The sequence below is a fragment of the Amblyomma mixtum genome, chromosome 10, assembly GCF_055824585.1.
Source record: "Amblyomma mixtum isolate Tamu chromosome 10, ASM5582458v1, whole genome shotgun sequence".
NCBI classification, from domain to species: Eukaryota; Metazoa; Arthropoda; class Arachnida; order Ixodida; family Ixodidae; genus Amblyomma; species Amblyomma mixtum.
The window spans coordinates 79,058,924-79,131,012 of record NC_143021.1 but is presented as its reverse complement, the minus strand read 5'-3'; the positions used below and the strand labels follow the sequence as shown (position 1 = coordinate 79,131,012).

Here is a 72,089-nt window from a genome sequence, read left to right as displayed (position 1 = left end):
CTGATGGTATTTCATTGCAATAATTATACCCTAAATTCTTCAGCCTTGTTTGAAGGTAGGTACGCATCTCATATGGGTGCTTTGAAGTCAGAATGGTGGAAAAGTCTTCTCTCAGTTTTCTTTAACGAAACAAAGGCAACTGGAGTGACTGATTGTTAAAGTGTCACCGAGCCAATACTTCTCCCAAGGACCAGCAAGCTTCTGAGTATCTATGGCTCAATGCTTGCAGCTATTATTGCCCTCTGAGGCTGTCTGTGTTAACCGGTGCAAGGCCTGCGGCTCGGAGCTAACTAGGATTTGACACCATAGAGCTATACGCAGCCATTCTGGGGCCGTGAGCAAATAATTTTTAACGAGGTCATGGTAAATGATGTTTACTGTAGAAAGCTAGTGTTGAATAAGACTAATTGTGATTACTGAAAATGCTGTTTTTCTTACTCATTGAAACAATGCAATAGATGTCAAATTTGTTATCTCTCACTGATTCCTTATTTTTCTTTTAGTTGCAAGCGACCAAGAGCTGCGTGGAAGTCGAGCAAGCCATCAAGTTGCGCGCGATTTGTGCAGCAACCATGAGCAGGCTGGGAATATTGCAAATCACCAGTGGTTACGTTCATTCAATAAAGCAAGCTTATGCTGTAAGTATAGTGTTTTGGCACTGCATTGTTTTGGGACGCATGCGTTGAGCTGGCTGCTAGCTCTGCAGCTACCCATGTGAATGCACAAAATTGCTTCAAGAACAATAATGGGTACAGGGAACAGGACACAAGATGGACAACAAGACAGACTACAGGACAAGACAGACTACACGGCAACAAGACATACTACAGGAAAACAAGGCAGACTACCGGACAACAGGGCAGACAACAGATACGACATGCCAAAACATAACAGAACAGAGACAGACAACACAACAGAAATTTTCTGTTGTAACCCTGTTGTGTTTTTTTTTACTGGGCTAGGACACTGTCGTCTCATTGAGCGTTCTGGATGCTTATTTTCTGGGAATAAAGCCGTTCCACCTCCTCCTTCCCGTATTGCTCACGTGCTTCTCGGCAGGTACCAATCCGGCGGAGGCCTTGGGCTGCATCGGTCTGCTGTCGGCAGCGGATGTTGCAGCCGCCGGGACAACGTGCTCATTGCGAGCTGCGGTGGCTGTCTCGTCTTGTACGACACTCAGCGGCAGCCCGTCGACAGGGGTGCCGACCACCACCACGCCAGTGTACAAGTCGTCGCGTGGCCGCCGTCCATGTCGCGCTGAATCTCGCTCTTGCTGCGACTGGAGGTCGTACGTAGACAAACGACTGCCCGGTCCACCTGCCATCGCGAGAATCACCGTAGTGACCAGTCCCGCGGACAAGACGCCGATGAGTATATACTGCAGAACGCCATTGTTCTTGCTGCCTTGAGCAGCCCCGTGGTCCGATCCTAACTGCCGAAATGTTCGGTGGTCGCGACTCAACTGTAGCGTCGCCGTCAACGCGTTGTCAACAGAGACAGCTGCCAGTTCATGAATCGCCGTCGAAGCAGCTGAGTCTGCGGGCACCTTGGGTGCTGTCTCTGCGCCGGTCGAAGGTGGGCGGTCCGGCGAGGTTGAGGGAGATCCTGTTCCACGGCGATGCCAGTCCTCACGAGAGCAGGACGGGCCAGCCGGCGGGCACCTGGGCCTCCTAATGGACCACTGGGACAAACCCTGGCTTCCACCAGTTGTGGGAGGCCGAAGACTTATTTTTAGCCGAGATGCAGGCACGAAGCTGAGGTCATCGCAAGAGCCAGTCTCCATGGCGGTCGGCGAGTGTATTTCGTCGTTTTCGTCGCGTTGGCTGCGCGTGCCATCAAAGCGTTAAAAGCATGACTGCTTAATTAGGCATGACAAACTACAGCCATCATCATAAGCTTTACTACGCCCAATGCAGGGTAAAGGACTTTCCCATATCTCTCTAATTAACCCGGTTGTGTGTCAGCTAGGCCACCTGATCCCCAGAAACTTCCTAATCTCAGCCGCCCACCGTGCGTCCTGCCACCCCGTGCAACGCTTGCTTTCCCTTGAAATCCGCTCCGTTACCCTTAACGAGTATCGTCTATCTTTTCTGCGCATTACATGCCCTTCTCATGCCGATTTCTTCTTTAAGGTTTGCGCCAGGATCTTATTAACTCGTATTTGTTCTCTGACCCACTCTGCTCGCTCCCTGTCTCTTAATGTTATACATATCATTTTCCTTTCCAAAGCTTACTGCTTTGTCCTCAATTTAAGTTCACCTCTTTTCGTTAGCCGCCACCTTTCTACCCTATAGCTGAATACTGGTAACCTCCAGCTGTTATGCACTTTTATTTTTGAGGAGTATTGGTAAACTTCCAATAATGATCTTAAAATGCCTGCCAAATGCACTTCACTCCATGCTTATTGTTCTAGTTATTGCACTTTGGTCGTCAGGATCTGCACCCACTACCTGCATTCAGTAGGTGTATTACGGCGGAAACCTATAATGTCGCATCGCTGTAAGCAGCAGTTGTGAACAGAAATGTCACGCTTTTCAATTGGTCGAAACGGTCGTGACGTCACAGAGCGCGAATTTCAAACGGGGCCAGTTGTACTTTGGGTAGTAACCAACCAATTGAAGGGATCGTATAGTGATGCTCCAAGTAAGTGGGACTAGGCTTAGTTAATTGATTAATTACCCAATTATCCCAATTATCTTTTCTAGACAGGCCATATAAATATATAAAACCGAGTAGGAAATTGGTCGAGCTCGGGAATCGAACCCCGGTATTCGGCGTGCGAGACGAGCATGCTATCCACTCCGCCATGCCAGCTCGATGATTTGGAATCAACAAAGGCGCGTCTCGTGAATACGGTCTCTTCGCTCACTCCCATCCTTTTCCCTTCCATTCCGGTGAGGTTTAGGTGTCCACCGAGATATGAGAGACAGATACATCTCCTTTCCTCAAAAAGCAATTTACTTACGAGCGAGGCGTAGAACCGAATGGGCAATGGCGTTCTATGGACTCCCTGGCAGAGTTGCAAGACGCTGTCGCGTTCCACTCTTGGGGCGAAGCTTAACATCTTAACCACACATGAGTGACCACACTTTAGGTCAAAAAAGTTCCCCCTGAATTTTGACGGGTGTCCACCGAGATATGTGAGACAGTTACAGCGTAATTTCCTTTCCTCAAATACAATTTTCATTTTCTTCATTACGGGCGCTCTTTGCCTTATTTCACTCTCACTTCCTCCCTTCTTCTACGGTGCGGTTCAGGTGTCCACCGAGATGACAGAGAATTACTGCGCCATTTCCTTTCCTCAAAACGCGTTGCGTTCAAAGGGCAAGGCATCGCGCCGAGCAGGTGGTGGCGTTCCGCGGACTCCCTGGCAGCGCTACAACACGCTGGCGCGTTCCATTCGTAAAGGCGAAACTTAAGCGTCATTAATTAGCAGTTAATTAGTATTCAGGCATTAATCAGTAATTAACCATTAATTGTTGATTTGTCATCACTTAGTAATTAGTACTGAATTATATGTGACGCCACCAATGCCACAGAAGCAGCGAAAGTGGTGCGGAAAACGCTTTCGCCCCTACGCATTTTACACAGTCAAAGTGTCCCCTGAATTTTCCCCTCACCACTTTCAACACTTTGCTGCATATCATAAGCTCCTTTCTCTTGCGAGGCTGTCGAACAATACTTTAGTTTTCTGCTTTTTATTTTTTAGATCCACCGTTCTGCTTTGCCTGTCTGTGTCCTCGATCATGCTTTGCAGTTCGACTCCTGAGTTAGAAGACAATGTAATCTGCGAATCCCAGATTGCTAAAGTATTGTTCATAAGCTTTTATCCCCAACTCTTCTCATTTTAGATCCCTGAATACCGCCTGCAAACTCGTGGTGAATGGCGCCAACGAGATCATTTCTCTCTTCCTGAGACCCGTCTTTATTGGCATTGTATTACTTTATGGATTGTTAAACATAAAAAATGAAATCCTAATTGCTCAAAATACTTTTACCTCCAAACGTAAACGTGAAAAGCAAAAAGCATGTGCTTACTTAGGGTGTGATGTGGCGTGGGTAGGCGTGCATGTGTGGGCACACTCTAAACATGGGAGCAAAAAATGATGTAAGTGTCCTCTAGCGCTTCCCTTTTAGGGGAAGCGATTTCAATCTAGGCCACAGCCTCCGTCTTGGTAATCAGCGATAACATCGCCTTGAAGAAAGCTGTGTCCGATTTGCATCGTTAATAATTTGTTCTGTTCTCATACTGCTCTCTGTATTGCCCTCGGGCCTTGAGATTGCTATAAATAAAAAATAAACATGTGGAATTCTTACTCTTGGCAACGGAGGTGTATTCTCACTGCAAAGCATAGTAACATGCCGCAGTTACCAACGGAAGGAGGCTTTTTTGTTTCCGCTGCCAATCTGAAGTGCTCAGTATTATTTGTTGTGGAAGAGTACAGCAGGAATTGGGCAGCATACCCTATCCCTAAAAGCGTGTGCACTAGAGGACAGCCCTTTGTACTCCTTTCGTGTTTGGAGTGTACAATGAGTGAAGGGTATGAGAGAAAAAAAAAACTCTCTGGTGATCCTCGTGGATCGCTTGAATGCGACCTCATTTTCGGTTGCTGCTGATTCTCTTGCAGCTTCGCCTCAAGGATATCACGCGATAGCTACTATGGACAGGTTAATTCCCAGAAATGCGGTGTTAGCCTTTCTCCGCTTCGCAGTCATACACCGCTGAGAGTTCTCATTCCACAGCAGGCACAGTGGTGCCGCGATAAACAGACGCACCACTGCCCGCGCAGGTGGTGTATGAAACACAGCCAACGGTGAAGCTAATGAGACCAAAGTGGCTCTTCCTGAACAGCCTCTGGCCACCAGTCATTGATGTAACTGCGCGGCCAGTGTTTGCCACCTGGCGCGGTGGGAACGTTATGGGGGCGTCACAAGCTTCGCATTGCATCACGTGTGATGGCGGACGCTGTTTCCGTTTGCACAGACACTTCCAATGCTGACGCATTAACAGAACGGGACACCGTACTCCTCACCTGGCGTGACCCGTTGGAAACACCCTCATGGCATACATTAGCTTTCTCAGCTGCTCCCGCAATTCGCCACGAAGGGATTCCCCACCGTCTTCACTTTCCCTTCTCAGGCTGTGCTTCATCTCATGATTGGTACTGTTTAAACGAAGCAAGGTGAGATTACTTCGAAAGCACTCAGTCATTGAAAACAACTTGTAGAATACAAAACAGACACATTAATTTCTCATTCTCTCAGTTGATTTAACATGTAAATTCCTAGGCCCAGAATAGTTGAAAAAAATTGAGCGGAAAAGGAAAGGGTTTTTCTTTTCGTACGGAGATATACATACAGTTAGCAATAAACAAATTAAAAAGGAAGCCTAATGTGCTTTGCCGACACGCAGGGACTTGCAGCGAACTTATGTAGATCAATAGACAAAGAAAAATTGGAGGATACACTTAAGCTCCATCTTAAGAGTATGGCGCTATAGCGTTATGGGTTAATTTCCATATATGCAGAAAGTCATTCTGTACTTTACATTCACAGTCCCCGTGAGTCCTCATACCACTCCTGGCGCAGTGGTGCAGCGGTTAAGCGACGATGGCACGTGCTCCCAGCGTTGGGCCCTGTGCGGCCCAGGTTGCTCTTGCCGAGGGACCGGTCATTAATTTAAATGCCACCTGCCACGATGGGCAGTTTGCTCACTATCCGGGGGGCAGGTTGTGAGGACGCCGCCAAGTCACGCGAACAAGGTGGCCTACCTGCCTCCTAGGTTGCTCTCTGGGGACCACCTGCCAGAGCCATGCCCGTAATTTTTCACTCACAACGGTGACGCCGACTGCCGCTGACTGCATCAGGATGTCGAATGATTGCGCTGTTTGCTCGCAGTTGCTACCTGCAGATGGCAAACTTTTAACTCGCTCCTCCTGCAAGGGAGGGCACAATCTTGGCAAGGGTTGTTCGGCGGTTGCTGAGGGTACAGTCTTTGTCGAAAGTAACCAGGCTGCATGGTTTGCTTCTAGCTCGTACAGTGGAGCCGTTAGAGCTTCCCTGCAGCTAAAATGGTCGTTAAAGGTAAGGACTGGGGGTCTTCTTACCTTCCAACAACCTTTGGTCTTTAGGAAAGTCACAAGGGCTCCACTACACAAGGTGGAAGCAAACCATGCAGCCTGGTAACTTTTGACAAAGACTGTGCCTACAATAAGATGGCGATCGAGAAACGCGAAGCTTGGTCTTGCCAGCCGTGCAGGAAATCTGGATCATCCAAGTGTGATGTCCAGTTCGTTCATCGATTACCGTCTGTGAATCAGAAACTTGATCAACTCACGAGAACTGCAGAAACACTTGTAGTTAAAGTGGAAGAACTTCTGGCCTTCAAAACCACGGGAGAAAAGTTGGCGGAGCCGGTAGGATAAGTGCAGACATCCATCGAGTTGTTTTCTAAATACGATTCCTTACTCCCTGCGGTGTCCGATAACAAAGCTGAACTTGGGCAGCTTCGCGCCCAGTGCGAGACGCTGTCCTTGACTCATTCTTCCGAGGCTTCAGTCATTCATCGCATGACAGCAGAGATCAATGCTCTCGAACCGTAGACTAGAAGCTGCAATATTGAAATACATGGCTTTCCTTTTGAATGTAATGAGGAACACATATCTGCATTTGGACAAGTTGCACAAAAGCTAGATATGGAGATTCAGCCTTCGGACGTTTAGTTGTGCACAGGTTACCGGTTCACAACGATTCAATTCCGGCCATTCTCGTTCAAATGCAGACTGCTGCAGTGAAACAGAAGTGGCTGGATGCTCGCAGTGGTTTCCCAGATCTTGTTTTTGATGACTTGGATCCGAACCCTCGTCTCTGTTTCAATGATAATTTGACGTCGCCACCCGGGACCTGTTTTATCAGGCTCGCAAAAGGGGAAAGGAAAAGGATTACAAGTTCGTGTGGACGCGCAAATGAAGGGTGGTGCCTAGATAGGCTGAAGGCGCCCCTCTCGTTCGCATTGATGCTCCAATCGACCTCGAGAAACTCGCCTAATTATTGACGTCGTCAGTTCACTCTTGTTCCGTGGTTTTTCAGAAGCTCATAACTTTTTCATCGCCAACGCCGCTAATGACTTCACTGCCACACATGTTAACATCCGCAGCATCCGAAAACACTGGAATCATTTTTGCGCTCTAACTTCGTCTTTCCTATTTGTGATGTATTCGTTTTGGCTGAAATTAATGTTTCTGCTGACATCATTGCTCCTTATTCTATCTCCCGCTATCCGTTGTTTTTTTATATACACGCACACAGCGAAGAGGAGGGGTCGTGGCTGTATTTATGAAAGACACGTGGTCTGTATCCGAAATACCACTTCTTTTTTGCAAGCTGAAGTGGTTGCCTTGCGACTGCGCTCAGTTAATAAGTCATTAGTCGTATAATCTGTTTACCGGCCGCCTTGTTGCAACGTTCGTTTATTGTTATCGGAAATCGATACAGCATTATCATCTCTTTCTCTAGACGACAACGTGTGTGTGATAGGCGATATTAACATCGATACACTACGCCCTACTTCGCCACCGGTCGCCAACTATCTTCATCTTCTATCGAAGTGGGGATTAGAAGCTGTTGTAAATCAAGCAACACGTAAAGAATATATATCTCTAATGTTGGTTAAATCCTGTATTGACCATATTAACGTCCGATGCTCCAGTCTTCCGTCACAAGCAGCGGTCGTTGAAACTAAAGTCACTGATCATTAATTCGTCTGCTGTCGCATGACAGAATATTCCAAACCTTCGAATGCGATTAGAACAAAGAAGGAAATTTTCGTTGTTGATCCCAGGCTCTTCGGCAAGTTCATCTCAAAGCATTGTTGTGTACAGTTTCTCCAGCTAATCTTTACGACCATTTTGTTCAGATACTCACCAACTATAAGGAAAAATGTACCTGTTCTTTAAAAGTCAGAATACGTCGGGATGGGAACAATTGGCTATCCCCACAAATATTAGCTGTCATTAAGGAAAAAGAGCTTATCAAAACGGGTCCTAACAGTCCTGAGTTGCTGGTGAAATTTAAAATATGTAGAAATCAAGTGAATTGCATGATTCGGGTGGCAAAGTGAAATCACATGCGCGGCAAATTCAATGAAGCTCGTTCAGGCATGAAAAAGACGTCGTCTCTTGAAAATGAATTAAGAGGTGTATCTAAACTTGGTGGTCACGAGCTTGTGGGGACGCTTTCGTCCCCTGCGTTCGCTTTCCCTCAACGCGCTAGTTCCCTGTGGTTAGCTCCTCTGCAAAGCACTCCTCTCGGTTCGGTGACTTTCCACTAACAGGGGAGGGCGCTCGCGTCGCAGCGACAGCAGCGCCACGGATGGCGTGTTTTGGCGCTCGCGCGCGGGGAAGGCTAGCTCTCTTCTCCCTGGGCCCGGGAAGCGTGTAGGACGTTCACGCGCAAAGCTCCGCTCCTGGCCGCGGGCGTCCTCGTGTGGAAACGTCTTCCCCTCAGCTCGTCCCGTCCGGCCTCGGAGATATTCCCTTTGCCGTAGCGTGGGCGAACGTTCGCTCGTAGCCGTGCTGGTGAGTCGGACATCCTAGATTCCTCAGTGTATTTTGTTGCTAGCTGGCGTTATTGTTGTTATAGCAATAAATGCCTTGTTTGTGTCAGCCAGTGTGTCGTTCCTTTGTTCCCACAGAGCAAGGTCCGCCGTGGTCGGCGTGCGCTCAGTAGCGTACGCGACCACGGGGTGGGGTCAGCGCGCTTTTGAACTGAGTCAGCCGCGCTTAAACGGGGAATACGTGTTTATCTCCCCCAATTTAAACCCCACATCAGGCAGCCCAACGTGGGGCCTGCTCTTGGAACATTGGACGACTGTCAGTTCGGTTCGAGGAACGCTCTTTGTCCGTACTTGACAAGTGGTAGGCCTAGTGTGAATTTTGATCGCTAGGACCTGCGGCATGCTTTCTTGAGTGCGAGGTGTATTACGCTGCAGCATGTTTGAACTTTTCGACATGCTCAGCATGTTTTTTTTTGTGAAGTTTTCTTCCTGGAGTTTCTTCGCAAGAACCACTTGGTCCGCATCGAGGGAGCGCGAGGCCTAGCGCCCGCTGAGTTGCCGAGCCGAAGCGAGTGAGTACGGAAGCCGCGTGGGTGGTCCGAGTTTTCTGTATATATTTTATCGCTGTCTCTTTTTCGACTCTGGGAGTCGCGGCTCCGGGAGCCGGGTGGCCTGGCGCCACGGGTGCAACTACGAGCTCGCTGGTATTGCAGCTCGGCACCGGGCGTTCCGACACCGTCCGATACGGTGGGCGCCGATAGCTCAGAAGCTGCTTTGTGCAGTGAGCGGGGAGGACCACCCCACAACGCTGATGTCTCCTCGGGGCTGCGCGCACGAAACCCGTTTCGGGTCTTTCTTTTGTTGGGGGTCGTCGACCGTCACAGTGGTAGTGAGGCCTAAGGCTATTCATAGCTGCCTGGACCTTGTCAAAAGTGACACGACCACCGGACCGTGGTGTTGAGAGGGGGCGCACTTTGCTGGCCCACCCGTTTTTTTTTGTAACCTGGCATGAACCGAGCATTCTCGTTCAACTCAAGAAAGGGCTTTGTTCACTCGAACTTTGCGTTGCACAGCCGCCCGACACGTTTTGCTAGCGAGTTGAGCATTGAGCCACCAGGCCCTTGTGTACGCCGTTTCCCCTCCCGTGACCTACGTTAAAGGCATGCGGAGTGTGTTTCGGAAATTTTGCAGATCCAGTGGAGCCACTGTGGCTTGCTGTCTTGTGCACATCGTCTCGCTGCCGCCTGCTGCGACGGAACGGCCTGTATCCTGTTCGCCGCATCCATCCGGGGCAGCTGTGGCGAGACCAGACAGCAGCCACCTCTGGCTGCTGTTGCCCTGGCGACTACTGCGGAATCCTGCCCTGCAGTGGTCAACCGGCTCTACTCTTCGCGGGCCTGCGGACACGTAGTCCGAGGGCCATGCGAGCCGTCCCAGCGGAGACCTTCACGCCGCCTTCGGAATACCGCGGAAGACTGCGTGCACGCTGTCGGCGTGACCTCCGCTGCAAGACCTGCCTCAAGTGCATAAAGACCAGGAGACTCCTCCATAGCATGTAACTTGCAGGCGCGAGGGTCTATTTAAGGTTGGGGGATGTGGGGACGCTTTCGTCCCCTGCGATCGCTTTCCCTCAACGCACTAGTTCCCTGTGGTTAGCTCCTCCGCAAAGCACTCATCTCGGTTCGGTGACTTTCCACTAACAGGGGAGGGTGCTCGCGTCGCAGCGACAGCAGCGCCACGGATGGCGTGTTTTGGCGCTCGCGCGCGGGGGAAGGCTAGCTCTCTTCTCCCTGGGCCCGGGAAGCGTGTTGGACGTTCACGCGCAAAGCTCCGCTCCTGGCCGCGGGCGTCCTCGTGTGGAAACGTCTTCCCCTCAGCTCGTCCCGTCCGGCCTCGGAGATATTCCCTTTGCCCTAGCGTGAGCGAACGTTCGCTCGTAGCCGTGCTGGTGAGTCGGACATCCTAGATTCCTCAGTGTATTTTGTTGCTAGCTGGCGTTATTGTTGTTATAGCAATAAATGCCTTGTTTGTGTCAGCCAGTGTGTCGTTCCTTTGTTCCCGCAGAGCAAGGCCCGCCGTGGTCGGCGTGCGCTCAGTAGCGTAGGCGACCACGGGGTGGGGTCAGCGCGCTTTTGAACTGAGTCAGCCGCGCTTAAACGGGGAATACGTGTTTATCTCCCCCAATTTAAACCCCACAAGCTATCCCTTGTTTCACATTCTTCTGCAGATGGCGCAACTATTTCAAATAATTTTAATACATTCTTGTCGCGCGTTTCTGGTGCTGCTAAACCGCAACCTGATTTCTGCACTTTAAAAAGCAGCGCATGCAAATCTGCGCACCTTCCTTTTCTCACAGAATGTGATCTCAGATCTGACCTTTTCAATGTAAAATCTAATAAATCGCGTAACGTCGACGGCATTTCCGTAGAAGACTTACGCAGAAATTTTGGTGCTGTTAAGTGTGTGCTGTTAACATTGCTTAATCATATTTTAGTTAGTGGTGTTATACCTTCAGAAATGAAAAAAGCCATTGTAATTCCTCTCTTCAAATGAGGTGCGCGAAATAAGTACAGAAATTACCCTCCTACCTCAGTTCTCCTCTCTCAGATACTACAACAACATCTGCTGCTTGTCACGCCCAAGTATCTCGATGCTAATAACATTATTTCAAGTGCGCAGTACGGCTTTATACCAGAGAACGAAACACAGGCTCTCGTGAAGGATATTTCGGACTTCATAAATTCAGCCTTATACATTAACCAAGTTGTTAGCAAAGCTTTCGACAGAGTATATCATAGTCTTTTATTAACTAAATTCTCATTAGTCCGATTTCGTGGGCCTTTTCTAAAACGGCTCTATAACTTTTTAGAAGATAGAACACAATTCGTTTCCAATGGACTGTACAAGAGTAATATAACTTTGGTAAAAGCCGGTTTACCCCAGCGATAAGAATTAACTCCCCTTCTTTTTAATCTGTATTTGATTATCCTCGCTGCTGGTATTCCTACACATGCTTTCCAGTACGCAGACGACACTGTTATCCTGTCTCAAGATACCCATTTTTCAGATGCAATTTCCCGTTAGCAAGATGCAATGTTTAGCGTTATGAACTGGTTCGATAAATATGTAATTAAAGTGAATGGCTCCAAAACGCAGCTTATTTGTTTCCAGAAACCCCTGAAGAAAGTTAGCTTAAACTTTTCACTGCTGGTCCACCCTTCGTCTTGCTCTACTTGCACCTATTCGCCAGTTTCATATGTTTCATCCGTTAAATACCTTGGTGTCATACTTGACAGTGACCTTGCCTGGAATTCCCACCTGGCTCATGTATGTTCAAGTCTTCGTGCAGTTTTAGGAACTCTATGCAGTATTAGATATTATATGCCATTGTCAGTGCGTAAAATGATTTTACATGGTTTGGGTTGTAGCATACTCCGTTATGGGATTAAGGGGCTTGGTCACTGCGCGATTCGTTGGCAAAACAGAATGAACTCCATCCTTCTATCTATTCTGAAAATTATTAGCTATGATTTAGGATTACCTTCTGGCGCTGACCTTTTCAAAAGCCTTAAGGTGTTCAAATTTTAACGCTCTTCTCACTGAAACGGCTATCCTGAGACATTTCCGGTCACACACGTATAAAGTTGAATATGTTCCTACGCGTTGCCTCCGGCCTAGACATTCTTTTAGGGTGCCTCGCTGCTCAACCAGATACGAGAAGCGCACCCGTAATTACTTGATACCGTCTTGTCTCAGTCAGTTACCAACTAGTTCTTTTCGCGTGTAAACAAAGTTCAAACTGAAACAAATTCTCCTTCGCATTAAAATTTGTTACTCCAGCCTTAAAACCTTTTTTTCCCTTGTTCTTTAAGCTGATTTAAATCATACCTAACTACATAAAATCGGAGCCATAGAGATTATACCGTTGTGCCACTGATTCTGCTGACGCGTAAGAATAGTGCTTGTACATGTCCTCTAATCCTGCGGATGTGCGAATATTTCTTCCATTTTTGTTTCGATCTCAAATGTTATAGTTTACTTTTTCTCTCAAATATTGATTGTTTTTATATTATTGATTGTCACGTGCAAGTTTCTCCGGGTACTTGCGCGCGGTGAAGCAATGTCTGTTCCGCACGTTTCTTTGTTGCCGATTCATCCCCAAAATTTTTCTTGATTTCGGTAGTAAAGGTTGCCCATGAACTCAGTGTATCCTCATGATTGTCGAACCAGTCAAGGGCAGTGGCGGCAAGGAAAAACACCACGTTAGCCAGTTTGGTAGCAGCGTTCCAGCGATTGTATTTGCTCACCCGCTCGTAGTGTTTCAGCCACTCGTCAACGTCCTCTTCAGGTTTTCCAAAAAATGTGCGGGGCTCTCGGTAATGTGGCCAGTTGTTCGCTGTGGATGTCCCGGGTTGCTCGGCATTGTCGTCTCCAGGCATGTCCGATGGCAGTGGTGGGAAGCCTGCGAGTCTACGGCTCCTTCGGTAGATGGAATGCTCCGTGGTCGATACCCCGCACCTCCACCAAACTGTTACGTGCTTAGCACGCACGGGGGGTTATTCACAGAGGGGATCGGTCGGAGCAGGATGGAAGCAGGAAGCCTACCAGCGTCCCTCAGCTCTTTTTCTTCCTTTCTCTCTGCTGGTCCTTCATCTTCTGCTTCTTCCGTCGAGGCTCTGTGCAAGCACGTGACATTATTATTCATTAGATGATATTGTTTGGGGCTCTGTATAAGGAGTGCTACCTGACACTACATTTCAGCGTAAGCCTTTTGTTTTGTATTTAAATTTCTCTCCAAATTGCTGCTAGTCCTTTTCTTGTATTTGTTCTGCTGCAATTGCTTCAACACAAACTTCAGTGTTCGCGGTATTCCACTTTGTTGCCGCTGCCTGCCCGGCCTGCACTTCAAGCCCACTGCGGCATTGGCAGGCCTATCAGTATTGATGCTGTGGAAAGCTTGCGTTAATAAAGTGTATTATTTATTATTATTAAACCGTGGTGCGCGGCAGTTTCATTCCGGCGGTTCTGAGGTTGCATGTAGCGTGGCTTTGTGTCCATGAGTACTGCTGTCAACTGCAAAAATCTCAGTTGAATTTTATGCTTAAAACGCGTCTGTAGTTCATAGCAGCCTGGCGGATTTCGGGTGAATTTCTTGCACGGCATGGGGAGCGGCGCTGTGTTACGTGGGTGTCTTCGAGAAATGCCTCCCTTGTGCGAGGATTAGGACTCTGTTGTGTGCTCGCAGAGAAAATAAAGAAAGGCCTCCTACACTACAACCTAAGCCCATCTCTCCTCGGGAATTGATCGTGGCCACTGGCCGATCGAGATTCTACTGGCCGCGGAGGAGCTATTAACATCGGAGAACACGGGCCTGCGGGGAATTACTACCAGGCGTGTGTCACCGTAAAGCAAAGATGCGTCGAGGGCTGGCGACGGCGGCAGCAGCGGCGGAAGCAGCGGCGACGGCGGCGCCGTCAAATGGCCGAGTCTGCCCTCGGGTCGCCGAACAGAGTGGTGCGGCGGAAGGTCAAGCTGTTGCTGTTAATTGAAAGACGGCTGTCTCCTCGACAGAGATCTCGTACTTCGGGCATCCGGCGGGGGAGTACGAGGACGTTCATTCACCTGCTGGGAGACTGCGGGAAGTTCCTTTCCCGCGGAGGCAACGAGCAGAAGACTTGCCGCTGTGGTCAAAGTGTTTGATGACCCTGCTGTACCACTCTACCGAGCTGCGAGAGAGCCGAGCACCACCCCCTGCCGTTGGTGGTACCACCAGTGGCCTCATCTGCCCACCTGATTGGACATCGTTCTCCGAAATTTATTCTCCCGTCAGAGATGTGGGGAATAATACCATCTGTCGGGCTAGTTGGTTGCGATCCATATGTATCAGCAGCGCGAACACCACACAAGAATAAGAAGGAGAAGAAGGTAAAGAGCGCTGAACTTCCAACTTTTATTTGAGCAAAAATTGAACCCGCACTTTTATACACATACCAGGTAAAATCCCACCAGGGGGGAATCAAGGCGTGCTATCGAATTGGGGCCAACACGTTGTCCAGGGCATCAAAATGATAACTACTATCGCACTATACAAAGACTTCCTTCCATGAAAAGCACGAATGACATGCGGAAAAAAAAAGACAATGTAAAAAACACGGTTAACCTGGCAAAAAGAAGTCGCCAAGTTTCTCCAAAGCAACCTCAAGCGACTTCCAGTCAATGACCCCTTTCTTGCAAAAAGCACCGAAGTTGTCAGATTCTTGCACGAAAACAGAACAAAGTTGTTCAATGGCTTCTCCATTGACATAAAGGACCTGTTTTATTCCATTCCCCAGGATGCCCTCATACAATGTGTTCGTGACGCCATCGATAGACACGGTGTGGTGCTCTTCCAAAATGAGTGTGGCGTTTCTGCGGATGGCTTCATTGAATTGCTATGCGTTTACCTAAAATCAACAGTGGCAGAGTGGAACGGTTCGAGATTCATACAAAAGCAAGGCATATGTATAGGGTCATGCATCGCCCCCATTTTGAGCGACCTTTTCCTCGCTATGCATGACAGATCCTTGAAGGACAAGCTTGAGTCTTCAAGCGTTCTAAAAATTTTCCGGTACGTCGATGACTTCCTGGTCCTCTTAGATTGCGACACTGAAGCCTTTAAAACAGAAGCAACTCAAGTCCTCCACACTTTTTCTAATACTATATCACCTCTTGAAGTTACTCATGAATTCCCAGAACAAAACGCCATGCGGTTTCTAGAGTTAAAGTTGTTTTTCGGAGAGGACCATGTGTGCTGGTTATTTGAACCAAGAGCCAATAAACCCTTCCTACCCTACGATTCAGCCCATTCAAAACTTGTGAAAAGGAACATTGTGAAGTCAACTTTTAAGAACGCACTCACAAAATCTTGTGAACACAGGTTGCAGATCCATATGTATCAGCAGCGCGAACACCACACAGGAAGAAGAAGGAGAAGAAGGTAAAGAGCGCTGATTTTTTCTTCTCCTTCTTCTTCCTGTGTGGTGTTCGCGCTGCTGATACATATGGATCGCAACCAACTAGCCCGACAGATGGTGTTATACAGGTTGCAGGACAGTTTTTCGAGCCAAGTGCTGAGGCTGACACAATCAGGATACCCGCAATCTCTCCTTTCGTCTGTTGCAAAAAAAGTCCTGATAAGTATGAAGCATGAATGTGAAGCCCCGGATGATACGCGACAGCGGAACAAAAGGGTCGCCGTTCTGCCATACCTGCACCAAATCTCGCATAATCTGAAGAAAATTGGCAGAAAAGCAGGCGTAGACGTAGTCTTTTCAGTCCCTCTGCGCCTGTCAAGCCTGTGCAACAAAGTTAATAAAAAGAAAAAGAATAGTAGCTGTACAACCAGGCACCGAGATCCTTTTGTGCCTTGTGCGGAGGGTGTTGTATACTCTATACCTTTAGCTTGCGGTAAGGCGTACATAGGCCAAACAGGAAGATGCTTAAACGAAAGGCTAATGGAACATAGGAACGATCTAACTGGGGCGCCGTTGAGGAACCTGCCCGCCCATTGCAGCGTATGTGACATCTAAAAGAAGTGCATTCCTCATTTTAAGAAAGCAACCGTCTTAAAGAAACATAAAAACCAACTAACACGCGAAATCATTGAAGCTACCTACATCTCAGGGCTCAAAGAAGGTTGCGTAAGCACCCCTTCCATCTCATTATCTGAAAAAGAAATCACCTTTCTCTCTGGTTTTACCTGATTTTACCTGGTTTTTAGGGGCACACTGCATTTTAGTTCTAGCCGTGTTAATTGTTGGCGCTCATCCCTTCGCATCGCTTACGTTGTTACCGTGTCTCGCCTTCTCATGTTTTTTTCTTCTTTTAGCAAAATTCGCGGTCTCAACCCTGTTTTTCCATTTTTTCCATTTGCGCAGACTCAACCTTGTTTTTACCTTTTTACCGTGTTCTTGCCTTCTCATGGTTTTAGCAAAATTCGCGCCCTCAACCCTGTTTTTTTTCATTTTTTTCCATTTGCGCACACTCAACCCTGTTTTTTACATTGTCTTTTTTTTTCCGCATGTCATTCGTGCTTTTCATGGAAGTCTTTGTATAGTGCGATAGTAGTTATCATTTTGATGCCCTGGACAACGTGTTGGTCCCAATTCGATAGCACGCCTTGATTCCCCCCTGGTGGGATTTTACCTGGTATGTGTATAAAAGTGCGGGTTCAATTATTGCTCAAATAAAAGTTGGAAGTTCAGCGCTCTTTACCTTCTTCTCCTTCTTCTTCTTGTGTGGTGTTCGCGCTGCTGATACACATAGAGATGTGGGGAATGGGAAGCCTATTTAACGGGAGGTTGTTTTGTGACCGGAGCACGCCTTTCCCGACTGTAAAAATGTAAAATAAACCTTCTGTGCAGTTTCCTCCGTAATGGATTTCTACATCGTCCTTCGGAGTCGGGACCTGCGGTGATGGACGAGTCAGTCAACCCGAGGGCCCCTCCGTCCTCAACAGTGTCGAGCGGTGCTCCGTCGTCAGTCGGTGTGTGGCAGCTAGCGGAGGAGGATGGCTCGCAAGCGGTGCAGCTATTTCGCGCCAGGTGGTTCGGCTCAGCACAGGAAGGGTGACTCCCCGACTTACGGTGAACGGCTTAAGGTGAACGAACCCATGCGTCAGCGGCGGCTGAACGCGTTGCCGGGCAGCAGAGCCAGGGAGGCTGAACGAAGGCGTGAACAGCGTCAAGCCGGGGCTTTCGCCTAGCGCACTGTGGCTGCCCAAGTGCCCGCATCGTTTTTCTTCCATTTCCAGAGTGACACCCCCTGACTGTATGCATCTCCTTTTAAGTTCTGCAATGAGCTCCCTCTTCGTTCCCCTTGATGTTGTGTATGGTTTCAAGAGGCTTCGTTTGTGCACTATTTTGCTCTTTCCTTGGTGCATCAGTCATGTCATTATGGACCAGTTATCTTGAGGTTAATTCTGCTCGGGGTCGTAGCCGCCGTCACTGCTACCGCTGCGGCTTTCTCGTGGCACATTCTGATCGTTTGTGCTCAAAGTACTGTAGTGAAATTAGGTTCGAAATAAATCCTTGCCACGAATGGAAAAACTCGATCAATTGGACGGCGTGACCTTAAAGCAGCAATGCCCCGCAAAGGGCGACAGTAAATAAACGTGTTGTTGGCGATTCTGGCCATGTTCTCAAGCTTTTGCGTATTTCCTTGGGCTGACGTGAGGAAGTTTCGCTAGGCGCTCTGCAATGCGCGAATTAAGAGTATTCTGCGTCCATATAACGTGCTTCGCACTGTAGGAGTTTGATATTTTTAATATTATTATTAATATTATTATTAAAACAATCATAGATGTATCTATCCCTCTTCTGGCCCTGCTCGTCAGAGAACTGCTACCCCTCTAGCAACAGTGTAAGAACACAGAAATGGCCCCTGGTTGCTAGGGTCCTTATGAAACTAATTTCGCAGCTTTCTACTCAGAGTATTGATTTGTATAGAATTAATAAAGCTGTTAACAAAGTGCCCAGGTAATCACAGAGCGTGATGCGACAAATCTGCGTTAGTATTAGTTGTATATTTCACTTTTACATGAATCTGTTTTGCATTGTGTCTTTGATTTCGCTCTTGGGTTTAGTGGCCTATCACCAGATGGGTCACTGGCGGAAAAGCTGCCACTCATCATGTTGAAGTCTCTGAGGGTATTCGAGCCAGCTGCAGCCGTTGGGAGCAAGGCGTGTAGGCAGCTGAAGCCGATTGGGTGAGGATGTAAAGTTGAGGAGCGATAAATACGGTTGCGGGCACATTCAGGTTCCAGAAAGAAAATGCGAGGCATGAAGCCGCCGGAGGAAGGTGCAGTGCAGCAAACAGTTGAATCATTGATGAAGCCGGTCTTTCAACAGATTCCGAAGCTGAATGGCATGCACGACGAGATCAATAACAAAGCAAAAAATAATAGAGCGATAACGTGACTGAAACGATCCTGTGGATACAGCGAGGCGGCAAGTCGAAGAACTGCGGCGAAGGCATTAAACGGGTGCGGTAACAGAAGAGCGAGCAACGCAAAGAGCGAAACGAATAGGCGAATGGTGAAGTCGCCGGTGGAACGTGCAGTCGAGAGACGCGTACACGAAGCTTCAGAGACCACCGAGCAGAGGGAGCGACGACTGGATTCGCAGCCAGCAGCTCAGGGGGCATATCACAAGGGGAAAGACGAGTGAAGACTGCAAGACCACCATTTTGCGCAAGTCGAATACCGGGGGGGGGGGGGGGGTAGTAGTTTGGTCCCAGTTATCGTCAGTAGGTGTTGGTGCGACCTTCTCGTGCGATTGTTGATAATTCTTCATTTGTTGGTTGCGCCGAGCACATATATTTGCGCGGGCCAAGCAGTGAACATCACTTCAAAATCGGGGCACTTCCTTGTGTCTTCAATTCGTTCCCGTCTGAATTCACGCTCTTCCTAACCAATTGGTTTGGTTTGGTTTATGGGGTTTAACGTCCCAAAGCGACTAAGGCTATGAGAGACGCCGTAGTGAAGGGCCCCGGAAATTTTGACCACCTGGGGTTCCTTAACGTGCACTGACATCGCACAGTACACGGACCTCTGGAATATCTCCTCCAAAGAAATTCAACCGCCGCGGCCGGGATCGAACCCGCGTCTTTATGGTCAGCAGCCGAGCACCATAACCACTGAGCCACCGCGACGGCTCCTACACAATTGTTTTGACATCTTGTTTACACACCAAAGTACGTGTTTGTGAGTCGGACCGGGCACACTGTGAAATGAAGACCATTGACCCAGCTTTATAAAATAAATAAAACCTGTGACAACCATGTTTCGCCTGGCCAATTAAAATCACTACTTTACAGCGCCATTAGCATTACCATCGGTCAGCTCTGAGCTCCTGAGCGCCACTCCATCTTAATTATTTGTTTATAAATTTTATTTATTCAATACTGCCAGCAACCTCTTGGCCGCCAAAGTAGGAGTGGTTAAAAGGCGCAACAAATGAACACAATGCTGTCTTTTACAAATCACTGTCGTACTATGACGACACAAAAAAAATGAAATACAAAACACGAACAAAACTGTGCAATGAACAATCATCACTCAGTCAACAACACTTCAATTCAACACTTATTAGCAAAGTGGCACTTTCAAAAAAGTTGCAATCGATGCGCAGCGCTTTTCGGCCAGGACGTTCCGTTCAGATCATTGTCGGCGCGTGCCGTTTGGAAACTTCGACAATCGGCTTGCCCGCACAGCAAAATCGCCTTTGCCATAGGAGGCTACCCCGCTGTGGGGACAGAAATTACATGCAGCTCTTAGACTGCTGGAGCCAGACTAATTCCGTGCTTCTTTCCTTTAGAATCTTCCAGCGGTAATACACGGATTGAACGCAGCTCAGCCAAAACACTGCTTGACAGGCGCACGACGCCTCCTGCACTGGACGATGGGACGAAGCGCGCTGGGCCAAGCTGCTGCTCGCCAGTTGTGTGCATGGTACACCGCTTGCGATAGGCCTGCAGTGTTGCGCCCAACTTGCGTTATAGGACGAGTCGTGCCGTCATGTTAATCGGGTTTCTGCGACCTGGGCAAGCTTACATTTCGGTTTTTTCAAAGTGTCGGCAGTTTTTACGAAATCAATGCATGCCACGCTGTTGTCTGCCGAGGTGGTACAGTGGTTATGGCGCTCGGCTGCTGACCCGAAAGACACGGGTTCGATCCCGGCCGCGGCAGTCCAATTTCGATGGAGGAGAAATTCTAAAGGCCCACGTACTCTGTGATGTTCGAGCAGGTTAAAGAACCGCAGGTGGTCGAAATTTCCGGAGCCCTTCACTACGGCGTCCCCCATAGCCTGAGTCGCTTTGGGACGTTAAACGCCATAAACTAAACCAAACTAAAATAAAATAAAACTAGCATGCCACGCTGCGGCGGCGCCTAAAATTAATGCAACAAAGACCGACGCGCGCAATCACTTCATTCCCTCCGTTGCAAGGGTGCCTAACTGGCACATGGAAACGTTGTTGTAAGAATTTTACTGTAAGAACTATTATAGGGGAGCTATTAGGTGGACGTTAGCACGCTAACGAGATAGAAGAACCGCTAGGTGTAACTAATTTCTCTGGTGTCGGGAGTAGGGACTGCTTGGGCAGTCTCTTGGCTTGCTATAGCAAAACAGCTTGGACTGCTGTAATAAATCAGTTAATTAAATTTAACTAACAAAACTTTCTTTTTATAATTTAAGGGGGAAGATAGGGAAGATGCCCACTTTTCACTAATAATGTAGAAACTTTCCTGTCATTGTGAATTTGTGCTTTTATTCTTGCCACCCCTTATGTAACACCCCTTTTGAGGGGCCTTTAAGGTAATAAAATGAAATGAAATGAAAGATTATATTGCGAAATTTAAGGCAAGCAAAATCGCAGGTGAGCTCGGTTTTAAAAATTTCGTAATCGGCAATATGATTCGATTTATCGAATATGAAAACTACGCATTTGTAAGCTATGTGACTGGGTTTTCTGCATTGCATATATATAAAATAATGTCACTGTGCGTTGTATTGCCGCGGGAATCACATTAACTGCTTCTACGTCATGAAATACACAAACTGCGTCTGTGTTAGCTGCATAAAAATGCGAACGCGGACATTTTATAAGTGTGCAACATTTTATAAGTGTGCTCCTTGAGATAACTGAAGGAGCTTTCAATTGTGTACTTTTCACGGTCGATATTTCGAATCACATTGCCGATCAGGACAATTTAAAAACTGGGTTCACCTTCGATGTTGACGGCCTTCGGTTTGGCAAAGAAATGTTGCTTCCTAAAATAAACAATGAAAAAGTTGATTTGTTGATTGATCCTTTAATTATCAAACTTTACTTAGTACATAATATCCGACATGCTGCAGAATCCACGTCCACAAATCGAATTGTCGTGTCTCCCACGGATTTTCAAAGGTCAGTCACTCACTCACTCAGTTTTACTATTTTTTACTTTTCATGGCTAGGGTTCAAGGCTGTCGCCGTACGCTCCCTCCGCAGTTTTTTGTTGTTGTTGTTGTTCCTTAATGGGGGTTTGTAGGCATGTGCTGAAACAGAAGGCGCTGCGGAAAGCATTGTGCAGACGACGCGACGCCAATGCTGCGCCCGACCTTCTCCCGTCAGTCAGAACGATGCAACAATGGAGTGCCTTTAGCAAAAGTAACCCCCATGACGTCAAGGGGGTTCAGAGTAGTGGGGCGGGGATGTTTTTGTTGAAGGAAAGAACGAGCGGGCTTTGATTTGAATTTTTGCAGCTTTTCGGGGCGCGCATGGCTCTAGTATTTTGCTGAGGTTATATTCAATGCCTCATCTATGCAGTGGGCTTGTTTTTCAAAATTGTCCGGACTCTGGTGAGTGGCCCTTTAAGAAATTTGTATATGTATAATAAATAAATGACGGAGAACAGAAAGAAAACCTGTGATATAGGTGGCATTCGAACCTAGGGCCTTAAGGACTGCGACACAGGCACGCTACGCCCCGCCGCGGTGGCTCAGTGGTTACGGCGCTCGGCTGCTGGCCCGAAATACGCGGGTTCGATCCCGGCCGCGGCGGCTGAATTTCGATGAAGGCGAAATTCTAGAGGCCCGTGTGCTGTGCGATGTCAGTGCACGTTAAAGAACCCCAGCCGGTCGACATTTCCGGAACCCTTCACTACGGTGTCCCTCATAGCCTGAGTTGCTTTGGGACGTTAAACCCCAATAAACCAAACCAAACAGGCACGCTACCAATTGGCCACAAATGCTTTTTTTTCTTTATTGCCTGTTTTGACAGATTACAACAGATCATAAACATATGTTCGGCGCTGCACTCTCAAACATCAAGAGCGGACATGTGTTTCACTAACGTGAGAAAATCAAAACTGTTTCAAGGAACACAACTCGATAACTTCATTTTCAAAACATAGCTCCTTGTACAAATCACATAGCTAAAATATGTTTTCTTTGAAGTAACCTCGGACAGACCGCGCATCTTCATCGCAGTGTCGTACAGCCATCCTGCTTCGCCAAACACTAGGCAGGCCAAGAAGGAAAATTACATCGTATTGACACCTGGTGTTCTCAGGTGGCGCTTCAAAAGGAAGACATTTGAGTGTCTCGCACTCGTGGGCTGCCGTATTCTGCTGGTTAGCGACCCGTCGCCCTATCTTCTGTTAAATATGTTGGTGGAGGGGCAGGGTTTCTCGACAGGGAACCCTTGCAGCCCAAGCTGTCGATACGGGCACTGGCGATACAGATGACCGGGTTCCCCGCAGTGAAATCACAGAGAGCGCCAATCTGGGGCACGCCACAAGTCCGTCTTCCGCTCGGGCGATTGTCGATTGTCGATGTACGTGTTGGGGTTTGCGGAAAACAATGAGCCTTGATTGGACGGAGGAAACTGCGCGGAAGAGGGCGCAGGACGTCGCAAGGCTTCAGCATACGTTGGCCGACGGTACTCCGTATGAAAAGGAGGCGGGTAAGCGGACGGGAACGAATGCCTAAAGGCTTGAACCTCTTCGCGGACGAGGCTAGCGAGAGAGCCGGCCGTCGGCAGGGGAGCACCGAAAAGTGCCTGGAGCTTTTCACGCACAACGGAGCGGATCAGCTCGCGGAGATCTGGTTTAGACCCGAAGGCAGGAAGCGATTCTGAAGCCGAAGCGGCGAGTACCGGCCTGTAGCAGGTGATAGACCGCCGCAGGAGCATGTTGTCCATCGTGACCGCTTCCGTAAGGAACTAATTAACAGTACCTGGTGGACTGCGCACGAGGACAACGAAGAGTTGCTCTTTAACGCCGTGTATGAGTTGGCGCATGTGGCATGGCCGGCCACGTCGGCTCTTCGGGCACGTGGCATGGCCGGCTCTTCGGGCATGGCCGAGTCAGCTCGCCGGAAGAGCCGAGTCATGTCCTCCACAAACATGATTACAGTCTCATTCGGCATGTGAATGCAAGACTGCAAAGCCCGTTCAGCCCGTTCTCGACGATCTGTGCTGATGTAGATCTCCAGCAGGCGTCGGCGGAACTCGTGCCATGATGTTAAGGCGTCTTCTCGTTTCTCGTACCAGGTAGGTGCACCATCCTCCGGACTAAAGAAGACGTTTCGAAGCTTGGCGGCCGCGTCCCACTGGTTGAACGAGGCGACCCGTTCAAACTCGCAAAGCCAGTTTTCGACCTCTTAGAGCTGACTGCCGTGGAATGGTTTGGGCAGTCGCGGATTCTGCAAGGTGTAGTAGGCTGCAGCTGGCATCACAGGTCGATGGGTGGGTGCTCAGGCAGACTCCAAAAGCCCGTGTTCGGGAGGTAGGCCTTGGTTTCTCCGGCTAGCACGGTGCATAGGGGTTTCCACTAGCGAAGGACTGGGTCCCATGGTATCCAGAGAAGTATGAGACATATGCAGGGATCTTTACCCAGCCCCTACACCAAAATATGCGACGGAAGAAGTGCCACTTTGGGTACAATGAGTTGAAGTTTCTCGGTCATCTTGTGAGTGCCGATGGCGTTAAGCCCGACCCCGAGAAAACTGCTGCTGTCGCCGACTTTCCTGTTCCTACAACCAAGAAAAGTGTGCAACGCTCTTTGGGTCTGTGCGCATATTACCGCCGCTTCATCGCCGACTTCTTAAAGATTGTCCAACCCCTGTACCACCTCACGCGCGATGATATACAGTTCGTGTGGGCCACCGAGCAACAGGAGGCTTTTGCCGAGCTGCGCAGACTACCGCTAACAACCCCTGTTCTTGCACACTTTGGTGAATAGGCTGAAACCGAAGTCCACACCGATGCCAGCAACGACGGCCTCAGCGCCGTACTCGTTCAACACCAAGCTGGCGTGTAAAGTGTCGTCGCGTATGCAAGCCGTACGCTTTCTCGCGCTGAAACAAACTATTCGACTACAGACAAGGAATGTCTCACGGTTGTGTGGGCAACCATGAAAAACTGATGTGCCCTTACTTTGGACCTTACAGAGTTTTGTGCCGCGTCGCAGAAATGTCTGACGAAGTTCTTCCTGACGGGACTGTGCTGCGTCAGCGTCGCCCACCCCGCTCTCAGGTCGTGCACGTAGTCCGCATGAAACCGTACTTCACGCGGTAATGGGCAGTAGGCTCAGTGTTCCTCTAGCTGTCACTTGGCACACGTTCACCCACCTCCCTTCTCCATTTTTCTCTGCTTGTGCTGGTGTTTCTTCCCCTCCCATTGCTCGTGCTCCAGCCCCGCTTTTGTATTTTTGTTTTTTTTTGGGGGGGGGGAGGGGGTGTAATGCCACTCAGTGTTCTCAGGTGGCGCTTGAAAAGGAAGACGTTTCGGATTCTTTGGGCAGATTTGGGCATTCTTTGGGATTCTTTGGGCAGAAACATAGTGTAGAACTATATCGATGCTGGAAAAGGCAGATCAGGAAAGAATTTTTCTATGGTAACTCAAGAGGCAGTGCCCTACTTTTTGAAGCTAGGTCAGGGTGTCTTAGAACGCGCAGCTACAAAAAGAAATTTAACGCAGAAGATGACACATGTGCAGTGTGTGGTAGATCTGTGGAAACAATTGAACACCTCATAATCAAATGTGACGGTATCCATCCGGATGTCGATGCAGGCGCAGTCACTCTTCCTGAGGCCCTAGGGTTTAAAGATAACAATGGGCATGTAAATAAATCTGCAGTGGAAGTCAGAAAAAAGCGATTGGAGGATTGGTGGCTGAAAAGCAGAGATGTGGCATAAGAATAGAATTTTAGAAAACCGTAGGTAAAGATGGTGGCGATTCTTAATGAGAATTGCCAACACAGTAAACAAAAAAAAATAAAGAAGAAAAGCTGAGCATGGTGGCAATTGCCACCACCCCGCTTCAAAGGGGGCGCTCCTATGCATCCATCCATCCATCCATCCATCCATCCATCCATCCATCCATCCATCCATCCATCCATCCATCCATCCATCCATCCATCCATCCATCCATCCATCCATCCATCCATCCATCCATCCATCCATCCATCCATCCATCCATCCATCCATCCATCCATCCATCCATCCATCCATCCATCCATCCATCCATCCATCCATCCATCCATCCATCCATCCATCCATCCATCCATCCATCCATCCATCCATCCATCCATCCATCCATCCATCCATCCATCCATCCATCCATCCATCCATCCATCCATCCATCCATCCATCCATCCATCCATCCATCCATCCATCCATCCATCCATCCATCCATCCATCCATCCATCCATCCATCCATCCATCCATCCATCCATCCATCCATCCATCCATCCATCCATCCATCCATCCATCCATCCATCCATCCATCCATCCATCCATCCATCCATCCATCCATCCATCCATCCATCCATCCATCCATCCATCCATCCATCCATCCATCCATCCATCCATCCATCCATCCATCCATCCATCCATCCATCCATCCATCCATCCATCCATCCATCCATCCATCCATCCATCCATCCATCCATCCATCCATCCATCCATCCATCCATCCATCCATCCATCCATCCATCCATCCATCCATCCATCCATCCATCCATCCATCCATCCATCCATCCATCCATCCATCCATCCATCCATCCATCCATCCATCCATCCATCCATCCATCCATCCATCCATCCATCCATCCATCCATCCATCCATCCATCCATCCATCCATCCATCCATCCATCCATCCATCCATCCATCCATCCATCCATCCATCCATCCATCCATCCATCCATCCATCCATCCATCCATCCATCCATCCATCCATCCATCCATCCATCCATCCATCCATCCATCCATCCATCCATCCATCCATCCATCCATCCATCCATCCATCCATCCATCCATCCATCCATCCATCCATCCATCCATCCATCCATCCATCCATCCATCCATCCATCCATCCATCCATCCATCCATCCATCCATCCATCCATCCATCCATCCATCCATCCATCCATCCATCCATCCATCCATCCATCCATCCATCCATCCATCCATCCATCCATCCATCCATCCATCCATCCATCCATCCATCCATCCATCCATCCATCCATCCATCCATCCATCCATCCATCCATCCATCCATCCATCCATCCATCCATCCATCCATCCATCCATCCATCCATCCATCCATCCATCCATCCATCCATCCATCCATCCATCCATCCATCCATCCATCCATCCATCCATCCATCCATCCATCCATCCATCCATCCATCCATCCATCCATCCATCCATCCATCCATCCATCCATCCATCCATCCATCCATCCATCCATCCATCCATCCATCCATCCATCCATCCATCCATCCATCCATCCATCCATCCATCCATCCATCCATCCATCCATCCATCCATCCATCCATCCATCCATCCATCCATCCATCCATCCATCCATCCATCCATCCATCCATCCATCCATCCATCCATCCATCCATCCATCCATCCATCCATCCATCCATCCATCCATCCATCCATCCATCCATCCATCCATCCATCCATCCATCCATCCATCCATCCATCCATCCATCCATCCATCCATCCATCCATCCATCCATCCATCCATCCATCCATCCATCCATCCATCCATCCATCCATCCATCCATCCATCCATCCATCCATCCATCCATCCATCCATCCATCCATCCATCCATCCATCCATCCATCCATCCATCCATCCATCCATCCATCCATCCATCCATCCATCCATCCATCCATCCATCCATCCATCCATCCATCCATCCATCCATCCATCCATCCATCCATCCATCCATCCATCCATCCATCCATCCATCCATCCATCCATCCATCCATCCATCCATCCATCCATCCATCCATCCATCCATCCATCCATCCATCCATCCATCCATCCATCCATCCATCCATCCATCCATCCATCCATCCATCCATCCATCCATCCATCCATCCATCCATCCATCCATCCATCCATCCATCCATCCATCCATCCATCCATCCATCCATCCATCCATCCATCCATCCATCCATCCATCCATCCATCCATCCATCCATCCATCCATCCATCCATCCATCCATCCATCCATCCATCCATCCATCCATCCATCCATCCATCCATCCATCCATCCATCCATCCATCCATCCATCCATCCATCCATCCATCCATCCATCCATCCATCCATCCATCCATCCATCCATCCATCCATCCATCCATCCATCCATCCATCCATCCATCCATCCATCCATCCATCCATCCATCCATCCATCCATCCATCCATCCATCCATCCATCCATCCATCCATCCATCCATCCATCCATCCATCCATCCATCCATCCATCCATCCATCCATCCATCCATCCATCCATCCATCCATCCATCCATCCATCCATCCATCCATCCATCCATCCATCCATCCATCCATCCATCCATCCATCCATCCATCCATCCATCCATCCATCCATCCATCCATCCATCCATCCATCCATCCATCCATCCATCCATCCATCCATCCATCCATCCATCCATCCATCCATCCATCCATCCATCCATCCATCCATCCATCCATCCATCCATCCATCCATCCATCCATCCATCCATCCATCCATCCATCCATCCATCCATCCATCCATCCATCCATCCATCCATCCATCCATCCATCCATCCATCCATCCATCCATCCATCCATCCATCCATCCATCCATCCATCCATCCATCCATCCATCCATCCATCCATCCATCCATCCATCCATCCATCCATCCATCCATCCATCCATCCATCCATCCATCCATCCATCCATCCATCCATCCATCCATCCATCCATCCATCCATCCATCCATCCATCCATCCATCCATCCATCCATCCATCCATCCATCCATCCATCCATCCATCCATCCATCCATCCATCCATCCATCCATCCATCCATCCATCCATCCATCCATCCATCCATCCATCCATCCATCCATCCATCCATCCATCCATCCATCCATCCATCCATCCATCCATCCATCCATCCATCCATCCATCCATCCATCCATCCATCCATCCATCCATCCATCCATCCATCCATCCATCCATCCATCCATCCATCCATCCATCCATCCATCCATCCATCCATCCATCCATCCATCCATCCATCCATCCATCCATCCATCCATCCATCCATCCATCCATCCATCCATCCATCCATCCATCCATCCATCCATCCATCCATCCATCCATCCATCCATCCATCCATCCATCCATCCATCCATCCATCCATCCATCCATCCATCCATCCATCCATCCATCCATCCATCCATCCATCCATCCATCCATCCATCCATCCATCCATCCATCCATCCATCCATCCATCCATCCATCCATCCATCCATCCATCCATCCATCCATCCATCCATCCATCCATCCATCCATCCATCCATCCATCCATCCATCCATCCATCCATCCATCCATCCATCCATCCATCCATCCATCCATCCATCCATCCATCCATCCATCCATCCATCCATCCATCCATCCATCCATCCATCCATCCATCCATCCATCCATCCATCCATCCATCCATCCATCCATCCATCCATCCATCCATCCATCCATCCATCCATCCATCCATCCATCCATCCATCCATCCATCCATCCATCCATCCATCCATCCATCCATCCATCCATCCATCCATCCATCCATCCATCCATCCATCCATCCATCCATCCATCCATCCATCCATCCATCCATCCATCCATCCATCCATCCATCCATCCATCCATCCATCCATCCATCCATCCATCCATCCATCCATCCATCCATCCATCCATCCATCCATCCATCCATCCATCCATCCATCCATCCATCCATCCATCCATCCATCCATCCATCCATCCATCCATCCATCCATCCATCCATCCATCCATCCATCCATCCATCCATCCATCCATCCATCCATCCATCCATCCATCCATCCATCCATCCATCCATCCATCCATCCATCCATCCATCCATCCATCCATCCATCCATCCATCCATCCATCCATCCATCCATCCATCCATCCATCCATCCATCCATCCATCCATCCATCCATCCATCCATCCATCCATCCATCCATCCATCCATCCATCCATCCATCCATCCATCCATCCATCCATCCATCCATCCATCCATCCATCCATCCATCCATCCATCCATCCATCCATCCATCCATCCATCCATCCATCCATCCATCCATCCATCCATCCATCCATCCATCCATCCATCCATCCATCCATCCATCCATCCATCCATCCATCCATCCATCCATCCATCCATCCATCCATCCATCCATCCATCCATCCATCCATCCATCCATCCATCCATCCATCCATCCATCCATCCATCCATCCATCCATCCATCCATCCATCCATCCATCCATCCATCCATCCATCCATCCATCCATCCATCCATCCATCCATCCATCCATCCATCCATCCATCCATCCATCCATCCATCCATCCATCCATCCATCCATCCATCCATCCATCCATCCATCCATCCATCCATCCATCCATCCATCCATCCATCCATCCATCCATCCATCCATCCATCCATCCATCCATCCATCCATCCATCCATCCATCCATCCATCCATCCATCCATCCATCCATCCATCCATCCATCCATCCATCCATCCATCCATCCATCCATCCATCCATCCATCCATCCATCCATCCATCCATCCATCCATCCATCCATCCATCCATCCATCCATCCATCCATCCATCCATCCATCCATCCATCCATCCATCCATCCATCCATCCATCCATCCATCCATCCATCCATCCATCCATCCATCCATCCATCCATCCATCCATCCATCCATCCATCCATCCATCCATCCATCCATCCATCCATCCATCCATCCATCCATCCATCCATCCATCCATCCATCCATCCATCCATCCATCCATCCATCCATCCATCCATCCATCCATCCATCCATCCATCCATCCATCCATCCATCCATCCATCCATCCATCCATCCATCCATCCATCCATCCATCCATCCATCCATCCATCCATCCATCCATCCATCCATCCATCCATCCATCCATCCATCCATCCATCCATCCATCCATCCATCCATCCATCCATCCATCCATCCATCCATCCATCCATCCATCCATCCATCCATCCATCCATCCATCCATCCATCCATCCATCCATCCATCCATCCATCCATCCATCCATCCATCCATCCATCCATCCATCCATCCATCCATCCATCCATCCATCCATCCATCCATCCATCCATCCATCCATCCATCCATCCATCCATCCATCCATCCATCCATCCATCCATCCATCCATCCATCCATCCATCCATCCATCCATCCATCCATCCATCCATCCATCCATCCATCCATCCATCCATCCATCCATCCATCCATCCATCCATCCATCCATCCATCCATCCATCCATCCATCCATCCATCCATCCATCCATCCATCCATCCATCCATCCATCCATCCATCCATCCATCCATCCATCCATCCATCCATCCATCCATCCATCCATCCATCCATCCATCCATCCATCCATCCATCCATCCATCCATCCATCCATCCATCCATCCATCCATCCATCCATCCATCCATCCATCCATCCATCCATCCATCCATCCATCCATCCATCCATCCATCCATCCATCCATCCATCCATCCATCCATCCATCCATCCATCCATCCATCCATCCATCCATCCATCCATCCATCCATCCATCCATCCATCCATCCATCCATCCATCCATCCATCCATCCATCCATCCATCCATCCATCCATCCATCCATCCATCCATCCATCCATCCATCCATCCATCCATCCATCCATCCATCCATCCATCCATCCATCCATCCATCCATCCATCCATCCATCCATCCATCCATCCATCCATCCATCCATCCATCCATCCATCCATCCATCCATCCATCCATCCATCCATCCATCCATCCATCCATCCATCCATCCATCCATCCATCCATCCATCCATCCATCCATCCATCCATCCATCCATCCATCCATCCATCCATCCATCCATCCATCCATCCATCCATCCATCCATCCATCCATCCATCCATCCATCCATCCATCCATCCATCCATCCATCCATCCATCCATCCATCCATCCATCCATCCATCCATCCATCCATCCATCCATCCATCCATCCATCCATCCATCCATCCATCCATCCATCCATCCATCCATCCATCCATCCATCCATCCATCCATCCATCCATCCATCCATCCATCCATCCATCCATCCATCCATCCATCCATCCATCCATCCATCCATCCATCCATCCATCCATCCATCCATCCATCCATCCATCCATCCATCCATCCATCCATCCATCCATCCATCCATCCATCCATCCATCCATCCATCCATCCATCCATCCATCCATCCATCCATCCATCCATCCATCCATCCATCCATCCATCCATCCATCCATCCATCCATCCATCCATCCATCCATCCATCCATCCATCCATCCATCCATCCATCCATCCATCCATCCATCCATCCATCCATCCATCCATCCATCCATCCATCCATCCATCCATCCATCCATCCATCCATCCATCCATCCATCCATCCATCCATCCATCCATCGTTGAAGTGTCTCGCGCTGGCTGCCTGCCGTATTCTGCTGGTTAGCGACCTGTCGCCCTATTTTCCGTACAATATTTTCACGTAGTGGTGACTGCAGTCCGGCGAACAGGAACACAGCGAGAATGTCATCGAAACGAAACTCTTTATTCGGGCTGACTTGCGCCCGCGAAGAACTGAATCACTCGGCGGCGGCGTAGCAACAAGCGTGCTCGGCGGTCGTCGAAAGAATGCCCGCCGCTGTCGGCCGTGCTCTTCTTAAAGCCGATAGCGAACCTTCGAGATAAAGCGTGGGAAGTTACTAGAACATTCTGGCACAAAGTAGAATCGGCTCGGCCTGGATGCGATCAATCGAGATAATTCTAGGCGCGTCTTGCGTCACAAACGAAGCGATAAAGTGGCCTGCCGGCAGCCTTGAAGAATCAACGAATAAACACAACAAACATGCTCTACAAAGATTCACGGCAATATTTATAAAGATCCTGCTTAACATCCAGGGATCGTATCCCATACGGCTTGGATCGTATCCCTTACGTATCCCATGTATCCGACATTATTTCACCAGTTTTAACTCACATTATCAATTGTATGCTTGAGACGGGAATATTTCCCGAAAGCCTTAAGATAGCTAGAGTATGTCCTATTCATAAAGGTGGGAATGATAGCTCAGTAAATAACTTCAGGCCCATATCTGTCCTTCCAATTTTTTCAAAAGTGTTCGAAACTATCATAAATTTAAGATTAATAAGCTTCATAGATAAATACAGTATAATGAGCGATGCTCAGTACGGTTTCCAGAAGAACAAATCATGTGAACTCGCACTACTCAACGTTAAGCAAGAAATAATAAAGAACATCGAAAATCGTTTATACACAATAGGGTTATTTCTAGATCTTCGTAAAGCATTCGACTCCGTTAATCATGACATTCTTTTATGTAAACTGCAGAGGTATGGAATACGGGGGAATGCGCACAAACTCTTAGAGAGCTACTTGACCAAACGGTATCAATATGTGTCTTTCAATAAACACGTCCTCGCCACGATCAGTAATTTTAAATGGTATTCCTCAAGGGTCGATACTGGGGCCTTTGTTATTTAATCTGTACATAAATGATCTTCCATTAATACCTTCTTCACCTCGAATAGTCATGTGTGCAGATGACACAAACCTATTCTTTTCAAATGCGTCACTGCCTCACTTAGAAAAAACAGTAAATGATTACTTAGAAAACCTCTCTTACTGGTTGGACACAAATAAGTTACAGTTAAATGTAAGTAAAACCAAATATGTGATATTTAAACCTATAAATAAACAGTCTTTTGCAAATATTGTAATATTATTTCGCAACACGCGATGCATGAGGTGACAGTTCAAAAGTTCTTAGGCATATGGTTTCAAAATGATATGTCCTGGAACACGCATGTGAATAAATTAGCTGCAGAGCTAGGAAAAACCGTGGGCTCTATGTATAAAATTGGTAAGCTCATTCCTTTGTGGTTGAAGAAAACATTGTATTCCTCTCTTTTCCTCTCCAAGTTATCATATTGTAGTCTAGCGTGGGGTACTACTACAGCTCATAACTATAACAAACTAACGATCCTCCAAAAAAAGGTGTTGCGAATATTTGAAAATTATCAAGGAAAACCTTCTGATCTTCCAACAGACGAGCTATTTATTAAACATGAAATGCTTCCAGCTGCGCAAATATATTATTTCAAGTTATTACAATACATAAAAAACAATAAATTGTGCCTCTCTGAAGCAAAACCCCAAGAATCAAAATACACTTTACGTAAACACACAAGAAGAATACCGCTCTCTAGGACCAATTATGGCAGACAGATCTTACATTTCCAAGTTCCTTATTTGCTGAATTTCATAGGAGAAAAAATTAAATTCCAAAAACCGGAGTTTAAGAAATATGTCAAATCGTATTTGTTAAAACACCCATTTCTTTTCTTCAATAAGACATTGTTTGCATTCATTAATTTTCGGTGTAATCAAGGTGTATATATATTATCAGAGTACGGTGTGCTATGTGTCTGTAATCTATGTGTGTTTGCAATTACATGAGTCTTGCAGAGTGCCGAGATGTGCATTTAGCGTTTCTTTTTTTCCCTTAAATTCTACTAAGTGTTGTCTAATTCCGTATTTATATGTTCACTTTTATATGTTGAAATATTTATATGTTCAAATGTGTTTTGTAATTGAGAGTTGTTTCCCTGTCTATCTTTTCTTTTTATTAAGTGTGCACTGAAATGCCGAACTGTGCTACCTAGGGCAGGAGCCTCTGTCAGGCTATGAGCCTTTAGCTCCTGCTCCTTTTTTCTATTTTGTGAGAAAATTAAATGAAATAAAGAAAGAAAGAACAAAGTCTTTCTGTAGTGTACGCTGTCCCAAAAGAGCAGCGCATCCCAGCCATCAATAAAGACGTCTTCTATTGAATCCCGTTTGTGACACAATAAGCAGTCAGCGCCCCATAGTAAAAACAATCCCTTCTCCTCCATCCATATTTTAACTGCAACGTACCATTGTGAAACTTGAAGAAAAACGTCTTCACAGCCGCTGGCACCACAATTTCCCTACTCATTTATTGCGAAAGAAATACTACTCCCAAGAACGGCCTTTCGCGCAGCGGCGGCCACTTGGCACGTTTGACATTTAAAATGAACCCCTGACATCATACCATGGCTAGTGACGTCACAGCGTGACGTCATACCAGGAGCGAGAGACGGGCTACCAACTCGGCTCGTCTGGTAACGGCGGCCGCTTGGCACGGCGCGCCGCGCTCCTCCCGCTAGAGACGCTAGTGACGTTATAGCATGACGTCATGCCAGGAGCGAGAGACGGGCTACAAACTCGGCTTGTCGGGTAACGGCGGCCGCTTGGCACAGCGCGCCGCTCTCTTCCCACTAGAGGCGCTGGATATGCAGTATAAAACACGTGCTTTCGCAACCTACCAGGCTTATCCAAAGCTAAGCCACCGCCAATTTTTTTAAACATTTCCTCCTTTGCCTCCACTATACAGATACCGATTTATATGCTCGGGGAAGACACAGTCAAGCAAATCTATTTTTTTTGGGGGGGGGAGGGCGGGAGACGTGAAAACCCAATAAACCAAACAAAAGAATTTTTTATGCGTGACATTTGAAAGGTATTCCAAACTGAAGCGAGCATTAAGAAACCGGAGAGCAAAGATCACTTCTTTAAAAAATATACTTGCACTGTATCTCATCCCGTCTACAGTGGAAAGAACATGGTTTAGCAAAGTCGAAGAAAGCCTCACTTGAATAAAAATTAAGGGAGGAACTTTGTTGACCTAAAGTGCGGTGAGGCCAAAGCCGTAAGCGCAGTGTCGTTGCTTGTGTCAATGATGTGTGGTTAAGATGTTAAGGTTCGCCTCTAAGAGTGGAACGCGACAGCGTCTTGCAACGCTGCCAAGGAGTCCACAGAACGCCATCGCCCGTTCGGCTCGACGCCTTACTCGACGGTAAATTGGTTTTTGAGGAAATGAAATGTGTCTGTCTGTCATATCTCGGTGGACACCTCAATTTCGCCGTAAGGAATGAGGAAAATGAGAGTGAACGAAGACGCCCTATTAGCTAGACGCGCCTTTGTTCCTTCCAGACCATCGAGATGGCATGGCGGAGTGGTTAGCATGCTCGTCTCGCACTCCTGAGACCCTGGACCAATTTCTTACTCTGTTTTATTTATTTAGCTGGTCTGACTAGAAAGGTTAATTAGGCTGATTGGTCTTTACCATTGTTCTAATGCCATCCCATCATGTCCTGTCACTCACCTGCGAACTGATGGAACTCTCTAGAACGTTCGACACAATGGCTATTAAGCGTCTAGAAATGTCTAATCATTAATGATCGTTAATGATAAATAGTCATGACTTGCACATTTCGTGATAATAGTTAATGTATGGGAAGGGGAATGACGGGCTCGTTATAAATATGAGAGAAGCCAACAGCCACAGAAACCAAGGGACAGAGGGGAATTTTTGGTTTGGTTTGGTTTTATGGGGTTTAACGTCCCAAAGCGGCTAAGGCTATGAGAGACGCCGTAGTGGAGGGCTCCAGAAATTTCGACCACCTGGGGTTCTTTAACGTGCACTGACATCGCACAGTACACGGGCCTCTAGAATTTCTCCTCCAAAGAAAATCACCCGCCGCGGCCGCGAACGAACCCGCGTCTTTCGGGTCCGCAGCCGAGCACCATATCCACTTGGCCACCGCAGCGGATAGAGGGGAATTTTTAATAATAAATTTATTTTTTGGTGTTGATCAATTTAGAAGATTAGTGAATATGTTATCGCTTAAAGGTAATTGATTAGAAAAGCAGAAGAAAAAACAACCGCATGCCGCCGGTGGGATCCGAACCCATGACCTCCGAATTTCGCGTTCGGTGCTCTACCGCTGAGCTACGGCGACGGCTGTCGAATCTTCTGCTTTCGGGGGTATTTATGTTTACAAATAACCTAACCTTGAGAATGTTCATCAGCGCCACCCACGTTCTTAAGCGCGGACGTAGCACGTCCTGAGTTACCGCTGATGTGACGTAGAACGTCATCGAAAGGCGAGGGTGGAAGCTGTGGGAGGACCCTCTTATGCTTGCTATGGCGTCAAGGCTGCCAGATCCGAGGCCCTCGCTAAGCAATTAAGCAAACAAGGGAAGGGGAATGAGGAGCTCGTTATAAATATTACAGAAGCAAACAGCCACAGAAACCTCAATTACCTTTAAGCAATAACATATTCAGTAATATTCTAAATCTATCAACACCAAAAAATAAATTAATTATTAAAAATTCCCCTCTGTCCCTTGGTTTCTGTGGCTGTTGGCTTCTCTCACAGTTAATGCATGGTTAGTGATAGCGTGACGTTAACTAGCACACTCATTAATTAGTGTTAGTTAAGGCACGGGCGCAGTGCACAGTCCCACATGCACTTCTTAACTACTACTAATTACCAAGTCATTAAGCACAATGATATAATCATGAAATCACTTTATATCATGATGCGATGTCTTTCGATTGCACTCGATTAAGTATCGATTGGCTATTGATTGGAATATACCCATATAAGGCATGCATCCGAAACGCGGACACATTTACTAACACGTCTTGGTCACCACAGTATGAGGCATTTAAGGTTTTCGCCTTGAAAGTCCGCAGGAAATGGTCGCGTTCATCTCGACCCAGTCAAAAATTCCTTCAGCCTATCGGTCTGAAGGCTGAAGGAACCCGTAATTTGGGCCTGTCGGGCCTGTTGTGATGGGCCTGTCGGGCCTGTTGGTGTTGGGCCTGTCGGACCTGTTGGTGATGGGCCTGATGCTGATGGACCTGTCGGTCAGACCTGTTGGTTCTAATGGCGTCGGCCTGTTGGCACAGATCCTGCTTGCAGGTATCGGGATAGTGTTAGGCCTAATGAGGGACGCCAGTCCTAATGGCGCACCATAGATAAGTTTTTTCATCACTCAGAAATGTGTGCTGCACATTGCGCATGATAACATAGCTTCTTCGATTAGTGCATCGCAAGCTGTTGCAAAAAGGCAGCGCCTGCTACTAATAATATTTTCCAATTAAGCTGGCCAAAAGGGTCTGTAATGCCCTACGATATATATACTGACAACCAGATTTAGGGCAAACGAAAGCTTTATTATAAAATAAAGAAACCTGTAAAGAGGAAGATGATCAGCAGTCAGAGCAGCAGAACCGAGGCGAGGCGCGAGACGAGAAGACGACGATCGGCAGCTGAAGCAGCAGAGCCGACGCGCGGCGCGAGACGAGAGCGTGAACTGTTCCGGGACCGGACCTGTCCTTGCCCGCTCTAACCGGCCTTCACAACTGTCAATAAAGGCCGTTACATCTTGGTGGAGGTGCGGGGTAGCAGAGAGACGTCTTTTCGGGTGATTTTGTTGAGGCGCCGGTAGTCAACGCAAAAGCGGATAGAGCCGTCTTTCTTGGTGACAAGGACGACGGGGGAAGCCCAAGGACTGTGTGATCGTTGTATGACGCCACGCTGCAGCATATCATTGACCTGGGTGTCGATAACCTGGCGTTCGGTGGCCGAGACGCGATATGGGCGTTGGCGCAACGGCGAATGGGCGCCAGTGTCGATCCGATGGGTAACAGCTAAAGTGCGACCAAAACGGTGGTGAGAGCAGTCAAACGATGACCGAAACTTATCTAGCAGGGCCGCAAGCTGGGTCTTCTCCGGTGGCGAAAGATTTGTGTCGATTGAGCCCACAAAGACGGCCTCGGGAACGGGATCAGGAGACGGTGAGGAGGAAGTAAGTGAAGACACTTGCAGGCGGCAGGAGTCGTCCTCAGAAGGGTCCCAGGCGACGACGGAAGCGAAAGGCTGGACACATCCCAAGCATTCACCACGAAGAAGAGTGGAGGGGCACAGGAATGGATTCGTCAGGGGCAAGGCGCTGCAGCCGGCTGAGACGGCAAGCACGGCAAATGGCAGGGGTAGACAGTGGCGAGAAGCAGAGGAGTCGGACGGGATGAAGATGACAGGGCCGTTGGATCCAGAGTCGCAATGAACAGAGGCGAGCACAGCAGAGCACGGCGGGATCATGACGTCATCAGCCACAGTCAGCTTGGAGCACAAGTTAGTGGAAGCGTTCACAGAGTCGTCGCCGAAGGGAAGAAGGGCGACTTCGGAACGAGCGCAGTCGATGACAACGTCATGTTGGGAGAGAAAGTCCCAGCCTAAGATGACGTCGTGAGACGGCCATGGGAAGACGATGAATTCAACAATATACAGAACGTCCTGAATAGTAACTCGGGCTGTACATGCCCCCAAAGGCGCAATAAGTTGCGAATTAGCGGCGCGAAGCATAAAACCATACAGCGGAGTCATCACTTTTCGTAACTGGCGGCACAATTTCTCACTTAGTACAGATACAGCAGCACTGGTGTCAACAAGCGCAAAAACATCGGTGCCCTCCACAGAAACCGCGATCAAATTTGTCGGAGAAAGTCGAGGTCTTGAGCTTGGTGACGAGCAAGCAGTTCTTGCCTCCGGAACTGCGGGCACTAGTTTTCCGAAGGGGAAGAGGGACGACGGCGCATCGGGGAAACCGAGCGACGACGCGGAGATGGAGCACGGCGGCGAATAGACGGCCTGAGATCGGAGGAAGCAGTGGTCTCAGTAGGCGAAGTGCGGTGAAAAGGCTGGGGAGGGGCGTAGGCGTAACCTCGAGGGTCAGTATTGGCAGCAGGGGACAACACTTGGCGGCGGCAGGGACGCATCACATGGCCAGGAATGCCGCAGACATAACAAATGGGTAGGTTGTCCGGTGTCCGCCATGGACGGAAACGTTGCGGTGGTGGCCAGGCAGGACGAAATGGTGTCGACTGCGGTGGATGCTGGTACGAAACGAACGTTTCTGGGCGGGGACGCCTGACGGCTTCGGCATAGGTAAGTGGAAAAATAAATTTATACATCATGACCTCCAATTTTTCGTTGCACGTCCCCCAGCTTCCGTGAGAGGTGCTTGCGCACGGCTTTCAGTCTCTTCTCTGCAAGCTCCTTTGGTATGTCTCCCATGTAGATATGAAACAGAGCTGCACAATAGAACACAAAATAGGCCACATTTGAACACAACTAGATACATGATAAATGCAAAAGTGAGATTCAGAATTACCACTCTCATTGTAAAAACACAGAAACGAATGTTCGCCATTAAAGGGGCCATGAAGCCTACTTTCGTGCATACCCTTGTTGTAGCATTTAATTCCCAACACATTAAATTACAATACCCAAAACTTTCAGTTGATTCCGTGCGGCAGATATCTTTAAAACGATTTTCGTTTCCTTTGCGAACTGACTGCTTGTCTGGCAACCTCTGATTGCTGACGATACATGGGCCTACCCACTCCGCGTCTGCTGTGTGTTGTTGGATGCATTGAGATGCTTGCATGAAAACCAAAGACAGAGATTACTCGAAACAACGGGCAATGCTATTTATACATTCTGTGCAGATATGTCAATTGCACTATCTTTGTCGCAGCAAGATCGGAGAACGCGCACAATGACTTGCCACCAGTCGTTGAGAACGCTAATTTCACAACCAAATAGATAAATCAGGTTACTGGCAGAACGGATCTTAGCGAGAGCCACACAAACAGTGTGGAGATCTCTGAAAGTGCTGTGATAGAGCCTGCATGAAGAAACGTATGGGCATAACACACCTTGCAAAAACTATACGTCACTTTTGCCCGACTTTGCAGTTTTGGATGCAATAAGGACATTGCAGTTGTTACAAACCTCGGATACAATGAACAGGATCTCCATGACTATCACGCTTTCTGTAAGTGAGCGCGACTGTATTTGGCTGAAGCAAAGTTTGATTGCCTAGGTGTTACTCAAAGCAAAGAAAAAAAAGCACTAGCACCTTTCAGAGAAGAGACTTTTTCCGGTGTAAGTGCCGGTTTCGCCTCTGTTCTGCCAAGAGACCGGCACTTATTTGAAAGCACGCCAGTCACGCTGCGGCTCTTCAGCTCATCAGGTGTCCAATACACCTGAGTAGCACCGCGGCAGAACATTGAGTCTGTTGGTGCTCTCAGGAGCATCTGCCAGGCACCAGGCTCCATCCAGAGCCCACTGCCTGCATAGACCTGCAGCAAACGTGGAGAATTTCGCATTTGTACACATTAACAGCAATGAATCAAGGGATTTTAAATATTTCATAACTTAAAACAAACAGCTGAAAAACATAAGAATTATGTAGGCATGAATGCACTCTTTTACAGCGAGCAGTGTCCAAAATCAGTAGATTTTTTATTTCTAGCCTTATAATTCGAAAAAAAAGAAATTGCTTGCGTGCAACATGAAATATATAGCACAATCTTCTGACAGTTCTAGCTTCTCTTCATTCCGAGTCAAATACCGCCAAAAGTTGAAATAATGTTCTCTGCCCCAATTCAAACAAACAGAAATGAGAATAAATTTCACATACCAACAACTAGGCATACCTGACAGAACAAGGCAGCCTCCTCATGATCAAAAGTTATTTGTGTACTAAGAATTTCCTCAGGACAAGAATAACTGCAGACCCATTATGGCATCGTCAGGTAATGAAGTACAAAAATGACAAATTAGAAATGCTGACCTGTGCCTTACATGACATTGTCTGAAACCACACATCTATGCTTTGCACACTACCCTTTTCGGCACACTTACTGGGACTAGTATAAGTTTCTACTGTAAGCTAGCATCATCCTCTAAACTGTACCCATTTCACTATGTACCAGCCCCAATTTAATTAAGAATCATTCACTCACTCTACTATGGTATTTGATACACTATATGACTTAAGAACACGCACAATCACCTTTCCATCATCCCTAGCAGAACCTATCACAGTGTCCTGCCCACCAGGCAGCTGGAGCTGGCAGTCCGCGGCGCTCTCCATCTCCTCGGCTGAGCATACTTTTTTGACAAGAAAAGGAAGTACACAAATATCAATGCACCTCAGCAGCACGTATAAGCAAAAAGCAAACTGAGTTCAGTTTGACATTGTGGGCTATCAAGTAAATGAAAAAAATTAAGTATTTTGCTCTCAAGGTAACAGTGAAAGCTTTGCACAGTAGAACCTCGCTGCTGAGTTGATGGGTGCTGCATTTTCCTGGCTGCTACACATTGTAGTGGTCTAGATCTGGCATGATGATAATAGGGTTCCATGCATTATAAACCCTGCTGTTCGTAGCATTGTAACTTCGGCCACATTCCTACACAGTAATACTTGTGAAATAACACCCCATGCCAGCCTAAATGAGAAACGGTGGCGGTCATATGTTTACTTCTAAAGCGGCTTTACTTGGCCTGGCATGTCTAGCACCACTGTGTTAGGCAGACGGCATTCAGACAGGCTGGGCCATCATCATCAACAGTGGTTGCACTTTTTTGAAGCAGTAGCTTCACTGCTACAGGTGCACGGTTGAGATCGCCATGTACGCAACATGACCTTCAAGTCTGCCACAAATAAAATAAACAAACATATAAACCTCACAATCAGTGGGATTCAAACTTAGGTCCATTGGGCGAGAGCCAGGTGCGCTAACCACTAAGCTTCAGACCCACGGTGTGACAATTCAATAAAACTGGAGATATACAGGGTGTCCCAGCTAAAAGTAACCAAGCTTGTTAAAAAGAGGATGATCCCTAGCCGAGTGAGACCAACTGAGGGTTGTTGATAGTCCCGTGTCCTAGTCTGCAGTATTTTTTTATTATGCAAACGTGATTAATTAGCAAAGACTAATTAGCTAACTTTTTAATGATTGCTTTCAGGAAGAAATTGTCAATGCAGGAGTTGTAGATCTCATAGAAAAATAATCGTTTGCCTTGTTTGCAGCTAAGTACCACTGATACAACTTCTTTTATCTGACTTAAAAGAAAGCCCGCGAAATACAAAAAGAACCACGTGATAGGGAAGCAGTTACAGCGCTCCCAAACGAGCGATCAAGCAACGACATCCGCTTATGTTTGCAACGCTGTCCCGTACAGCTTTTGGCGTCTTGAGGAGGTGGCTAGATATGCACCAGGAACTGCTTATGCGTCATGGAAAGTGAGCGGGTGCTGCTTTTCAAGGAAGTGAAGCGCGGCTCGCATGGAGCGCTTTTTCACGCGTAACCTCGCCTCGAGTGATAGGAACGTGGCCGTGCCGCTAACTTGCACCGTCACGCGCTGAAGAAACGGTCGCCCTAGCGCCGATGCGAGAGTTAATTACATATATCTCGCAACCATCACAAAACGCCGAACCCCGTTCGGCACAACGTTGCAAAGATAAGCGAATGTCTTTGCTTGGCTGGTCGTCTGGGAGCGCTGAAACTGCTTCCCCATCACGTGGCTCTTTTTGTATTTCGCGGGCTTTCTTTTAAGTCAAATAAAAGAAGCTGTATCAGTGGTACTTGGCTGCAAACACGGCAAACGGTTATTTTTCAAAGGGATCTACAACTCCTGCATTGACACTTTCTTCCTGTAGGCAATAATTAAAAAGTTAGCTGATTAGTCTCTGCTAAATAATCATGTTTGCATAATAAAAAAAAATACTACAGACTAGGACACGCGACTGGCAACAACCCTCAGTTGGTCTCACTCGGCTAGGGATCATCCTCTTTTTTACAAGCTTCGTTACTTTTAGCTGGGACACCTTGTATATGTGCTTCTTGTATACTAACTGCTAGGTTACACAGCCGCTCATGCAATATCATGGTAATTTGTGATTCGAGCGATTCATGATTGATCAGTGACAGGCGATTTCGAGAGGAGTTTGAAGAGGAATAACAAGAGGAAGACGAAGAATACAAAGAGGAAGATTAGCGCTCCACACGCAGAAAATCTAACACCACGGGTATAGGAAAAAATCAGCTGTGGTTTAGCTTCGGTTAAACCTGGTGAGAAGCAGTAGTTTCACGTAGCTACGTGCGGCAAAGTCCAAAGAAACAACGATCTTTCAACAAGCCGAGAAACTAGAAACAAACAAAGCTTTGCAAAGCGCAGCCACATGAAGCTACCGCTTCTCGCCATGTTTAATCAGAGCTAAACCACAGCTAATTTTTTCTTCACCTATCCTTGTTTCTTTGTAATTGTGCTGCTAGTGTTAGTGTGGCTGGCGCGATTGATTTTGTCCTTCCGCACCTCATCACATCTTTTGTGACTTCTGGATGCACACAGCAGTGGCAACAAAGAGGACGAGGGCTAGCCTCCGCTAGAACCAACCATTATGTTGGCTGTAGCGGCATTAGACATTCTCAGAAAGTATGTTTGCAACGATCGCAACAGCCACATAGCCCCGTAAATTCTGGAGAAATGAGTAGTCCTCACCGGACGTAAGAAAATGCAGCAGACAATGCTGCATGATTTTTTCAAGTGCCAGCACTGCAATAAATGTGTTTAGTTCTTGATTCCTGTCATTTTTAAATTTGTCCTACTTCCTGCCTCTAATGTTTCCTCGCTCTTGCTTTTTGTTTTTTTTTGTAGCAAGAGCTATTGGTCGCAAAGTAGCATTTTCACTGCGGCGGTGGTCACGCCGTGGTCACACCGCTTCTTGCGCCGCTGCCTAGCAACCGTTGCCAGATGGAGCCGCGCCATCTGGTGCAACGTCAGAGGAGGAGGAGAGCCAGAGATAGCAGTAGGCACAGCAAGAGACCTCCCAGGTCTACGTATGCATTCACTGGACACCCAGAAATCACGCACAAGGGACCGGGAACAGGACTGCCCACGAGGCTGCTGGCGCGCAGCTAGAGGAAGACCGTCGGCATTGCCTTAACGTGAGCCGACCAACTCGGACCACCCTTATTGTTCTCCCATCCCGCTCATAATACCTGACTCTATCATCACACGCCTTTAACAAGAGCAGAGGGGTTTGTCGTGGGACTTTGTCCCAGACATTACTCCATCCATTCCTTCTGGACTTTCTCGCCCGGCCCAAGTTCTCGCTCACAAGGTGCGAGCCCGTGCAGCGTACACCCCGGACATCCCGAGTCGATGGCACCGAACCAGGATCGGCTGCCCCGATTGCCCTGCTGACTCTGTTGATTTGCACCACCTGATCTGGACCTGTCCTGGCACTGCGAGCCTCTGCGCCTGCTACACCTCTGCCTACCACATCCAGACATACGATGACTGGACGGCCCCCAGTACCGACGCCAAGCGCAAGCTCAGTGCCCTGCTAGACTTCATGTCAGAGACCGACACCCTCACCTTCACCTAACCAACCCACTTCCCCCTTGGGCCTCAGGTCATCCTTGTGATTAAAGATTTATGAATGAATGAGCAGCGGCCTGTATAAGAGGGCGGTTCGTTGAAGCTGTTGTGGCCAGAGATGGAGAGCGAGTCGGAGAGGCTGAAACAAATCAAGCTTAGCTGTTGGAACGAAACAAGGCAAAGGCGACGAGACCGAGGAAGAACGCGCAAAACGTCTCAATAAGCGACGCCGTGAAGATGCAGCTCGACGAGTTCGCCTAGCCTCTGAAGGTCCATTACCTCTCGCTACGTATGTCTGGCATAGCTCAGCTAAGCCACAGCCAATTTTTTTTAGTCCCGTGAGGAGTACATCAGCAGGGTTATGCTGTATTAAAACTTGTAGAAACATTAATACTATGAGAAACACATCTCAGTGAAGAGTTGATCGGCTGCTACACTAACAGTAGTAAAGCTTTTTGACGGGCTAGTTGGTACATATTCATATTTGAAAGGGTGTGCGCTAAAAAAGACGTACACAGGAAAAAGATAGAGACGACAGGAAAGAAGCGCAACTTCCAACTTTAATGACGACAAAAGAAGCCAGGCGCACATATATATCCGCTGATAAACAGATATGAGCTGCGTGATGGAGCGTGACCCCATCAACCAAACATAAGACGGCGCAAAAAATGCATATCTAAGTGACATTAAAAGGAACCCAAGAAAGTGAACATATCAAACACCTGCCGAGGTAAGGTAAAAAAGTGGGATTCGTATCGGCTGACAACAATGCATAACAACATGGGAAAACAGAGCTGTATGAAAGATGACACTGAAAAAGAGGATAACACCATAAAAAAGGCTAACAACATGACGAAATTTTTAACAAAGAACAAGTGAAAGATGGAGATAAAAACCGTGTAAAGGGTGGTAAATAAAGGCACATTGGAACATCTAAAAGGACAATAAAACATAGAGAGGCGAACGGGTTAATAGTCTAGATGTACCCATCCAGAAAGGCAAGTTCATTTCTAGACAGGTTAATGGAAGGCGTGCTAACGCACTTGTCTTTCCTGAGGTGAATAAAAAAGGCCTCGATTACTTCTCTTTCTGTCTTGTCCTGAGCCTTAGCTAGAAACTTGGTTTCATTAAACTTGGGGTAGCAGTTCTGGCAACTGCTGCAGTGTAGCGGAAGGTTACCTCCAGACCTGTTCTTCATGGTGACGTTGTGCCTGCGGGCGCGCTCATTGAAACATTTCCCGGTTTGACCCACATACACTTTGCCGCACGTCAAGGGCATCTCGTACACAACATTGGCAGTGCATTGTGTGTACACGGTTTGATGCTTGATATTACAGGCCTTCTTAACACGCTTCCTGGTCACCATCGGACATAATTTCGCCAGTTTGCAAGGAGCCTAAAAAACCAGCCTAACCCCGTGACGAGACGCAACTTTCTTTAAATTGTGTGAAAGACCATGCAGGTAAGGTATAACCTGCACAGGTTTCCGTTCTGTTTGATGTTTAGCATGCTCCGAGGCGGTCAAAGGAGCTGAGACCGGATGCCTCGAAATATTCTTTTCAGGTAAAACGCATAAGCCTGCTTGTCCACTACGTGCCATTGTGTCTGAAAGGGATACGTGGCAAAAAGTTGTGGGTGACTTCCTTCGGTGCCAACTGGACAGAATAGCTGGCGCTGACCCTTACCGCGTTCGAAGCTCAAAGGAAGTGGTGCAGGTACGGGAGGGAGGCAAGGTATCGGCCACAACTGGTTTTTCAATTGACGTTGAGGACTTATTTTACTCTGTGCCTCACGACGGGTTGTTGGATGCTGTTCGTGAACATTTGGAAGAATTTGGCGAAGTCAGGTTTCAAAATTCTGCCGGTGTCACAACTGAAATATTTCTGGACCTACTATTGTTTTATTTGGATTCCACTGTTATTTGCTTCCAGGATGAGTTTTACTTGCAAAAAGCCGGAATTTGTATAGGTTCCTCAGTCGCACCGGTCTTATGCGAAATTTTTCTGGCGTCATTTGACCGGCGCCTTGAAGCTAGCTTGAAGGACACAGGGATAACACGTATTTGCAGATACGTCGACGATTATCTTGTCCTTCTTAACGCACCTTCATACTGTGCTGCTGATACACTTGTAGTCCAAATTCTCACTACCTTCTGTTCTTCATCGAGGGGTCTAATATTCACGCATGAACGAGCAGATCATGATCGACTCCAGTTTCTTGACTTACAGCTTATTTTTAAAAATGATCATGTGTGTTGGTCTTATCAGCCGCACTCAAAGAAGTCACTTTTGCCCTATGATAGTGCCCACTCCAAGCTGGTAAAGCTTGGCATAGTATCTCTTTGCATGAAATCTGCATTAGAAAAATCCTGCGGCCACAAGATAGGTGAAAGTTTCCAGTGCCAGATCGACCGAATTTCTGCTGCAGGTTACCCTCCAAATCTGGTCACCAACATGTCTGAAAACCTTTCGCAAAAAATTAAAAACTCGGAGCATGCTAAACATCAAACAGAACGGAAACCTGTGCAGGTTATACCTTACCTGCATGGTCTTTCACACAATTTAAAGAAAGTTGCGTCTCGTCACGGGGTTAGGCTGGTTTTTTCGGCTCCTTGCAAACTGGCGAAATTATGTCCGATGGTGACCAGGAAGCGTGTTAAGAAGGCCTGTAATATGAAGCATCAAACCGTGTACACACAATGCACTGCCAATGTTGTGTACGAGATTCCCTTGACGTGCGGCAAAGTGTATGTGGGTCAAACCGGGAAATGTTTCAATGAGCGCGCCCGCAGGCACAACGTCACCATGAAGAACAGGTCTGGAGGTAACCTTCCGTTACACTGCAGCAGTTGCCAGAACTGCTACCCCAAGTTTAATGAAACCAAGTTTCTAGCTAAGGCTCAGGACAAGACAGAAAGAGAAGTAATCGAGGCCTTTTTAATTCACCTCAGGAAAGACAAGTGCAGTAGCACGCCTTCTATTAACCTGTCTAGAAATGAACTTGCCTTTCTGGATGGGTACATCTAGACTATTAACCCGTTCGCCTCTCTATGTTTTAGTGTCCTTTTAGATGTTCCAATGTGCCTTTATTTACCACCCTTTACACGGTTTTTATCTCCATCTTTCACTTGTTCTTTGTTAAAAATTTCGTCATGTTGTTAGCCTTTTTTATGGTGTTATCCTCTTTTTCAGTGTCATCTTTCATACAGCTCTGTTTTCCCATGTTGTTATGCATTGTTGTCAGCCGATACGAATCCCACTTTTTTACCTTACCTCGGCAGGTGTTTGATATGTTCACTTTCTTGGGTTTCTTTTAATGTCACTTAGATATGCATTTTTTGCACTGTCTTATGTTTGGTTGATGGGGTCACGCTCCATCACGCAGCTCATATCTGTTTATCAGCGGATATATATGTGCGCCTGGCTTCTTTTGTCGTCATTAAAGTTGGAAGTTGCGCTTCTTTCCTGTCGTCTCTATCTTTTTCCTGTGTACGTCTTTTTAGCGCACACCCTTTCAAACTATACTAACACTGATGGCTAAAAAGATAACTGGTGAAATAATGAGGGCTAAGTGACAAGTGACAACCGTGGCCGCAGTGGCTCAGTGGTTATGACGCTTGGCTGCTGACCCAAATGACGAGAGTTCGATCCAGCTGCGGCAATGGAATTTCGATGGAGGCGAAGTTCCAGGGGCCCGTGTGCTGTGCGATGTCAGTGCACGTTAAAGAACCCCAGGTGGTCGAAATTTCCGGAGCCCTCCACTACCACGTCCCTCATAGCCCGAGTCGCTTTGGGACGTTGAACCCCCATAAACGAGCCTTAAAGACACAGCAGAACACTGCGGAGCGAGAGCAGTTCAGAAAAATCGCATATCCTGCCAAAAATGAAAGGGGCAGTACAGCAAGCCTCATAGGCAATGCAAAAAGAAAAAAAAAGACGTCAGGTTCAATTAACTGCGCATCTGCTGAAGGACAGCAGGAACACTGTGCCAGAAAACTTTTCAACCTGTACACGGTACAACGCCTAACAACTTTGAATGTACCAGACGACCAGAATAATGCTAATATATTTTGTTAATTCACAAGAAAGGGGATGTCAATCAATTTAAAAACTTTTAATTATTAGATAACTATGGGAAAGAAACATGAAGCTTAATGAAAAGGCTTGAAATGCAACTGAAGGCAGGACGGCAAGCTATCGAAAGGTATAGATGTAATCACACAGTAGAGTAGGAGAGCGACACAAAGTAGAGATAAAAAGTACAGAAAGAAATGGGGCCTGGGAAGGGTATGTAACCAATTTCAAGAAAGGTCAATGTAGCACATACAGTCAAAGTTAGGGGCACAGCAGAGATGGTGGAAGGATGAGAGTAGAAGTTTCAGGGGATAAGGCGCCCTCAAGTGGCACAGGACAGGGTTAACAGGCGCTCATTGGACAAATCCTTTGTTTGCAGTGAACATTTTCTTAGGCCGATTTGATTATGAAAAATAAAAAATGGCATGCATCACAAGAAGGTTCGCTCACCAAACTCGTCTGGCCCACTGCCACTCGCCCCATCGATGGATGTCATTGCTGGGGCCAGTTCTGTGAATTAGGTATAGTTAGAGTTCATGTCCTTACACCAAAATGCACATCAAAGGTACCGTAAAAACCCGCGTATAATACGAGGTTTTTTTCCCATAATTAGCGTCCTAAATTTCCGCCTCGTACTATTTGCGGATCCGAACAAAAATTTTCGAAGTTGCTCGATGTTTTGGTTTCGTTTTTGCGGCGTGGCTATGGCTTCGCTTCGCTATTGGCGCGTGGCTACGGCTTGGCTTTGTTACTCTCGACAAACGACGTCACGACGTCGTTTCTTTGTTGATCCGTTGGGTGCGCCGGGGGGTCGCGGTGTGCCGTGTGCCTGTTGACAACGCACGTGCTAGCATGTAAGGCACGCTTCGTGAAGTGGATATTGTTTTAGAGAGCACGATGTCACGGTCTCGAAAACATCGGCAACGGTGCGGCCGGGAGGCAGTTTGGTGTCGTCGAAGGAAGCATTCGTGGATGGCCACAACAGAAAGAAGCCCTTTTCGCGTGCAGCGGAATGCGACAAAGCTTTCGCGGCCGTTTGATGGTTGTGTAAACAAACCGTTCAAGGACGCAGTCAGGCGGTGCTACGCAGAGTGGATGCGCTCAGGTGAGCCTGCAGTGAAGCCAACCGGGCGGCTGAAGCGGGCTTAAGAAGTGCGGCATCTCGAACGCCCTCGATGGCACGGAATATGAGTACATTTGGGATGATTTGTCGGACAAAGAAATGTTCGAAGAAAGCGCTACTGAAGAACAAAGTAATTGAAGTGAAGTGCGGGATGCGATTTGAATAAATGTCTTCTATGAGCTTGTGTTACTCGTATTATACGCGGGTGAAACTTTTTTTCCCATTTCGCGTGTCTAAATCTTAGCCCCGTATTATATTCGGGTTCGTATTATACGCGGATTTTTACGGTATATTCACACAACGGATGAGGTCGCAAAAAGATCTCTAGCATTACCTCAAGTAAAGGCAGTGTCCGCATGCTGAAAGCATTCACACATGAGATGAAAACAGCAGATCTTGTCCTAATAGAAAAAAAAACGCCCTCCTCTTTCCATCTGCAGACACCAATTGGTTGGCGTCAATTCGTGACGTCAAGCCACATAATGCACAGTTCACCCTCAAGATTTGCAATTCAGTCCATCGTGTGAATTCACCTTAAGATGACTTCCAAGAGCACTTACTTTAAGCTCTAAGATATACATGCATGGTGACACCTACAACATGCAATTTGATGAAGTAGCTTAGCTAAGAAAAAAGGGATGAGCAGCACACATGTGAGCTACTCAGGAACAAGAACCAGAGCTAATGTTTTAAACAGTTACTAGGCACATTACCATAGCATGAAAATGCACACACACCTCTCAACTGGCATGTTAGAAATACAAAACACTTCAGTAAACTATCTACACAACAATAGCACACCTTGCAAACATACACCACCTGGACTTTGTGTTTCCCAAATATAAGACATTCATTTTGTGCACAAAATTGCAACAAATAAACAAAGTAGCAGTGCCACCTAATTGGCCATTTAGAAACAAGGAGCAGAGGTATTATGAACAGCAGAGTTAGTTGTTGGCCTGGTTAGCATCACTGATTTAAGTTCATAGTTTTCCAGCCCTATGGAACACACACACATACATGAGCCGCCACGGCAGTTCAGTGGTTATGGTGCTCGGCTGCTGGCCTGTTAAGACACGGGTTCTATCCTGGCCGCGGTGGTTGCATTTCGATGGAGGCAAAATGCTAGAGGCCCGTAAATGCAAACTGCATGCAGGAGATCTAAAAATGAGGACAGGTTCCAAACTTGTCAAGCACTGCAGTGATTGTACAGAGATTTTCAAGTGTGAAGATCCTTAGCAGAAGCAAGCCACTTGTGAAGGGACAGAGACGCATCATATTAAAAAAGCTGGTTCACAATGTGCGAGCAATACTTCAGTTGTATCATATAACACAGAAATGATGTTTCTTTCATAGTTTTTATGATAAAGGTGTGATAAGTTTGTTTTTTTCCTGCTCCGCTGGTCTGAAGGCATTTAAGCAGTGTCTGCGCCGTTAAATAACCAGTCGTCAGTGAGTGCTGTGTTTTATCCTTCTTCCCAACTTCAGTAAAACGGCAAGTTACATACTTGAAGAAAACACAGGTGCTGACTAGCAACTGAAGGTTTATTGAAAAGGAACACATAAAATATACTCTCTTCACAACCAAGAGCGTGCATGAGCTGCGCGAACAACACTGATAAGCTATCAACTTCAGTCATGGTGGTCAAGATTCAACAGTTCACAGCCATGAACGGCCATCCGTCCTTGTTAATGATTGTGAACTATTGTATCCTGACCACCATGACTGAAGTTGACAGGTTATCAGTGTTATTCGCGCAGCTCGTGCACTCTCTTGGTTGTGAAGAGAGTATATTTTATGCATTCCTTTTCAATAAACCTTCAGTTGCTAGTCAGCACCTGTCTCATCTTCTCTCTTGTCCCTGTTGCTGCGCTGTTTTCTTCAAGTATCCTTCTTCCCTTCTTTGGTCATGCACCGTTGCACTGGAAAACTATAAATTTAAAGTACTCTCAACATTTGCCTGAACAATTTAGCACGTCTAAAATATGCTTATCTTCTGGTAGCCTCCAGCTGCTCACGATGATGGTCTCTTCTAATTCATGATGTGACAAGCAAAGCTGCATCCCTGCAAAAAAAAGAAAGAACCAAAAATTTCCTAATATAAGCATCTTGGTGGGCACACGTCTAATAACAAATCTTTTACAATCCTCAATGAGCACAGACTTTGGACAGCTCTGTACAAAGAACTTATGTCCAGTCATTTGGCTCAAACCAAAATAGTGAGAAAAAAATCCGCCCTTCCCTGGCAGCGCGAGCATATTTTAACAGCCTGAGCAACAAATTGTTCTGAAAGTGGCTAAAAAATGCATTCATTACATAAAAGGCATCGACTATTCATGCCACCTAAAATTCCTCCAAAGGAAGCAAATAATGTACAAACAAAAATTCCCATTCCTGCACCTCACAGCAATGGCCAGTGCTGCTGTCTCGCTTGAATCCTGCCTTACAAGCGGACCTACTGGTGTCAGCCATGGGGACGGCCATTCAATTGCTTAAACCCACAAGGGCGTTTGTAGATGAAGGCGTAGCCGGCTGGAGGTGGTTGCACATCACTCCCTTTGTCTTCCCTCAATTGTGCCATGGCAGGTGGCCGACAAAGTAAACTGAGCGGAGAGGGCAGGCCCAGCCTATAGTCTTTTTCAGCCTCACTGCTGTGCACAATTTGAAAGGCATAGTTGCTAACGGCCGATTCTTCCTGGGCTACATAAGCTAGATCACAAACTGATGATGGGTGCAGGGGTCAAGTAGATGCAGCTAGCACAGGAAAGGGCTAATTTGGGGAATATGGGAGAGGCTGTCGCCCTGCTGCGAGTATAGTCCGGCTGATGATGATGAAGGATGATTGAATTCCAATGAATATTTCACTTTTCTTACCCTTGGTGCAAATCGCTGCACAGTCCCATAAATGTTGGTTATAAGAGTATACATCTGATTAAGAATGAGAGGGCAAATACTACACTACTGGCATGATGCAGCAGCGTCAGTGTTAAGTGAAAGAATAAATTCTGGTTCCTTGCTTACAATGTCGCTGGATCTATGCTATCTTCCAGTAGAATGCATGAGAACTGGTGTAATGCCCTCGCACAAAGTGCAGACGTTAAGGAACATGCACAACTTGTTCTTCCAGAGAACGAAAAATTCCAAAGTAGTGGTAATGACCATCGCTCATCACTGCTGGATCACTATGCCTCTGCGTCTTTAGTAATTTTCTAGAATCTGTGGGTAACTCTGGATGGTATGGCTTCAGCACTTTAAGCAGGGAATGCAGGTGAGAAGCAGGCAATTGGCTATTAATTGCCCACACGCGCAAGTCGCGCTCTAGACATTGAGTAGCGGAACCAGACTCAGGTGTCATCCTATCTTCATAACCCACCAACTCCTCATTGTCAGAAATTCGCGACAACTCTTACGTTGCACTTTCTATGTCAGGGATGCTGCTAGCGGTGCTAAAATCTGACAAGTGAGAACTGCGGCTTTCAACTGCGTCCTCGACCGGCGCTGATAAAGAGGATAAAATAACATTATGCGATGAAAAGGCATCTTGAAACTGTTCTGCTCCTGTTGCGCACAATCTGCTGCCATGACCATTATCAAGACTGACAACTGCCAAACAGGGTAGCATTTCGTGATGCGTACCCGCAAAAGCCGGCTCTCACCATCGTGGGTGCCCTTGACGAAAACAGTTTTCTAGTTCGTCGTGAACAGCCTCTGCTGTTCTTCGGCGTCGTTGCCGAAAGGACACCTCGATTAGCGAACACTTCATTCTCTTCATGATACAGCGAATGTAGCACTTTATCAAACTATCACGCAGGGCATGGATAACATATATACACTACTGGCTTTGTGCCAACCAACACAGGTCACAGCACAACAATGCAAGTCTAGAAATCACTCACCATTGAGGTCATCCTCTGGGCAAGCCTTTGTTGTTTCAGCTGAATTCCAGTGAAACCACAACGAAACACAGCAGTGCGGGCACGACGACCGCCAAAAAACTGTACTAGAAGAACAAAAAACGTGAAAATCTTGCCATGACTGCCGCTGATACGCGAGTTCTCGGACCAGCGCACGCCGCAGGATTGGAATTTGGCTCTCGGCGCGGCCGCGAGTAGCCGCGGTTTGGATTTGGATTTGGACCATTAGACTGCAGGGCGTCAGTGAAACCAGAACTAAATTTCTTCGGCAGTTTTAATTTTGTCTGCCTGTTTAATTAAAAACAAAGTAATTCCAGCTGTTTAAAAATATTTCAGATAGAAATATATCTTTCTACCTTAGTGTCACCATTTGCATACACACCACATGCAAACTTGCAATCGAAGTAAAAATTAATAAACAAATTAATACTCTCACGGTGAGGGGAAGTGATCTGGTACCGACTTTTCTATTTGGGCTTCAGAAATAGCCAGAGAGGGCAGACAATTAACCTATAGCATGAATGTTATAGCAATGCCATCGTATGTGGTTCAACATTTATTCATCATTTGACAATATTGCTGCAATGTGAAAAGACCACTTCAGAGCAACGTTATCAGCAAGTTGCTTGCAGCAACATTATCTAATGTTGAAGAATGTTAGCGCAACATAGTACAACATTGGCAATGTTGTGGCAACGTTGCAGTTACATACTGTGCTACTATGGATATAGCAGCGAGGCAGCTATGACATATAATGTTCACCAGCTGCTGCACCTTTCTAAGGCTACGCGCATGTTTGGCCCATTATGGGGTGTGTCCACGGTTCCTTTTGAAGATGGGATTGGCCGTGCACTGCGGCTTGTGTCAGCAGCCAAGCTGGTGCCTATGCAGGTCGCTGAACGGTGCATAATGCAGCAGTGCTATCGAAGCTCAGAAAGAAATTTGGAGCTCCCAGCTCATTTGGCTTTTGCCAAGAAAAATATTGGCGCTTAGCGCACAAACAGCTACCAGACATGTGCTCTAGGTGTGCCACACCCTGTTCCTTCATTTCCCGAGCAGCTAAAAATGATTTTCAATTCACACTTTGGCTGCATTCCTCAGATGTCTAGGTACTTTCGAGCACAAATTGGCAGCATTATTATACACAGTTCGGATTATTTGACTCCAAAAAAGACCAGCTCTTGTTATGTTAAAATGGTAGACGGCTCATATTGTTATGTACTTGGAACTTATGAGATTGCAGGCTGTATATATTTTCACTCCCAAAGGCTTCTTGTTTCACCACTTGTATTTGATGTCCTACATATCATGCAGTGTCAGCACCCACCGGCTGATCAGAATAATTGTTTGCACTCCCTTGATGATGTGTCTCTGCAATGTGTTTTCTTTAGTATTAATAATGTTTCATACTTGTGTGAAGTGCCCATCCAGAAGGAAAGAGATTGATCTGGTAGTGATGTATGATGTGCAGTTCATGAAGGTAGTTTCAGTGTATTTTTATTTTTGTATTCTTTTAAGGTAGCTCTTCAGTGTGTTTAACTTTTTTCAAACTTGTGGCCATGAAATTCATTGCAGTTAGCAGCAATTACACCAATCTTCAGATTGTGACGGGAGGTTGCTCCATATTGTCACATTGTCAAAAGTTCGTCGTCAGTTATAAATTCAGCACGGCCACAAGCGGCAGGCATTGTCTTCGACGACCGCCAAGCACGCTTGTTGCTACACCGCTGCCGAGTCGTTCAGTTCTTTGTGGGTGTGAAACAGCCCAACAGTGTTTCTTTGGAAGCCGTTTTGCTGTCTACCTGACTGCCAAACTGCAGCCATCACAACTACGTGACAATATTACACTAATCTCAAAGTTTCTTTTATTCTTGGAACATTTATGCTTCAAAGTATTTAGTGCAAATAATGCAAGAGAGAACACATTGCCATGTATGCTGACAAAGTCTGTTGATGGGATTTATAAGACATAAGTAGAGGCCGGATTTTTAGGCACCAAGAAGGCATGTTTTAGGCGCCAAAAATAGGTGGTTAAGATTTGATTTTAGGCACCTCAAAAGAAAAATAGGCACTATAAACTGCATCAAAATTGCACTTATCAGATCCGAACATCAGCACGCAATATCTGCCATAAAGTAAAAACAGCCGGAATGATTTGAGATCTTAACCATTGTGTGCGAACCTTAGAAGCACTCTTTTTAAAGCTGTCGTGAAGCTTTTCGTACAACACGCATGCTTCAGCAGAGCAAAAGAGATGGTTACAAAGCCTTTTAAAATGCGTTGGCATACCTGGAAACAAACAATTTGCTTGTCGTGCACATTAGTAAAACAAGAGGCCGTGCATTTAGCAATTGACGCAAATGTGACTTTAAAGCATCCGACATGTGTTCAGAGTCATCCTCATAGGAATTAAACTTATCTATTGCAGGCATGCACGGTGCTTTAACATTAATAAATGTGTCGCCATTTGTGTAAACTGCGTTTTATAGTTAGTGGCTCCAAGTGTCGGAAGTCATGCGGACTTAAAATGGTGCTTGCTATTAAAAAGGTCTGGAAACCATAAGTACGAGATGCTAAAAATGTAGCCGCTTAGTGCTGGTGATGCTTTATATGCCGAAAATAATTATATAGTTCAGCACGGGCCTGCGTACATCCACTGGGGATTCATAATAAATAAACACCGTTCATATAGTAATCACTGCTAAAGTCATGAAAGCAGTAGCGCACAGGCAACGTCTCCATGTTGGTGGGCTCAAAATTGCGCCTCTTCTCATTGAGAACAAGGTTGTAAGCTGAAAAGGAACGCTCCACACCAACAGATGTTGCAGGAGTGTGCTTGTAGGAAACCATTTCGATTGAAGGGTTGAGATAATATGACATAGGAGTGACGCCAAAAGAGTGATATTCACACAAGCATCAAACATTGTTTGAGTGCATGAATGTGTTCCGTATGCACGCACGACTGGCACGGCTCTCAGCTGTCCAGTGCGGCCTGCTCCAAGAAAACTGCCGCCAAAGGCTATTTGATTAGGATGACATGCAGATGAGGCACAAGGAATGATCATAAGGCAGATTACCAATATGGCAAATTTTATCCAGTTAAACTTTATCCAGCCAGCTTATGGAACAATTTGCAGTTGGTTTCAACTCGAACCCACTGGGAATTATGTGGACGAAACTTACGTACTTCATGTACTTTCCAAAATGTAGCACCATCTGGTCAACTACCATTTTAACGGCCAGAGTTTACAAGCTGTAACTACAAAACGGCAGAAACAGGAAAAAGGTTATTTCGATATTTTTGGCTGATGTGGTTGACATTGTCTACACAGTCGGCGTTGGAGTACTGTTCACCACACCCAAGTGACGAAGTCATTTAATGTTGCCATGTGTGGGTTCAACTCGAAACCGAAATGGATTCGAAAACAAAGAGAATCTGAAAACAAAACCACAACGTATATCAGGGCCATTTTCTTCAAAATAGGGCATTTTTAGGCACCAACGTTGGAAATCGGCATTTATAGGCGCTGACGCCCAAAATAGGCATTTATGGCACCATCAAATGTGTATTAAACATGTCGTGAACGCCTAATTCATGCTCATATGTAAAAATGGTGCGCCTATGATGCCTTGAAAAAAAATAGGCATTTGCCTAAAATCTGGTCTCTAGACATAAGGATATACCTGGCCTTGCAGCCTGATAGTATGATGCTTTGTCATCCTTGTTTTTTCATGTGTTTAAATTGTTTGCTGCTTTTAAGTGTAAAGAATAATGCACATTCCTGTCCAACATTTATTACTCCCTCTGCTTTGTTGTTGTGGCCTAGTGTGTGTAATAAATCATGTTTGTAGATCACATCACATCACTTTATTTTCCTTAAAGACCCTTTTCCAGGGTGTTACATAAGGGGTGGGGTTTACGAAATGCAGGAATCAACAGTGCTTGAAAATGATGATGAACATGTTATGGCAGTAATATTATGGGGAAGGCCGTTCCAGTCAGCTGCTGCACGAGAAAAAAATGAGTTGGCAAAAACAGTGGTACGGCCACGTGGACGCAAAACTTGGAAGAGAATGATCGACCGATGCGGTGGGACCTACATTGTGGAAGTGCGCAAATGTATGGTTCTTGTTTTAGTGGTAAATAAAAGAACTTGTGAAACAGGACAAGACTGGCTATGCGACGGCGACTAGAAAGATTAGCTAGACCTGACTACGATTTGAGGGATGATATGCTGACATCGTACTAGTATGAGGAGTGCATGAATCTGATAGCCCTGTTTTGAAAAGATTCGATAGCGTGTGTTAAATATTCTTGATAAGGGCTCCAGATGGGTGATGCGTATTCAAGTTTAGTTCTAACGAATGAGATGTACGCTTGTAGTCTTACGTGTTTTGGGGCTTCCCGTAGGTGATGTTTTAAGAAACCTAGTGTTTTATTAGCAGATGATATCAGGTTAGTCACGTGCAAACGCCAAGATAAATCATTAGAAATGGTGACTCCTAAGTATTTATATGACTGGACGAGGTCAACTGGGGAATTGCAGACTGTGTATTTGAAAACAAGAGGATTTCGACGGCGGTGAAAGGACATGCACTTGCATTTGTTAGAGTTGAGCATCATCATCCACTGGGAGCACCAGTCTTGCACATGGCGCAGGTCTGCCTGAAGGGATTCTTGGTCAGAATGGTTAGTCACTGAGCGATAAATGACGCAATCATTGGCGAATAAGCGGATGTGACAAGAGACATGCTGGGGTAAATCATTAATGTATATGAGGAATAACAAAGGACCGAGAACAGAACCCTGTGGGACGCCAGAGGTTACTGGAAGCGGGTTGGAAAGTTGGTTGTTAATGACGACGGACTGAGAGCGATGCGTGAGGAAAGCTTTAATCCATGCAATTATGTTCGGATGTATACTTCAACTGGGAGAGTTTAAGAAGCAAGCGTTGATGAGGTACTTTGTCGAATGCCTTAGCGAAATCTAAGAAAATGGAGTCAGTTTGCAGGTTAGTATCAAGGTTGGCGTGAATATCATGTAGAAAAATGGCTAGTTGAGTTTCGCAGGAGAACCCCTTGCGAAATCCATGCTGTGATGAATGGAAGAAATTATTTGAATCCAAAAATTGCATGATTTGAGAGTAAATGACATGTTCCATGATTTTGCACGGTACACTTGTTAATGAAATGGGGCGATAATTAAGAGGTGAATCAGTACTACCTGATTTGTGGACGGGAATGACCTTCCCCACTTCCCAGCCGTCTGGAATGGTACCTTCGGAGAGTGATTGCGAGAACAATCCTCAAAACCTCAAAGCCTCAAAACTGGCTGCACTTATTTTTGATGCAGCGTTACATGTTCCATGGGTGTGTTCCGGGAACCAAAATTCTTTTACTGCTGTCAATTAAGTTGCCGTATACCCTACAGTGATACGAAGAATTTTTACGCAAATGCCTTTCAAAGAAGGTCCTCCAGCCAGTGGAGCTGGCCAGTTGGTGTGATGTGATGGTTAATCCCCATTCACTTAGTGTGACATACAGGGGGCTGGGAATTAACTGCATAGAGATCATGAATCCAGCGTCAAGGAATATGTTCACTTGACATCGCGGTGCTAGGTGGGCGAGTTTAATGTTTTCAATGATACACATCGCCAGAGAGAGAGAGAGTCTTTAATGAAATACAGAGAATTTAGCCGGTGTTTCAATATCGCTGGCATGCTACTCTGCGTAGGGAGGGGAATTTGGGAGATAAAGACTGAAGGAGAGCCGCACATGAGTTGTGCGGCTTCTCATGACAACACAGATGCCTCGAGGGGACTTCAGTGTACTCACTGCGCTTGGCTTCAACAGTCAATGCAAGTGCAGGGCGCTTTCCTGCTTGGTGAAAATTATTTAAACAGAAACGTCGCGCCATGGAAAAAAAAAATATTTGCGCTGTCGTTCAGCGCGAGCAATTCGCTGCACGTCTTTGCCGCGCTTAGAGCGCTGTGCGCTGCATTCAGTCACCTTAATCCCCGACTGAAAGGTGCGCTGGCGTATGAATTCCTCGTGACTACGAAAATCGGTGCGGGCGCGCGCCCCCGCGTAGAATATGGGCACTGGTTTCGTTGCCCGATCGAGGAAGCTCTGGACGATCGAGCATGCATGCAGCGTCTCCACCTTGCTGAAAGGATGATCGAGGATCGAGGGAAGGCTATGCGTAGTAGAAAAAGTTAATTCCGACTGGCGCAGTTCCTGGCCGGTGTATGACGCACACAAACATGCGTACGTGTACTGGCTATCAGATAGGCAGATCTGCCCTGATAGCGGGCGGGTTCACTGCACGCGGTGCGCAGCATATGCATAGCGGAAAGGTCGAACATAATCAGTTTTGAGTATGAAGTATGATCGACGTACGTACCGATACCACATTTGCTCTACTTTTTGTGCGCAACGCGCACAAACGCGTTAAGCTAGAATTAATTGTGCAGCACCTTTTAAAAATTCATTCGCCTCAATTGATGGTTCTCCCTAGATTAAAATTAACTGCGCAGCTAACACACATTTTTTTTCACCTGGCCGTAGTTTATGCCGTGCGCCTGGAATCGTCTGCGCCGAGGACGAGTGAAGAAAAGTCAGCAAAGCCGAATAGCGGCCGGCCGTCTTTGCATGCTTCGCACGAAACGCAGAAGTACTTCAGTTATGGAACCGCTTGGTTGGTACGCATCAGTTGTCAAGTTCACTACGAGACAACGTTTACCGTCCAATATTGATATATGATATGTGTACAGTTTTGCCGAAAATGAGCCAGGATCGAGTGAAGCCGGCCGGATGATCCTTGAAAGCTAAGCATATGATCGAGAGCGCGAGCTCTACAGCGATTCATGGCCTCCGTGCAAAGAATTTTCAGGCACTATCGGAAGGGCGCGCAGCTCACATATACTTAATGCGTGCTTGCAAGAATCATGCAATTTGCACGAATATTGTATGTGTTTGAGCATACGTACGTGTGTTTCAGATATGTCCCCGCTAATTTCGTAAGCTGCTTTCTGGCCAAATAAATCTCCACCGGTGAGCGGTTGTGCTGGTACTACAAGGTGTGTGCTACACAAACCGATTAAAACGTACAATTAAGCTTCTTGCCAGTATTATAACTTTCCCGAAGCGATTCGCAGCTATGCCGGTGACGGTCGAAGCTAACGTCGCCCGCAGACAGAGCAGCTGCATGCAGATTTCTGCAGGACCGTCAAAGTCACGCCGGTAAACAGAGCTGCTAATGGAGATGCCTTCAGCACCGTCAGAGTCGTGCCGGTACAAACAGACGTGCTGACGGAGATGCCTTCAGCACCTTCAGAGACGCGCCGGTGCAAACAGAGCTGCTGACGGAGATGCCTTCAGCACCGTCAGAGTCACGCCGGTACAAACAGAGGGGCTGACGGAGATGCCTTCAGCACCGTCAGAGCCGCGCCGGTGCAAACAGAGCTGCTAATGGAGATGCCTTCAGCCCCGTCAGAGTCGCGCCATTGCAAACAGAGCATCCATGCAGATTCCTTCAGGACCATCAGGTGCATGTAGAGGTGACAGTCAAGAATCCTGTTGGCTCCCTGAAGGAACTTTGAAGGATTTTTTGACCGGGGAAGAAACATGAATCTCGAAGAAACATAAATCTAAGGCCTTATGTACAAATGCGGCAAGCAAAGACCCCCTTTTCTCAAACGCAGAAATAAATTATCTCGTTCAGTCCTCTCCCATAATAACTGCCAAACAAAAACAGTTATGGGTATGCTAATTAGTAATTAGGTATTTAAGCCGGATTATTTCGATTTATGAGATGGTTCATTGCACTTGAATGGTTTTATGCGTGTGTATGTGGGATGCATCGATGTGCAAGGTGCCATTCGGGCATCACTAATCGGGGAAAGAGAGAGAGAGGTACAAACCCACCACATGAATGTCGAGTGTACGGCCACGTGGTGATACGATACTACTTTGGCGTTAGGTCTCTTCTCTCTGGCAGAAAGTTTCCATCCGACGCGGGGTCCGCCGAGGGGAGCTGCGATCCCGTTCGTCTGCAGCACGGAGCAAGGAAAGACCTCTACGGTCTGCAGAGAAAGCGACCCCCCACCCCCCGAGCGACGGTCGATAGCGGCTGCCGATTAGCGGCGGCGGCTCAATAGCGCTATCGCGTTCGACTATTACAGGCGAAGCTGAAGCGTCGTCCAAAGTCTCTGGGAGCGTTTATCTGGAGTATTTCGGGAGTGTTTCGCTAAAACTTCAAGCGAGCTTGGGTGCACGCCCGTCGTCCTGAAAATAGGCATTAAGGAGGTCCCTGGCTGTTCGTCTGTAGTGGTTGGTGAGTTCAAAACGAATGCCGCGGAGCGAGAGACCATCCGCAAAATCTTCCCAGACTGGAAGTCAGAGGGGAGAGTTAGCGAGACTTGTTCACCTTACGCCATCCCCGTCATCCTCGTACAAAATAAAAACGCCGAAAAACGTTTGGTTGTAGATTAGCGGCGGTTGAACTCACAAACGATAAAATAAAGGTACCCTCTTCCCAGCACGGATGAACAACTCGAGAAACTGTCCGGAGCTAAACTATACACGGTGCTTCACCTCGCCACGGCTATCTACAGGTGCTGCTGACTGCAGAAGCGAAAATGAAAACAGCCTTCATAACCCCCGATGAGACCGGACAATTCGACGGAATGACTTTCGGCTCACTAATGCCCCATCCGTTTTTCAGCGTCTCGTGAATCGCGTGTGGGTACATTTAAGAGGTACAATTGTGATGTGCTACCTAGACAATGTGCTCATCCCGGCGAGGGGAATAGGGCGAGTTGCTCGAGAGGCTGCGCCGACCTAGCGACTCCTTCAGAAAAGCGAATCTGACCACACGACCCAGCAAGTGCCCTTTCGGGAAGGACAGCGTGGAATTTTTGGGCTTCCGCCTCAGCAAGGAAACGGTGCAACCCGGTGAGGTCAAGCTGCAGGCGATCGCCCTCTTTCCAGTTCCGAAGAACGCCCACAACGCGCGACGATTCCCGGGGATAACGCGCTTCTTCCGACGTTTCATGCCAATGCTCTCATCGCTGTACCTCTCACCAGGTTCTCTAAGAAAGACGAAAAATCTGTGTGGGGTGTCGAGTAGGAGCGAAGTTTGCAGGAATTTAAATCCTGACTCACGAGTGAACCAGTTCTGCAGATGTAAGATCCGAAGGCATAGACACAGTTGCATACAGAGGCATGTTCTAACGGTTTTGCAGGAATGTTTCTTCAGAAGAAAGAATACAAGTGGCGTCTTGTATACTGCGTAAGCATAAAGACCGCTGATGTGGAAAGGAGCTACCACTCATTGATAGCTATCGTTTGGGCAGTGGATCGTCTGAGACCAATACTGCTGGGAATATGATTCACAATTGCGACCGACTGCCACGCTCTAGTCTACCTGAACGCGCAGAGAACTCAAAACCCCAGATATGAAGGTGGTACGTGATACGACTTGATCCAGGAATTCGAGTTTTCAATCCAGCACCGTGCCGGAACGCAAATCCTTCACGTTGACTCCCTCAGCGGAGGCCTCGTTGAGCCGCCTCAAGACACGATGGACTCCCTGGTTGAAGACAGGTTTCAAGTGTCTATCGCGTGTGAGTCCGCCGACCAAGTAAATGTTTTTTCAGAGAAGAGATGAAGAATAGCGAGAACTTATAACCGTTCTGGAGAAGCCTGAGAGCGCTCGTACTAAGGAAGAGAGGGCGAAAGTGAAAGGCTACAGCTTAAGAGAAGGCAGAATAGTGAGAGAACTTCAACAGGGCGGAAGACCAATTCAAGTTCGTACTACCCAAGTGCGCGCGAAAGGCATTTGTGGTGCAGTCTCATAATTTGATAGGGCATTTCGCAATCGACAAGACAGTCTCCAAATTTGAAGAGAGCTTTTGTTTCTCGCGATAGAGGAATTACGTCCGGAAGCACATTTCTTAGTGTTTCCAGTGTATTTACAACAAGGCGCCTGCCGGCAGACGAGCAGGTCTTCTATATCCAATCCCACCAGGTAATCGCCCGTCGAGGTAATATTCATGGATCACATGGAGCCATTAGTCCCGAGCAAGAAGCGCAACCAGTATGTACTTCTATTAACTGACAACCTGAAACATTTGTGAGACTCATCGCTACACGCGGCACTACAGCGAAGCACGTGCTCCGTGCACTCGCACAGTTCGTCCTTGAAAGGGGTCTTCCAAGAACTGCTATTACCGATAGAGGCAGTTGTTTCACGTCGCGCGCCTTTGAAGAATTTTGCGCTGCGCGATCCATAGACCATGTGCTCAACTCGACACGCGACCCGCAGGCAAACGGCCTCGTGGAGAGAGTGCCTTGGGTCGTTCATTGATGTCATTACGACTTCAACGAACTACCCAAGGCAGTGCGACTGGGACGCAAACCTTGCCAAGGCAGAGCGTGACATCAATAATTCCGTCAACCAGACATCTGAAAAAAAAATTAGGAGGACGCATAAGCTTCGCCTTAAGAGCAGACGCGATAGCGCTTTCTCCTCCCTTTTCCACTTCTCATTCCTTTTCTTTCTCACTTCTCACCTAAACTCAAGTTGCAGTCGTAGTTCGTGGGCACATCGTTCTCGACAAACACGATGCCACGAACGCCAGCATAGCTTTAGCGCCGAACGAACGGGCCGCAAGCCGCAAGCTTCGTGGCGAACGCGCCTTGGATGTGCGCTGCATCGTTCACCGCTCACCGCGTAATTCCTGCTTCCCCGCACGGCCCCACTGCGCCGGAACGAGACGAGCGGGAGACGCTGCCGCCGCGTGCTATCTTCTGGGGCAATTGCGTACTTTGCGAGAAGGAGGAGGAGGAGAGAGTTGTTTTAGGGGGTGCCACCTGATGGCGCTACGTGCGTGCGAAGCGAAGAGGAAAAGTAGCGGAAACGTTCTTTGCCACTCACTGAACTGCGACCTCTGTAATTTCCTCGCCCACAATTACTAAAATACACCATAGTACACGTCTCTAGAGCACCCTTCTAGGAGAACGCCGTAGTCACTACACGGGCCTTTGTCGATTCCAAGCCATCGAGCTGGCGTGGCGGTGGGGTTAGCATCCTCGTCTCGCATTCCGGAGGCCCTGGATCGATTCCCCAACTCGACCGATTTCCTACTCCTTTTATTTATTAATGCGTCCAGGATTTCTCGGCCACGGCCAACGCCGCGACTCCGACACCGGCTTTTCTGCAACAAGGGGCCCTTGAGGCTGTCGCTTTAAGAGCGTTCGAGAGGCTGTACGGATACCAGCCGGATTTTTACGACGCCGCGCTGAAAAGAATTGTGAGCAGCAATGACGCCCAGTGCGGGAATCTCGAAGAATTTCGAACGCGTTCTCGGCAGCGCATCGTCGCCGAACAGGAAAAAATGCAAGGCAGCTTACGACCGCGGACACTTCCTAGCTCGTCTCTTCAGTGGCTGTGACATCGTATTCATGACCAGAGTCCCTGAACAAAAAGGAAGTCGGCGAAGGCTCAGCCGAAGTACACAGGGCCCTTGGTGGTCACTCAGGTCCTACCCTCAGACGCGTACAGAGTGACCGAGCTTGACCAGAGCAATAACATCCGTTTTACGATCACGGCTCACATTTCGCAGCTGAAAGTCTGGACGTCAACAAAACCTCAACATTGCCTAGAAGACGACGAGTTGTCGGCTGAGGAAGAAGAGAGTATGAGTGAGTCGGACAGTCTATGCACCCTGGCTGATTCCCCGCCATGGATTTGTGCCATTAAGCCTGAGATCATCATCATCATCAGTGTACCCCTGCCGAGGCGTTCAATGCGCAAGCGAGCGGTGCAGAGATAAACGACATTTTACGAAAGTGAGGTAAGTGTTTCTTTTTGGATTTACGCGCTGTTTCTACTCGTTGTAAGGTTTTGTTCGCTCGTCTTAACGAGGACGTTAAACTCTGTCCGGAAGCCCGAATGTAAGCGATCGCGCAATGCAATTTTACATCCGCGCCTACTCCCGCCAGACGGCGGCAGTCGCCCCCTCGGAGGGCGCACACGTGACGTCTGGCCCGGTGCCTTGACCCTGCAGCACCTACAGCAGCGCCTTCCTTTCCTCTCTTCCCGACGCCAGCTGGATGTCGTTTTCGTTCGTGATGTTTTTGCGAGTGCGGCGCATGGACTCAGCAGCGTGGACGGCGGGAAACTCAGTGTGTGGTGCGCAAGCATAGTGAGCGGACGTGCGTGCGACAGAGCGAACCAGGGTGTCGAACCGGAATTCTTTCGGGTTCACGCCTTCCGGGTTCAGTTCCGGGTTCGGCTCCGAAGCGACATTCCGTTCCCGTTCTAATCGGTTCGAATCGCGTCGAAACGCCTCAAACCGGTTCAAACCTGTTCAGACTATAAAACATTCTGAAGGTAGATTGTTTTGTTTTTACTCAGCCTTATTTTGCTGATTTTTTTATTTGTGATATCAGCATATAAAGCAAAGCTGCAAAATTGGCACAATGCGACTTGTTTTAACTTTACACACTTTAATTTTCTCTCCGCGGCAAAAAGCTAAATTTCCGCAAGACCCGAAATATCAAACCAACTGAAAATTAGTGTACATCGGCTATGTACACTATACTCTCTCTGATGAAGTACATAAGAAGAAAAGCTGCCGGATTTTTCACCTACAAAACCCTTCAGTTACATCAGTTTCGGAGACCCCGTCCCGAGAGTAATACTTCTCTCTTGAAGTTCGTGTCAGTCGGGACTTTCTCCTGCGCAGAGTTCTTACGCGGGCGCCGCTTTAGGACCGCTGCATGCGGCCACTATGAGCGGAAGGTGCCCTGTATCGGCAGGTATATACAGCGAAGACATCTTTCGGTCACCCCAAAACCGGCTTGCGAGTCACCCCTCTTCCAAGCGCACCTCCAGCATGCATGCTGATAGCTTACCAAAAATATTTTCGTTGCTTCACCTGCTCTGCATTGCTTTGTAACTCGCGTTATATATCTCGACCGCCTATAGCTCAGTTTCTTCAAAAACACAGCTAATCGTAGCTTCTCCGTTAACAGAGTAAAATTAAGATTTGGCCTATGTGGATGCCTTCGCCATCTCTAGCTCTGATAAAAAGAATATAATAAAAGAAACTGCCACAATTACTTTACTTCATAATGCGAAATTTGAGTACAGCTCATCAGCTGTTTCAGCTTTTCGATAGACTGAGGCAAAGCATTCGAGCAAGACATGTATGCACAATTACAGACTTGTTATTTTTCGCACATATTCCTTCTTTAAGAAACACTCCACTAACAGTTCTTGATTGTAATGAAGTAAGCTTTGTTGGCGGAGAAATAGATGGATATATACTCGACTTGCTGCACCAATGCCTGGTTCTCAAAGACGAGGTCTGCGCAAGTATTTCGCGAGGTTGTCACAGCTGTGGGAGCCGTTACGAGCGAGAGGAACGGGATGTTCTCCCACATAAGTGGTAAGAAATTCCCACTTGACTTTATCTACATTAAAGTCTCCACCCACCCTGCCACCCTAGCAGGTGGCAGCGTTTCTGGCACAACGTTGTGAATGCCAAAGCGTGCAGCGGACGTCTGTCACTACCGCCACGTAGCTTAAGGCCCGATTGAGGTGTCCACTGTTCCAAGAGGGCAGTTATGCGCCTTCCCTCTGGTTCAAGTGTCCAACAAGAAGTGTGAGACAGATACTGCGCATTTCCTTTCCTCAAAAACCAATTTACAAATTTTACCCCCATCTTCCAAGCCCCCGCTCAATTGGTTTCGCAGCTGTGGGAGACAAATACTGCACATTTACTTTCCTAAAAAAACATACCGAAGACATTTTGGAAATTATAATGTGTGCTTGGCGAAAGTCTGTAGTTAACCCACTGCCGCTGCCCCGAACCGCTTGGCGCGGAATCAGTGGGCCGCTTCGGAGCCATGAGTCTCGCTCCTTCGACTGCAACGAGACGTCTGGCGAAGGAGCGGCGGTGTAGCTGCTACTGCTGACACGCGCGCGCTCGTTCTACCGCTACTGTGTGACGTCACGGATGCTATCCACAGCATCGCCCCCCACTGGCGCGCCGGTTGCTAAGGAGGGGAGGAGGTTGCGTTTTTACTCTCTATTTTCCAAGCTCCTGCTCCATCGCTGCTTAAAGGGTGTCCACTGTTGTGCTTTTGCCCACATTCCGCTGGCCTCTCTGGAAACCAGCGCCGCGCACCCGCCGTCGCGCAAAGCAAGCCAGGACCCTCATCGGACATGTCGCGGCTTGCAGCGTGAATCATCCCGCCTCGCCGGCGCGGACCCTTCCTCCTCCCCCTCCTCTCCGTCGGTTCGAACTCCTACGACACTTTGCCGGCCGCCCTTTCCAGTCTGCAAGCCTTCAACGGCCGAGCCCTCCCGACCATTCGTCTAATTTGAACGGTGGACAGGGCCGTGACCTGATTGGAGCATTTGAACGGCTGGCTGCCGCAACGGACACCGGCGGCTATAAAAACGGAGCCGTGCTTACCTTTTAACTCTCCTCTATACGCACGTGGCAGCGGTGGTGGCTCGTCTTGAGCCAGTTGGCAGGTCCGTGCAATTTCCTTTCCATCCTTCTCGCAATCGCAACAACAACAACAGCCCGAGCAGCACACGGGCAGCAGAAGAGCCATCACGCCGGAGCTACGCTCGCCGCCGGGCGCCGCCCTCCTTCTTTGTGCTAGCCTGTGGTGCTCTTGGCCCCTGTATCGCGTAAAAGCCCTTGTACATACTGTACATAAACGTCCTTTGACGTCGCCTCGACCGTTTCTTGGCTCGGAGGCCCAGTCCTAATATCACTGCGGGGGTGCGATTACGAGTCGCCCTCAGTTTTTGTCACAATTTTGAGACGATGACGTCAAAATGACGACACCGCGAGACGCTGACCGCGGAATCTACCAATTAGCAGCGAGGTTGCGGTGGCTAGTAGCAGGGCTCCACCCCGGAAGCATTTATTTGCACGATAAGCGACCGTATGCTAACGTTTTGCGGTTAACGCGCCGTTAATGAAATGAACAAGGTTTTATTTCGCTAAGAAACTATGTTGCAAACTCAACAACATGAAGAAAAACAAGAAGCGTCCTTAGTTTTGCAATTAAGTTTGCTTTCCAGCAAATTTTGCTGCCGCGAGGGTACGCTGACGCTGGAAAAGCGTCGGTTAGGTTGAAGTTGAAATTTATTTGTCGCTCTTAGTGGTACAAGTATCACTGAGAGAGAGAGGACGCAGGGAAAAAAGCTGCTTTAATGCAGCTTGAGAGGAACCCTGCACCCACACTGCTGAGGCAACGTATTGCCGCAGTTGTTAGTTTACAAGACAGGTACAGGTGAGGCATTCGAAAACAATAAATAAAGTATCAACATGAATACAATATTGACAGTGGCACTTCAGTTTTAGTATCACAATCACAACAAAAACAAGGTGTCGTGAGCTGCCGCCCGATTCAAAGGATTCAGCCTTACCATCCACCCACATATTCAGCCATCGTTAACATGGCACCCAGAAAAAAAATCAGCTGATTCGACGGCTGTTTTTTTGTTTTACACATTATGTAGAATCAAGGTACTCTCCGGATGTCTTAAGTGCGCGGAAAAATCTGTTTGAAGGCAGTGATTGTTATGGATCTGCTGAGATCCATTTGCAAGGAGCGCTCGGCTCGAAAACAGACGAAGGCAGCTTTAAGACAAGTTCGCACTAGAGTCGCAAACGTCGTTCGACCGATTTCGGTCAATGAGTTACGGTTTCTGAAGCACTTGTAAAGCGGGGATTGAGCGTTGCAAATCGATTTAAGCCTGTCGCGTGGCCTCCGCAACTCGCCAGTGTGAACCCGCCTATCCTGCGCTCTCGGTCGGCGCCTGCTATCGACGGCAAATGTGCCCTAAGGGCGATGCGTAGCTCTATTTATTTTTGTTGATAAAATACCAGACGACCATGAATAATCACACTGCAGCAACTGCCGACATACGAGAGCAGACCGGGGCAGCTGCTGGGAGCTTGCTATCTCGGTGCGGTAAATGAGAGCCGGCACGCGCCCGGTCACTGCGCTAACAATCACTCTTCTGCCTCGTAGTCAACTGATGCCGCCCGCTTCGGGCTAAGCACTTGATGTTTGTGTTGCTGTTGTTGCCGTTCCGTTCGGATGATGCTCGGATGACGCCGCCGGGGATACTGCGGTGGCGAAAGCTTAAGCGAAGGAAGCCCTCCTTCACCGCCGCCTTGTCTGGGGCCTTTCCGGAAAGCACGCACCTTCTGCGACTTAACTTTGACAATGGTCTCCGCCACCCACCGCAAACACTTTCACACAGTCGGTTGGGCTACACAGACATTTTCTTCATTTGCTACGGTGCCTTTAAAGCCACCGGCAGCGAATGCGCGCACAGTACTTGCTGCTCCACTGACCGCGCACTCACACGCACACCTCGCAGTTCGACGGCGAGTTCATCACATAGTCATTGAGCAGTCTCCTTCCTATGCCGAAACGTCGAAACAACTTATCACGTCAAAACCATCTTCATGAGATTGGGTATTTTCTGTAAATATGTAGCTAAGGGGATAGGAGTGATGTTGAACACAAAGGAGGAAAGCACGGAGCTTTGCGGCGTGCCCCCATTGGCAAGTGCATAGGGTGAGGTGTGGAGATTATCGATGTGAAGCGTGGCTGTCCTGTGTTGGAGGAAGACTCTTACGTAGTTGTATATCTTACGACCTGTTTGTATGTTCGTGAGTGCCTGTCGTATTGCTGTGTGTTGTATATTATCAAAGGCTTTTTTCAAGTCCACAGCTAATATCGCCTTACTATGAGTTGGCATAAGTGGGTCAAGCTCTTCTGATGTTAGCTGTAGCATAGCATCCTGTGTAGATAAGCGGGGTCTGAAACCGACCATAGTTTGTGGGTATTGTCCCGTGTCATCCATGTATGACGTTAGCAGAGCTAGTACGACCTGTTGTCACAAAATTCGGCGCAATTTTGGAAACAAAGAAGCAAAAACAGCGCCGCGCGGACGCGTCTCGCCGGCACGAGCCAAACGGGGGAGGAGGAAACCCCCGCTGAGCGCCTCGCCTGTGTGCGTGTGCTCTCTCCCCTCCATCACCGCTCACCGCCGCGGCGTGCGCCGAGGGAATGAGTCATCCACGCCGTTTTCTCTAGAACTTGCGAGTCGTTTCTACTGTTAACCGGGGGGAAGCCTTGCGTGCGCTAAGACATGTCCCCCTCCTCTGCACTCGGACGTCGGCTACGCCGCCACGACGGCGCCACGCTAGAACACGCTGGAACCTTCGCGAAACGACTCCTGACTTTAACCAATGAGGACGCGCGGCTAGTGAGAGGAGGGAAGGGAGACAGCACTGCCAATGCTGAGTGTATGTGCGCGCCCATTCTGGCGCGTAGAACAAACAGACGTGGAAGCGAGCCTATAAAAGAAGGCACTGACCGCTATCAGTCAGTCCGGACCGCCGTTTAAGCTTCATCGAAGCGCGCCCGTTCGACTCCCGGGAAAACACCACTCGGCCAGCATCGGACCAACGAGGCAACGTTCGCCTGTCTGCGGGACGGCATCATCGTGGACCTCTGGTCGTCGGACTGCCGCAGTGCCCGGTGAACAAATTGTGTTTTGGTTGTTTACCTTTCGCTCTTGTGTCAGTGCACTTCAGGTTCAATATTGCCTTTGTATAGTTCTCTCTCTCGAGTTTAACTTTGCACGCGTTGCATTGTGTTGATAATCACTTTGTATATGTTTGTTCTAGTGATTGTGAAATCCTCTGTATCGTCTCTTAGCTGTATAAACTTTGTTTTGTTTGTGAACCTTTGGCTCCGACCCATTCTCTGGCTTGCGACCAGCGAAAGCTGGGCACCGAACGCCCAAAAACCTCTTGTCACTTGGTAGCTGGTCTCCGCTGAGTTTGCCATGCCGAGTCGAGGGCATCTCCTTTGAGTCCAAGACCGCTACCCCCACACGCTCTAAGGGTGTCTGGGAGCTTCCCACGTAAAAGTGCGCGAAGTGTGGGTGACACTATATTCTGGCGTCCACGACAGGACGTTTGGTGTTTGCAAGCACAGGGAACGGAGAAAGAGTCGGAAGGAGTTTAC

The 72,089-nt window shown here is 47.7% G+C and overlaps 1 protein-coding gene across 1 annotated transcript; it reads right to left on the bottom strand.

Annotated features, from left to right (window-relative positions):
* Nucleotides 1-39,623: 39,623 nt before the first annotated feature.
* On the bottom strand, nt 39,624-49,869 carry LOC149326244 (BEN domain-containing protein 5-like). Its single transcript, XM_089564515.1, has 4 exons — nt 49,418-49,869; nt 41,521-41,618; nt 40,582-40,804; nt 39,624-39,751 (listed from the first exon to the last, which is right to left on the bottom strand). The coding sequence occupies exons 1-4, from the start codon at nt 49,461-49,463 to the stop codon at nt 39,624-39,626; spliced, it is 495 nt and encodes a 164-aa protein (XP_089420641.1). The 5' UTR covers nt 49,464-49,869.
* Nucleotides 49,870-72,089: the final 22,220 nt, after the last annotated feature.

What these genes read in the sequence shown, in the direction of transcription:
- LOC149326244 (XM_089564515.1), bottom strand. Translation starts at nt 49,463, where the DNA reads ATGACATCCATCGATGGGGCGAGTGGCAGTGGGCCAGACGAGTTTG. An exon ending in CAGTGGGCCAGACGAGTTTG is followed by an intron (nt 41,619 to 49,417) that starts GTGAGCGAACCT and finishes TTGTCAAAAAAG; the next exon opens with TATGCTCAGCCGAGGAGATG. An exon ending in CTGCTAGGGATGATGGAAAG is followed by an intron (nt 40,805 to 41,520) that starts GTGATTGTGCGT and finishes CGTTTGCTGCAG; the next exon opens with GTCTATGCAGGCAGTGGGCT.